Source organism: Arachis hypogaea, chromosome 14 (genome assembly GCF_003086295.3).
Source record: "Arachis hypogaea cultivar Tifrunner chromosome 14, arahy.Tifrunner.gnm2.J5K5, whole genome shotgun sequence".
Lineage (NCBI taxonomy): Eukaryota > Viridiplantae > Streptophyta > Magnoliopsida > Fabales > Fabaceae > Arachis > Arachis hypogaea.
In genome coordinates this window covers 68939154-69011242 of record NC_092049.1, presented here as the reverse complement: position 1 = coordinate 69011242, position 72089 = coordinate 68939154, and the positions used below count along the sequence as shown (strand labels likewise).

The 72089-nt window shown below is 39.3% G+C and overlaps 2 non-coding genes across 2 annotated transcripts; both read left to right on the top strand.

Moving 5' to 3' along the window:
- The first annotated feature begins 712 nt into the window (after nucleotides 1-712).
- LOC112746299 (small nucleolar RNA R71) lies at nucleotides 713-820 on the top strand. Its single transcript, XR_003174190.1, has one exon. It is a non-coding gene; the product is annotated as a small nucleolar RNA R71 (small nucleolar RNA).
- Nucleotides 821-57247: 56427 nt separating this feature from the next.
- Nucleotides 57248-57354, top strand: LOC112745642 (small nucleolar RNA R71). Its single transcript, XR_003173559.1, has one exon. It is a non-coding gene; the product is annotated as a small nucleolar RNA R71 (small nucleolar RNA).
- The last annotated feature ends 14735 nt before the right edge of the window (nucleotides 57355-72089 follow it).

Genomic DNA, 72089 nt, shown 5'->3' with positions numbered 1-72089 from the left:
TATTGCTTGGGAGAGTACTAGGAGGGATTTCAATGATCCTTTTACTCAGCTGGCCCACTTGTGCTTACAAATTTCTAATGGAAGACCTTGTTTCATTCATGAAACTCACAGTGGCCTTAGATAGATCAGAGACTAAATTTGCTAAGCTAGATGGATTCTGCTCAGAATTCTCTGTCTGTTGCTGAGTGGATGATGGAAAAGGCTTGCTATTGCTAAACCTGTTTCTTCCACCATTATTAAAGCCTTGTTGAGGCTTTTGATCCTTCCATGAGAGATTTGGGTGATTTCTCCATGATGGATTGTAGGTGTTTCCATATGGTTCACCCATGTATTTTAACTCTGCTATTGCAGGGTTCTCAGGATCAAAAGCTTCTTCCTCAGAAGATGCCTCTTGAGTACTGTTGGATGCAGCTTGCATTCCATTCAGACTCTGAGAAATCATATTGACTTGCTGAGTCAATATTTTATTCTGAGCCAATATGGCATTCAGAGTATCAATTTCAAGAACTCCCTTCTTCATAGGCGTCCCATTACTCACAGGATTCCTCTCAGAAGTGTACATGAACTGGTTATTAGCAACCATGTCAATGAGTTCTTGAGCTTCTACAGGCGTTTTCTTTAGGTGAATGGATCCACCTGCAGAAGTATCCAATGACATCTTTGATAGCTCAGATAAACCATCATAGAATATATTCAGGATTGTCCATTCTGAAAGCATGTCAGAAGGACACTTTTTGGTCAGCTGTTTGTATCTTTCCCAAGCTTCATAGAGGGATTCACCTTCTTTTTGTCTGAAGGTTTGAACATCAACTCTAAGCTTGCTCAGCTTTTGAGGAGGAAAGAACTTGGCTAAGAAAGCCGTGACCATCTTATCCCAAGAGTTCAGGCTGTCTTTGGGTTGAGAGTCCAACCATATTCTAGCTCTGTCTCTTACAGCAAAAGGGAAAAGCATGAGCCTGTAAACTTCAGGATCTACTCCATTAGTCTTAACAGTATCACATATCTGCAAGAATTCAGTTAAGAACTGAAAAGGATCTTCAGATGGAAGTCCATGAAACTTGCAGTTCTGCTGCATCAGAGAAACTAGCTGAGGTTTCAGCTCAAAGTTGTTTGCTCCAATGGCAGGAATAGAGATGCTTCTTCCATGTAAATTGGAATTAGGTGCAGTAAAGTCACCAAGCATTCTCCTTGCATTATTGTTGTTGGGTTCGGCTTCCATCTCCTTTACTTGTTTGAAATTTTCAATAAGGTTGTCTCTGGATTGTTGTAATTTAGCTTCTCTTAGTTTTCTCTTAAGAGTCCTTTCAGGTTCTGGATCAGCTTCAACAAGAATGCCTTTTTCTTTGTCCCTGCTCATAAGAAAGAGAAGAGAAAAAGAAAAGAAGTGGAATCCTCTATGTCACAGTAAAGATGTTCCTTATTGTTAGTAGAAGAAGAAAAGGAATAGGGGTGAAGAAGAATGAAGAATCCATACACAAAGGTGATGATAGGAGCAGAGATGTGAGATGAAGAGAAGTGTTAGTAGATGAATAAATAAATAGAAGGGGATGAGAGGAGGAGAGAATTTTCAAAAATAATTTTTGAAAAAGAGTTAGTGATTTTCGAAAATAGTTTTTGAAAAAGGTTAGTAGTTTTTCGAAAATTCAAATAAAAAATAAAATAATTAGTCTAATTAAAAAGAAATTTTGAAAAAGAGGGAAGATTTTTTTGAAAATTAGAGAGAGAGAGTTAGTTAGGTAGTTGAAACAAATTTTGAAAAGATAAGAAGTTAGGAAGTTAGAAAAGATATTTTGCAATCACTTTTTTGAAAAAGGTAAGATAAGAAGATATTTTTGAAAAGATATGATAGAAATTAGTTTTTGAAAAAGATTTGATTTTTAAAATCTCAATTAATGACTTGATTCACAAGAAATCACAAGATATGATTCTAGAACTTAAAGTTTGAATCTTTCTTAACAAGTAAGTAACAAACTTGAAATTTTTGAATCAAAACATTAATTGATGATGTTATTTTCGAAAATATGATGTAAAATTAAGAAAAATATTTTTGAAAAATATTTTTGAAATTTTCGAAAATAACTAAAAAAAAATTGAAAAAAGATTTGATTTTTGAAAAAGATAAGATTTTTTTTTAAATTGAAAATTTGATTTGACTCATAAAAACAACTAGATTTTAAAAAATTTTGAAAAAGTCAAATCTAATTTTCGAAATTTTAAGAGAGAAAAAGGGAAAGATATTTTTTTTATTTTTGAATTTTTATGATGGGAGAGAAAAACAAGAAAAATGATGCAATGCATGAAAGTTATGGATCAAAACAAATAATGCATGCAAGAATGCTATGAATGTCAAGATGAACACCAAGAACACTATGAAGATCATGATGAACATCAAGAACACATTTTTGAAAAATTTTTAATGCAAAGAAAACATGCAAGAGACCAAACTTAGAATTCTTTAATGCTTAGACATGAAGAATTCAGGAATGCATATGAAAAACACCATACAACACAAAACAAGAAAACATCAAGATCAAACAAGAAGACTTACCAAGAAAAACTTGAAGATCATGAAGAACACATGCATGAATGCAATTTTCGAAAAATGCAAGATGAACATGCAATTGACACCAAACTTATAACATGACTCAAGACTCAAACAAGAAACACAAAAAATATTTTTAATTTTTATGATTTTCTAATTTTTTTGTATTTTCTTTTAATTTTTTTCGAAAATTATTTTGAAAGAGAAAAATAAGGATTCCAAAATTTTTAATATGAATTCCAGGAATCTTATGCTCTTTAGTCTAAAGCTCCAATCAAAGGGTCAAGCATGGCTTAATAGCCAGCCAAGCCTTAGTATGTAACTCAGACATGACACGCCTAGCATACCCTATCCAGAAGAATTGGACATGGCTCCATTGAGGTGATTAGTTGAAGACCAATCCCAAAGCAGTTTGGGTATGGCTTTACAGCCAGATAGGCTTCAACATGCTTCATGAAACACTAGAATTCATTCTTAAAAATTCTGAAGAAAAGTATATTTTTGAAAATATTTATTTATTTAATTTTTTTGAAAATATTTTTTTGAAAAAAACGAAAAAGAAGAAAATATTTTTGAAAAATTTTTGAAAACTTTTTGAAAACAAAATAAGAAGAAAATTACCTAATCTGAGCAACAAGATGAACCGTCAGTTGTCCAAACTCGAACAATCCCCGGCAACGGCGCCAAAAACTTGGTATGCGAAATTGTTACTCAGGTTGTGAATTATTGTTCGAAATTGATTCCCTGGCGATGGCACCAAAAACGGATGCACATAACCATGGTCTAAACATATCTTCACAACTTCGCATAACTAACCAGCAAGTGCACTGGGTCGTCCAAGTAATACCTTACGTGAGTAAGGGTCGAATCCCACGGAGATTGTTGGTATGAAGCAAGCTATGGTCACCTTGTAAATCTCAGTCAGGCAGGTAATAAATGATTATGGAGTTTTCAAAATTAATACTAAAAGAAGGATAGAAATACTTATGTAAATCATTGGTGAGAATTTCAGATAAGCGTATGGAGATGCAATCGTTCCTCTGAACCTCCGCTTTCCTGCTATCTTCATCCAATCAGTCTTACTCCTTTCTATGGCTGGCTTTATGCAAGGGCATCACCGTTGTCAGTGGCTACATCCCCTCCTCTTGTGAAAATGGTCCAAGATGCCCTGTCACAGCACGGCTAATCATCTGAGGTTCCCGATCATGCTGGAATAGGATTCACCCTCCTTTTGCGTCTGTCACTACGCCCAGCAATCGCGAGTTTGAAGCTCTTCACAGTCATTCAATCATTGAATCCTACTCGGAATACCACAGACAAGGTTTAGACTTTCCGGACTCTCTTGAATGCCGCCATCATTCTAGCTTACACCACGAAGATTCCGATTAAGAGATCTAAGAGACACTCATTCAATCTAAGGTAGAACGGAAGTGGTTGTCAGGCACACGTTCATAGGGAATGATGATGATTGTCATGTTCATCACATTCAGGTTGACGTACGAATGAATATCTTAGAAGCGAAATAAGATGAATTGAATAGAAAATAGTAGTACTTTGCATTAATCTTTGAGGAACAGCAGAGCTCCACACCATAATTTATGGAGTGTAGAAACTCTACCGTTGAAAATACATAAGTGATAATGGAGTTCATTGGTTTCGGTCCCAGAGGGGAACCGGAGTAACCAAGACTACGAATACAATGATAAAAAGTTCTATTTATAATAAACTAGTCACTAGGGTTTACAGAAGTAAGTAATTGATGCATAAATCCACTTTCGGGGCCCACTTGGTGTGTGCTTGGGCTGAGCTTGAGTGTTGCACGTGTAGAGGTCCTTCTTGGAGTTGAACGCCAGCTTTTGTGCCATTTTGGGCGTTGAACTCCACTTTGCAACTTGTTTCTGGCGCTGGACGCCAGAATTGGGCAGAGAGCTGGTGTTGAACGCCAGTTTGCGTCGTCTAAACTCGGGCAAAGTATGGACTATTATACATTGCTGGAAAGCCCTGGATGTCTACTTTCGAACGCAATTGGAAACGCGCCATTTTGAGTTTTGTAGCTCCAGAAAATCCACTTTGAGTGCAAGGAGGTCAGAATCCAACAGCATCAGCAGTCCTTCTTCAACCTCTGAATCTGATTTTTGCTCAAGTCCCTCAATTTCAGCCAGAAAATACCTGAAATCACAGAAAAATACACAAACTCATAGTAAAGTCTAGAAATGTGAATTTAACATAAAAACTAATGAAAACATCCCTAAAAGTAACTAGATCCTACTAAAAACATACTAAAAACAATGCCAAAAAGCGTATAAATTATCCGCTCATCACGGACGCGTCATTCGCATTTTCGCTTTACCACGCGGGCGCATCATCCATGCTTCCGCGTCACTCGTGCTGTTCCATGCCGTGCGGTCGCGTCATCCATGCGGCCGTGTCACTGCAATTTGCTCTCTTCCGCGCGGTCGCGTCATCCATGCGGCCGCGTCACCTCTCGCTGGTTATCTCCTTAATTTCTTGTGTTCCTTCCATTTTTGCTAGATTCCCTTTCAAATCTCCAACTCATTCATGCCCTATAAAGCCTGAAACACTTAACACACAGATCACGGCATCGAATGGAATAAAGGAGAATCAAAATGCATAATTAAAAATCTCTAGGAAGCAGTTTTCAATCATGTACTAATTCCAGGAAGGAAATATAAATGCATGCTAAATTAATGAATAAGTGGGTGAAGATCATGATAAAACCACACAATTAAACACAATATAAACCATAAAATAGTTGTTTATCAGGCATGCCACTTGAGCTCGAAGGCGTGGCACACCAAGGTTGTTAGAGAGACGAGCGTGCCACTTGAAGGGCTGGGCGTGGCACGCCAAGCTGAAATTGAAGAGCACGTGACACGCAACTACAACGCTAATCACACGCCAGCTGGGAGGTCACACTTATTGAGCTTCTTTTCCCTCTAAAATGTAATTTTCCTTTTTCACTTTTGTTATTCTCTTATTTTACTAGGAGTAGTATAAATACCCCCAAGGAGTACTAAAGAAGGGGTTTAAGCAGTGAGTTTTAGATCCACTTTTACAAAATAAAGAGTTTTAAAGCCCACAAGCCGGGCCAACTATGCAAATATCCAAAGAAAACTTAGCTAAAGATTAGAAGACTTTTTAGCAGCATTTGTCTAGGGTGAAGGAGGGCGAGCCTGGAGAGGCACAGCATCGACGGTACCGTCATCTCGGTTCAAAATCTGACAGTCCGGATCAGAAACAGAATGACCAACCTCAACCGGAGGAATTGTAAAAGCGGACACCTTGGCAGAAAGCACAGGGGGAGGATCAACATCATCATCATCTTGGTCGTCGGGGACAATCTTACCATCCCTCACAACATTGTCCAAGCTAAAGAGAGTAAGGTCAACCTCAGAAGCAAGAACTTGAACTTGCTCTTTTAAATTATCATAGGCAGCGTTCACGCTGCCGACGAGGTGACCTTGGAGCTCGGAATAGTCTACTCGGGCAGACTCCAGCTCCACCCTCAGACGCACCACCTCCCGATAAGATGTAACGTAACTGTCCTTATGCCTCAATGCCGTGTTCTCGGCCAATCGCACAGAAGCCGCCAGAGCAAAGGAACTCGTCTTTTTGTTCTCCAGATCCTTCTCCAACTTGGCTACCTTTACCTCAAGCTCTTCCTTCAGGCCCTTCATCCGGTCAAACTACTGTTTAGCCTCTTCCATAAATTCTTTGGTGGCATGGAGATGAAGATTCTGAGCAGTTCGGTACAGGGCAGCCCCCATATATGCCATTTTAACACTGTTTTGGGTCATAAAATCTAGATGCCGAAGGATTGATACATCATCCATGGGGAGGGCACCGTAGGGACCGATTTGCTGATCTACGAACTCGATTGCATTAAAATCAGGGGCGTCAAGGTTAAAGGCCTCAATTGTTTTTTGCTTCTTGTCGGGAGGAGCACCAGAAGTAGTGGTAGAAGTCTGTGGAGGATCAGTCAGACGAACTCGAGGAGTGGGGATCACCTTCCTCGGCCCAGGAAAACTCGGCACGGGCGGCTTCACTGGAACTTGAGAAGATCCCTCTCCGGCCGCCTTGGCCGAGATGTTTTGAGCAGCAGCAGCCTTCTTCGCCTTCTTGTAGGCCTTCATGGAATCATTGTTTTTCGACATCTTTGAAAATACAGAATCAACCATAATGATGAGTCACAACCTAGGAGAAGCAAAACTAAGAAACAAGTATAAGAAACAAGTCAGACAGTACCCAAAGTAGTTCGAACCAAAGATGGATCACTCAAAAATCTTTTTGTATCCAAATGGGGTGGTTCCCCCCACAAATCTTTAAGAACAACCACAAAAGCCCGCTCAACCTCATTAAGCATCTCCCATGTATAACGAGGCACTCTCACATTCTTTTGCCACTCTAGAGAAAAAGCAGGCTCGTCATTCTCATCAAGAAAAAAGGGGCGGACCCCCTCAACAGCACGGACTCGGAAGAAATAATTCTTAAAATCTTTAAAAGACTCATCATACATGGCAAAAACTTTATGCCCCTGGGCCGATCTGAAAGAAACCCAGGAAGCTTTCTTTTTGGAAGAACCTCCAGGCTTGGCCGAGACAAAAAGATAGAGGAAAAGAGTTTGAGAAGGTGTTATGCCTAACTCTTGGCAAAGTAGTTGAAATATCTTGATAAAACCCAAGGAATTTGGATGAAGCTGGGATGGAGCAATGTTACATGACCACAACAAGTCAATCTCGAAAGCAGTAAAAGGAAAAGTAACGTCCAACTGGTTGAAGAAATATTCATAGACATAGAATAAGGGACGCTCCCCCTCAACCGAAGTAGGAAAACAAGCCCTCTCATCAGAGTCAGGAGCTACAAGCTCATAATCCCTCTCCCGAGCACTGTTACCACAAATCCTATGACGTTTTCTCAGCTCTACACAAAATTCAGTGTCCACGACAAAGACACACATTAGGACAAGGGAGTCCAGCCAATCGGACATCCCCTCGGGAACTTTGGAAGACATCTCTACAACGTTATTGCGAGAAGACATGAGGCCAACTAATCCTACAAAAAGAAAAGAAGATTGGATCACTAAAAAACATCTCGGAGGAGGGGCAAAGCAACTCGACTAATATGATACAAACAGAAAAGGAAAACCCCAAGACTCAAACCAAAGTCCTGGGGCATCCTTTAGAGGTAGTGGCAAAGCAAGATTTCAAGAAAAATCTACATCTTACGTCCCGACATTTCCCAAACAAGAAAAGAAGATTTCAAGTAGACAAACGTTTTGAAAGAGGGAAGTAAAAACACAAAAGTCATCTAAGCCACTATCTTTCTACAGTCTATCAACGAAAAGCATTGTCAACATAAAAAATGCCAAGCAGAAAATCATCAAAGACACAACCTTTTTCAGAATCAAACAAAAACCATCATCGAAAGCACAAGCAGAAACGGTGATAACATGCAAAAGCCCTAAAAGCATCAAGCAACAGGAAAAGCGAAAAAGTTCATACGAAAGATGAAGAAACTCCCAGAACACACAATACAACAGCAATTAGGCGCAACAAAAACAGAAAGATCCAAACTTTCTCCAAGCAAAATCAAAACTTCACCACAAAACCAAAGCCAAAGCAACAAAAGAGAAAAGTAATTGCAAAATGGAACTAACCTGGAGAAATGAGAAGTTCCGGAAGAAGTAGAAAGGAAGGAATCACTGGATCACTGGAAGATACCGCAACGCAAGAAAAGACAGAGATAGAGAGAACGAAGGAGTTACAAAGAAAAAGGAAGAAGAGAAACCGTTTTTCTGAAGAAGCAAAATTCAAAATAAAGCCAAGAGAAACGGGGCAATTAATACCAATTAATGAAGGTATTAAACCCTCGCACGCTCCCTAGAATGAAGCGCTAATACAAAAGCACGCGTTTTTAGAGGAAAACGTTCTACATTCAAAAATCTCTACAAAAAAGGAATTGACAAAAGTGCTCGAGTTCGGCTTCGCTATAAAAAGTTCGAAGTCAAAAAACTCGACCTCAAAGCAGAAAACCGAGCTCAAGCAGGGGCACTGTTCATACCCTGGATCGAGCTGTCCGACCCGGGATGTTTAGCGACATGGCGACCAACCTCTTCAGGTCCGACTATCCGATCTCTTCTTAAAGATATCGGCCAAATCAACAGGAAAGCCCAATAAAGGGCCCAAATAGAGGAACACGACCTAAATCCAAAGGCAATCCAAGCCTATAGAGATAAAGGCGGTTCCTTTGAAGATAAGCTGACTTCACCCAAAATAAGATAAGATAAGATAAGATAAGATAACTAACTTATCTTATCAGAAAGGTCAGCCCACACTACTATAAATACACTGGAGCACCCAGGTATAACTCACACTCTGATTCTACTAAAAACTTGCTTAATACCCTTGCTAACTTAAGCATCGGAGTCCCTTGCAGGTACCCCCACCTTTCGGTAATGAAGGATCAGCAGTGTAGCCAAGCCCAACAAGTCAGATACGATAGCTCCGGCCTCCACTCAAAGCCGGACACGTCATCTCCGATCAACACAGAAGATCTCGTCCGAGATTGTCCTACAGTTTCAGGTAACCCTCGGAACAGAAACCAAAGTAAACAAGATCCAAATCCAAGATCTACAATACTAGAGTAACAAGAGCACTAAATGAGAGTAGAAAAATGATATCTACAAATTAAAGCAACAAAAAAATTGAATTCAAAACAGATCTAACCAATGGATCCAATTGAATTTGAAATTAAGAAAGCTAGAACCTAGAGAGAAGTGAGAGTTTCTCTCTCTAGAAACATGAACTCAAAAACTAGCTAAGAAAGTGTCTAATGTGTGAATCTCCCTTTCCTCCTTAGTTCCTTGGGTCTTTTCCCTCCAGAATTTAGCTCAACTTGGGCCTGGAGCTCCTCAAAAATCGCCAGCCACGATTTCACTAATGAAGTCACGTGCCGAGAGTCATGCGTGCGCGTGGGTCACGCGTACGTATGGATGAGATTTTGCAACTAATGCGTACACGTCAGGCATGCGTACGCGTCGATGAGGTTTTTACTCAGCCACGCAAAAGCGTCCACTTTAGCGCGCCAATCCTAGAACCATGCTCCCATGCGTGCGCGTTGGCCACGCATGCGCGTCGATGCCAATGCTCCAAAGCTCTATTTCTCATGTTCCTTCCATTTGTGCATGCTTCCTTTCTCTCTTCTAGTCCATTCTTTCCTTATAAACTCTAAAATAACTCAACAAACACATCACGGCATCAAATGGTAACATAAGAGAATTAAAATATAGCATATTTAAGTCCTAAAAAGCATGTTTTCAATCATTAAGAAAAATTAAGGAGACACAAAACTATACATTTTATATGGATAAGTGTGATAGAATGTTGATAAAACAACCTAAATTCTACCCAAGATAAACCCTAAAATTTTGGTTTATCAAATCTCCCCACACTTAAACAATAGCATGTTCTCATGCTAAACCAAGAAAGACAATAAAAGGGGTATGAACATTTATTCAATGCAAAGAAACTATATAAACCTATCTATATGCATGCAACTAAATGCAATATAACTCTATCTACTTGGTTAAAAGTAAATCAATCTCCAAGACATACATGAACAAGTAGGGCCAGGTAGTATGATAATTCATAAATCCTACCAATTCAAATATCAAGATGAAGTATGAACAAACATGCAAGAAGAAAGCTCGTGAAAGCCGGGAACAAGGAATTGAGCATTGAACCCTCACCAGAAGTGTATCTGCTCTAGTCGCTCAAGTGTATAGGGTTGATCACTCAATTCTCCCCTAATCATGCTTTCCAAGATTTGTTTTTCATCTAACAATCAACAATTATTTAATGCATGCATACATTTATCATGAGGAGTTATTCATAGGTTATAATGGGGCTAGGGTAAAGGTAAGGATGCATATAGTCAAGTGAGTTTGAAATTTGAATCTTTGATTAACCTAAACTTCCCACCTAACCTATATAACAACCTATACTGTTCTAAACAAACCTAACTACCCATTCTTCACTTTTTTACACATTCATGCATTCTCTTTTCAATTCACATCCCATATGCATTGATGTTATTGATCTTTACTTTGGGGTATTTTGTCCCCTTTTTATTGCTTTTCTTTTCTATATTTTTTTCTTCTTTTTTCTTTTTATTTTTCTTTTGTTATATATTTTTCTTTATTTTGCATTTTTTTTCTTTTTGCAATAAAGTATATACAAAAGTATCAATGCATATGATTTTATATTTAATTAACAATTGAGTATGTACCCAATTCCCAATATTTTCAGTAGAAATACAAAAATACACTTTTACCTCAACCAATGTTCCCAACTCTCCCAAAATTATATGATAAGCACTCTCACTAGCCTAAGCTAATCAAAGATCTAAACAAGGGACATTTATTATTTTTTGCTTTAAGGCTTGTAATGTGCTAAAATTAAGAACAAATGGGTTTAGCATAGGCTCAAAGTTGGCTAACAATGGAAGATAAAAGGTAGGCTATTTGGATAAGTGAGCTAATCGAAACAATGGCCTCAATCATATAAGTGCATTCATACATGAAATAATGGACATAAAGAATCAAACAAATCAAGGATTACAATCATAGAAAAAGAATAATGCACACAAGAAGGAAAATAGTGGTTATATGATGTAACCACACAATTAGGCTCAAAACTCACATGCTTGTGTTCGTAGCTCAAAAATCATGTTCTAAAATAAATTCTTTCAAGCAAGTTCAACAAAAAATTTTTTCAAATTGGTAGAGTGCCCTAAAATAGTTTCTTAGAAAATCAATTATCACCCTAACCAAGTAGTCCTAAAATAAGAAAGAAGTGGTAAAATATGTACAAATTCTAACTGTCATGCAACCTATCATGCAATGCAATGACTAACTAATAAAAAAAATCAGAATTATGGGTGTTGAAAAGGAAAGGGTTGTTACCTACGGAAGTCGGTAAAGGACCTCTCCACACTTAGAAGTTTGTACATTCCTCCGTGCCATTGGTGATACGCAAAGTGGGACCGGGGTCGCCACTTCCACCATCTGTGTCTGGAGTGCTTGCTTCACTGTGGTTGGAAACGGATGTGGAAAAGTCTGGCTCTTTCGTAGGCGGGTTAACACAACCTCAAAGCTTCATCATGTTAGCAAATAAGTGTTTGTTTCGCCGCTCATATCGATCTACCTTCTCAGTGAGCTCCACAAGTAGTTGATGGGTTGACTTCTGTGGTGCTGATGAAGTGGTAAGAATGGCGGAAGGAGGAGCTATGTCAAGGCTTGTGGTGTCCGTAGGAGGCTGAAGATATTTCCCGCTCAGGATGATATCGCCCTTTGCCGGAATTATGGCTTTCATGTCCGTAGCCTCACGGGAACACCAGCAGCAGCAACCAAATCTGATACCAACGCAGGAAATGGTAGATTACCCTTGGCATGGATCCGACCCATCGCTTGTCGAATGAGGAGAGGGATATTGACTGGCCTCTCCGTGAGAATGCACCAGACAAGGCGGGCTAAGTCTGTCGTGATGGATGACTTATGGGTGCTTGGAAGCACGTAATGGGATAAGATCTGGGACTATGCTCGAGCCTCCACCATAAGCGCACGTGCGTCAATGCACTTAGGCTGCATCCTGAGTCTCCATTGGGTCCAATGATTCTCTGGTTGGGCAATGACCCAAAGGATTGAATCCCAATCGAACCCAAATTCATTGCACTAACGTACGACCTCTTGGTAACCGTCTATCTCCTCTGGTACTGGTAAAACATGAAGTACCCGCTGAATAGCTTCCTCTGAAAACAGCACTTGCTTCCGGTGCACATAGACTGACTAAAGAGAAGGGGAGTGGTAGTTGGAGTAGAACTCCACCACCCAAGAAAGGTTGGCTTCTTGCGGTCTCCGCATTAGAAATCTCCATTGTCGCCACTCAATGCGGGGCATCACATACTAAACAGTGTGCTCTGGAGGGGTGAGTAGATGCTCAGAATGATAATTTCTTTCAACCATAGCAGGGAACATGAGCTCACAGAAATGGTTGGAAAACCTTGTGGGGTCCCTTGCAGGATTACCTTTCTCTTGTTCATCAACATGAATGATCGTCTTTGCCCTCTTGGAGAGGGGCTTAGCTCCTAGTGTAGGGTGTGCCTTGGCGGTTGATCTTTGGGGGTCCTTTTTGTGGCCAGCTTTTTCGACGCCTTCTCCTTGCCTTTTTTGGTGGCCATCCTGAAAAAAGAAGGAAAAGAGGAAACATTAAACCCAAAGAATCAACATTTGGAGAATAACATACAAGTGAAATGTAATGCCCAAAGGGAATAGTGCGTCTTGAGGACATAACAGCTACAATATGTGAACAAGACAGCAACATAATCACGGGGTATATCACTAGAATGAGATGCAAGAGTAGGAGAAGCATGCAAGTATAAGGCATGAGAAGAATAAACTCAAGCATCAATAACAACACAGAGTAGCACATGTAAGAAAGATAATAAGCAGAAGAAAACCATACACCTAGTCTAACTCCAAGACAATAAAGCATGTAATGGAAGAAGGTGGAGTTAGAAATAGTGAGACCACTAATCTTGTAATATGCTATAAGGAAGCAAGTCATGGGTGATGAGCAGAAGAATGCTAAATATGAAGCATAGTAAGCTCAATGCACATAAAGAAACGCAAGTGGATGAAAAAGAGGCACCAAGTTGAGAGCATAAAGTCAAATTGAACCAAAATGGTATAGGTGCCTTTTAACAAACACTTGGTGTGAAATATTCAAACAATGAGCAAGTAGAAAAAATTCAAACAAATAATACCCCAAATGAAGTACCAATTATCAACCAACATCACATTACACAAATAAACCAAATGATATCAAAATTTCCACCCAATCCAATTAATAGCTCAAGTTCAGCACCCATGAAAAATATAAAAAGTAAGCAAATAAACAAGAACAAAGTAACCAAAATGCAACCAAGAAGGAAATGGAAGAGAGTAATTAAATGCAACTAGAAGAGAAAAATTTAAAATAAGACAAAAAAGAAGAAGGAGCAGTAGTAACACCTTGAGAAGAGGAAGAAAGCAAGTTGGAGTGTAAGTCGAAAATAGGAGAAGAGGGGGGAAAGAAAGAGAGGAGAGAGAAAATGGGGGACCGCTGGAGGTGGTCGCCAGAGGCGATGGTCGTGGGTAGAGACAAGGTGGTATGAAGGTGGGAGAAGAAAGGAAGAAGCAATGGAAGAAGAAAAGTTGAAACAATTATTCAAAACAGGGTGTGCTGTATATCAGGTACGTGTGGGATGCGACGCGTGCGCATGATCCACGCGTACGCGTGGATGAACGAAAAAGAGTAGTGACACACAAGCGTCGCCCACACTTATGCGTGGGTAGCAGAAATGGGATAGGACGCATACGCAACAGGGGACGCGAACGCGTGGACATAGTTGTGCGTTGCGCACAAGGGTAGCATAAAATTCGCACAACTCTCTGGTTTTTGTACTAGGAGTTGGTTGCAGCACAAGTGACGTGTGCGCGTTGCTTGCGCACACGCGTGGTTGGTGAGATTGGCAACCGACGCGTAAGCGTCACCCATGCTTACGCGTGGTGGCAGTTGTGCTGCCCGCACAACTCTCGCATAAATCAGGCATAACTCTCTGGTTTTTATACCAGAGGCTCCAGGAATCGTAATCGACGCGTAAGCGTCACCGACGCTTGTGCGTAGGGAGCAGTGTGCTCCCAGCACCAAATGCACACAAATGTTGCACAACTCTCTTATTTTTGTACCAGGAGCTGTGGAAAACGTGTCGACGCGCACACGTCGCTCACGCTTGCGCGTGGGTCGACCCCCTTTTTTTTTCATGCACATGAGGAAGAGTAATTAGAACACAATTTTGGCAGTGATGCATGCTAAAAAGGTCAAAAACATTCAAAACTTCATCTAACACTCAAGATTAAGCATTTCTTTAACATTCCAATTCAGTCAAACCACCATCAATAAAATCCTCATGAGCATCTCAACAAAAATCAAACAAAACAAGCATACTTAAACAAACTCCCAAAATCAAGCAATCACAAAATTCGCAAAGACTCTTAAAACCATATGCAAACAACTATGTACAATGGAAGATCATACCATGGTGGGGTGTCTCCCACCTAGCACTTTTCTTTAACGTCCTTAAGTTGGATGGTCATGAGCTCATATCTCTTCGCCTTCAGGTGCATCCTCAAGAAGGAACACCTCAACCTCTTTGTTGCTTTTCATCTTCTCTCCATGATAAAGCTTCAGATGATGACCATTAACCTTGAGAATTGTGGGGCTTGAAGGGTGACTCAAGTGGAAGACTCCATATGGCTCAGCTTTCTCCACCCTATAAGGTCCTTCCCATCTTGATCTTAACTTGCCTGACATTAACCTCAATCTTGAGTTATAGAGGAGGACTAGGTCCCCAGCTCTAAACTCTCTCCTTTTGATGTTCTTATCATGCACCGCCTTCATCCTCTCTTTGTAGAGCCTTAAATTCTCATAGGCTTCCAATCGAAGGCATTCAAGCTCCACCAACTGTAACTTCCTTTCGATTCCAGCCCCCCCCCCCCCAAAGCCTGAGTTGCATTCTTTTACGGCCCAATAAGCCTTATGTTCCACCTCTACCGGGAGATGGCAAGCCTTCCCATAGACTAACTGGAATAGGCTCATACCAATTGGTGTTTTATAAGCCGTCCGGTAAGCCCAAAGCGCATCTCTGAGCTTAGAACTCCAATCCCTCCAATGAGGCTTCACAATCTTCTCCAATATGTGCTTGATTTTCCGGTTGGAGACTTCGGCTTGCCCATTTGTTTGGGGGTGGTAGGCCATAGCAACCATGTGAATGATGCCATACTTCTTCATTAAACCTGCCATCCTTTTGTTGCAAAAATGAGAGCTTTGATCACTCACGATTGCTCGTGGTGATCCAAAGCGATAAATAATGTTATTCCGGACAAAAGAAAGAATCACATTAGCATCATCAGTATGGGTGGGAATTGCTTCCACCCACTTGGAAACATAGTCAATAGCTAGCAGAACATACATGAAACCATTAGAATTTGGAAAGGGGCCCATAAAGTCAATATCCCAAACATAAAAAATTTTACAAAATATCATGGTTTGTTGGGGTATCTCATTCTTCTTGGAAATATTTCCAAACCTTAGGCATTATGGACAAGAGTTACGAAAGAGAGATGCATCATTGAAGATTGTAGGCCACCAAAATTTGCAGTCTAAGATCTTTCTAACAGTTCTTTGAGTAACTAAGTCCGCCGAACTCCACCCAATAGCCTTTTTGTTTCTCCTTAAGATATTAAGCAACTCCTCCTCTTGTTGGGAGGTGAGCTCCTTTGCAATAATCATCGGGAGCTTTTGATTATCTTCAAGAAAAGCATATTTTAGGTGGGGTGGAAGTGGTTTCAAATTTACACTTTGTTCATGACTTGGTACTCGATCATCCGGTAACACCGGAGGTGGTAAGGTATCTTCTTCACATTCATGCAGGTTCCCCACACTTGGACCTTAAATCATACTTTTCTCACCAAAACCATCATGGTGGACTTCGGCCACAACATTATCAATCATATCACACCGAAAAATTGAATGGTCCTCTGGTGGATGCCTCATGGCTTCATCAAGGTTAAAGCTCACTTCTCTTCCATTAGTCTCAAAAGAATAGGCACTACAAGAAAAATACCCATTCAGCCACACTTTTTTTAAGCTACATTTGAAAAGCGTAGCCTATTCTATGAATATGCTACGCTTTTCTCCGTGTTGCCTTTTTATGAGGGAAAAGGATACACAATTGTGGCATCATTTAAAAAGTGTAGCCTTAGGTATTATAGAAATCACTTATAAAGCGTAGCCTTAGATTAATATTTATGGATTCACTTTTTGTATCAAAGGAAACGCTTTTAGAAGGTAGCTTATTTGTTAAGTTTTAAGTACACTTAAAAAGTGATGCCTAATGTATCTAAAGCCAAAAACTTGACACTTGGTAACTTTTTTTTCCCTCTTTTTCTCGAAACACTTAGTGAAATTTTTGTAAATTCCTCTTTTTTCCGTCTTTTTCCTTCATCCCTGCACTGATCGTGAAACCACTCACCATCGCCACTGACCACTCACCATCGCGCAGAAACCCTCTCACCATCGCGAAGAAACCCACTCATCACCACTCACCACTGACCGTCACTCCTGTTCGCTCTCATCTCTGCGCTTCTCACCTTCGCCAACCCTGTCGCACACAACCCTCACCTTCGCCATTCTCGCCGTCACTGATGACCGTCGCTGTTGCTGCACTGACCATCGCTCTTCTTCTCCGTTCTACTCTAATCGTCTTCTCTGTGCCCTAATCGCTGATGACCGTCGCTGTTCTGACCATCGCTGTTGCTGTGCCACCGTCACCATCGTCATTTCCGTGCTTCTCATCATCGTCTTCTCTGTGCTGACATCGTTGAATATGTATGTATTGATTTCTATTTGGTTCTGAAATTTTAGAGGTTTAGGGTTCCGAATTTAAGGGTTTTAATTTGGGAGTTTTAATCAAGCAGGTTATATCTGTGAAGGCATTATCATTAATCTTGTTGTGGTGCAAACAAATAAGAAGTGATGCTCCACTAAACTCTGCTTTTATATTTATATGGCAATTCTTCTGGAGGAGTACCAGATCTCCCTATTCCTTCTCAGAGGTGCTTGGCATTTACATGAATTCTGGTATTAAAGCATTGCTCCTTTTTCATGATTGAAGTGCGTGATGATGTCCTTTGGTTGCTATGCACTTGTCTCATGGTTATTCCCTAAGCTATAGATCTCGAATTTTGATTCGGAAATGGTGCCCAAATGAGTTATAGAAGTTAATTTCTAATTATTGAAGTGCCTGTCTTTTCCTTAGGGACATTGCCATCCTAAAATTCTGAAAGCCTTAACAGAGCAGGCAGAAAAGCTGACCCTGAGCTCTCGAGCCTTTTACAATGATCGGTTTCCACCATTTGCTAAGCATTTGACAAGTATGCTTGGTTAAGATATGGTTCTTCCCATGAACACTGGTGCTGAAGGAATGGAAATAGCTCTAAAATTAGCAAGAAAGTGGGGTTATAAAAAGAAAATAATTCCCAAAGATGAGGTATAACAATGAGATCATCTTAACAGTAGTCATATCTTAATGTTTTACATTTTCCAAGGTTATGAGGTTGAAGTGAATGTTTGCTTAGTGTGGGTCTGTGGCCTAGTACACAAGGAATATCTCATGACATGCTAAGCTGAAATCCACAATACTTTATGACTTTATTTTTCCTCCCCCAACCCCCTTTTCTCTGTGGATATTAATAGTATTTGCAAAACTAAAGGGAGAAATGCTTTAGCTATGGCCTGAAGAATCTGTTTTGACATATGTTCTCAATAAATATTTTGGAAACTAAATGCTTGTAAGATGTATTGGTACTCCTCCTCTGCAAAGATAAAATGAAGGAAGTCTACTCTTCAAAATATAGCATCTTCTTTTCTGTTTATGAGATGTAGATTTAAATTTTCCTGGTGTTTGTCTATTTATGTTCACCGATACTTGTGGCAGGCTATTATTGTGTCATGTTGTGGCTGCTTCTATGGCCGTACACTAGCTGTTATATCTATGAGTTGTGACAATGAAGCTACCCGGGGTTTTGGTCCTTTATTTCCTGGCCATCTTAAAGTTGATTTTGGTGATGCAGAAGCCCTTGAAAGAATTTTTAAAGGTTCTTAGTGCTCCCATACTTTGCTTTACATTTTCATCACTATATTTTATTTTAAATTGACTGATCTTTGATTTTTTTTTCTGTGAAAAAATTCAGAAAAAGGAGAACACATAGCTGGCTTTCTTTTGGAACCCATCCAGGGTGAAGCTGGGGTATGATCTTTTGAGAACACTTAATCTGCTTGGCAACACTTACCTTGTTGGTTGAATTGAAAATTGAGATGCTAAAGAAGTTGCTATATACATTATACCCTGATGTTATAGTTTGATGGTGTTATTTCCGGTCTCACCATTTGATTGTTTTATATTATGTTTACATACAGTGGGAAATCCTTGTTGCTTCTTCAAATTCTTTGGCTAAGAAAAAGATAAGTGTGCTTATAGATTTCATTTTGGTCAAGAGCCATGACATTCGGTTGAATATTCATATTTTTATTATGTTCTGATTTCTCAAAGTACATATCTCGGTTGTATCTTTTGATATGTTTTTATTATTTATTTGAAGGTAATCATTCCTCCAGATGGCTATTTGAAAGCTGTTAGAGATCTTTGCACCAGATACAATGTGCTGATGATTGCAGACGAAATACAAACTGGGTTAGCAAGAACAAGGAAGATACTGGCTTGTGACTGGGAAGAAGTTCGCCCAGATGTTGTGGTTAGAAAATAGAAATCAGCTTAACCTTGTGAATTGTATATCTTTTTATTCTTTCCCAGCACTATGAGTTGAACCTTATTCTGTCTTTTTACTCAGATACTAGGGAAAGCATTGGGTGGAGGAGTTTTTCCTATGAGTGCAGTTCTTGCAGACAAGGATGTAATGCTTTGTATAATACCAGGAGAGCATGGAAGGTTTAATTTTATCATACAAATGCTTTTTATAAATGGTCCTTATTATGATTCCTTTATTTACATTTTCTTACCGATAGTTGTGACTGTTGTCTGAAGTTTTATACTTCTGTTTACCACTTGGCAATATTTTTTAGTCTTCTGTATAGGTCGAGTAATTTCATTTATTGAAATGAAAGCAAATTTGTTTATTAATTAAACAAGAGAAGAGTGTTGAACTTCTTTGTATATTATTGATTACAGTACATTTGGCGGGAGTCCATTGGCCAGTGCTGAACTTCTTAAATCCAATGATAATAAAGTTTTACCTAAAGGAGCTAAAGCTACTGTCTCTCTATGGTTCAGGTACAAAACTTAATTATTTTGCTGTATAATTAATTCACCTAGCTATCTATCTTTTGCTTTATAATATCAATTTCAATATATCATTCTGAATTTGAAATCACCTCTGTCAGTTGCATTTGATGAAGATTTTGAAGCTCAATTAGCTGACAACAATGATGCAAGACTAGAAGTGTCTCTATTGGCGAGGAGCCCTGAACAAGAGCTGACTGAAGTTAGTAACTCAATAGTTGAACAAGTTGGCTTATAGTCCCCCCCCCCCCCCCCACAACAAAAATGTCCTTAACATTATGATATTTCTATGATAATAAAAGAACATACTGATTTGCAATTTATTATAAGTGTGTTATTTCTTTGAATTTCTTGAAGCTCGTAACTTTGTAGTAATTTGCCACTTCTCTTACCAGGCATTTATAAGTATAATTATTATAAGTGTATTATAAGTATAATTATATATTTATTTTTATTTTATAATATTCAACTCACTTAAATAAAAATGCAGAATTATTATATATGTAATCAAATTATTAACTATTATGTTGTATTAATAATTATTAGATATATATAAAAAAAATGAGACCTAAGGCTACACTTATATGCAGTAGCTGTAGTATACAAAAAAAAAGAGGGACCTAAGGCTACGCTTATAAAAAGTAGATATGGTATACAATGTGGCTACGCTTTACAAGTGATGCAGTAGCGTTGAAAAGCGTAGCCTATTCTGAAAAAATGAAAGCTGAAAAGCGTAGTCTTTGGTCCTGGATAGCATCACTTGAAAAGCGTAGCCCTTGGTGCAGAAAAACGTAGCCTTTGAGAATAGGCAACGGCTGAATAGGAATCACTCCAAAAAGCGTAGCCGTAGCCCAAAAAGCGTAGCCGTAGCCTAAGGCATCATTTTTTTTCGCTTTTGGCTACACTTTTCAAGTGTGCCTGAATGGGTGTTTTTCTTGTAGTGAGGTACCCGAAAAAACATCCAATTTGAACCGGGAGGTCTTCAAAAATGGCCTTCCAAGCAAGATAGATGATGTTCTCCCGGAATCACTAGGAGGCATCTCAAGAATATGAAAATCAATCGGAAAGACCAATCCCTTTATACTCACAAGAACATCCTCCACAATGCCAACTACAGAAATTATGCTTTTATCCGCCAAAACAAACCTGGCGGCCGACCTTTCAATGGTGGAAGCTTCAAGACCTCATAAACAGACAAAGGCATAATGCTCACACAAGCACCTAGATCACACATGCAATCAACAAATTGCACCCCATCTATAGTGCAAGTGACTAGGCAAGGACCAGGGTCACCACATTTCTCTGGTATAACCCCCATCAAAGCCAAAATTGAGCTTCCCAATGGAATAGTTTTAAATCATGGATCTTCTCCTTGTTCATGCATAAGAAATCTCCGGGTCCTATTGTTAAGAATAGAGAATTACTACTCTCATTTATAGCATTTAACCAACCGGGCAACCATATGCTTCGCCCCACATTGAACACCGGACTATTCGTTGAAGATAACAGTACATCGAAGCCGTATGAAGTTTTACCATGGGCAGATTGTATCATTGGGCAAATATGGGTTCGATCAAGATTTGTTTTTCTGGAGTGCCAAAAGCAAGCATGACATCATTATGGACATAAAGTCCCAAAGTATGGAACCCCAGAAACAGGCTGGCCCAACTTAAATGCGATATTATAGCTTCTTTGTGGTCTTACATTCTTGCCAATACATTATCCTCGTTTTGTTCTGGATTGTAATCTCTAATAAAAAATATAGCTCCATGAGCAAAAGCTCTGTCATAATGAATCCTGCGATGTATTGATGATGAGTATATAACGCCGCTTGAGTAGTAAAATCTTGCGCTATAAACGCATAAGCAGGTAAAGAGTACATGTTTTGAGCTACCAAGGAAGTAATAACTCCTAAAGAGGCTAGAGCAAGACCTAATTAAAAATGAAGTGAATTATTGATTGTGTCATAAAGACCCTTATGTCCACGGCCCAATCTACCCCCTGGAGGAATGTGTGCTTCTAAGATCTCTTTTATACTGTGGCTAATCCCGAAGTTAGTTCTATACATGTGACCAGCTATCAGGAAAAGAATCGCAATAGCTAAATGATGGTGTGCAATATCAGTCAGCCATAAGCTTTGCGTTTGTGGATGGAATCCCCAAGTGTTAGAATGGCAGTTCCTGCTCCCTGAGGGGTACCAAATAAATGACTACTGGAATCTGGATTTTGAGCATAAAGATTCTATTGGCCTGTAAAAAGTGGACCTAATCCTTGAAGATGTGGCAATACACCTAAAAAATTATTCCATCGAACGTATTCCCCTCTAGCTCCTGGAATAGTGACATGAACTAAATGTCTTGTCCAAGCCAAGGAACTGACTCCGAATAGTCCTGACAAATGATGATTAAGACAGGATTCGGCATTTTTAAACCAAGAAACGCTCGGTTTCCATTTTGGTTGTAGGTGTAACCACCCCGCTATTAAGGATATGGCTGAAAGAAATAATAGAAAAAGAGCTCCAGTATAAAGATCCCCATTAGTACGTAAACCAATTGTATACCACCACTGATAAACACCGGAATAGGCAATATTCACTGGACCAAGAGCACCCCCATGAGTAAAAGCTTCTACAGCCGGTTGACCAAAATGAGGATCCCAAATTGCATGAGCAATAGGTCTTACATGTAAAGGATCCTGTACCCATGTCTCAAAATTTCCCTGCCAAGCTTCATGAAACAAATTACCGGAAGTCCACAGAAAATTATTGCTAATTGTCCGAAATGTGAAGCAAAAATATTTTGATAAAGACGTTCCTCAGTAATATCATCATGACTCTCGAAGTCATGTGCGGTAGCAATACCAAACCAAATACGACGAGTAGTGGGGTCCTGAGCTAAACCTTGGCTAAACCTTGGAAATCTTAATGCCATAATGCTTTTCAAATCCTCCTAGCCATTATCCTACTGCAATAATTCTTGCTAAGAAGAATGCCCATGTTGTGGCAATTCCACCCAGAAGGTAATGGGTTACTCCTACAGCACGTCCCTGTACAATACTTAAGGCTCTAGGCTGAGTAGCAGGAGCAACTTTTAATTTATTATGAGCCCAAACGATGGATTCAATAAGTTCTTGCCAATAACCACGCCCGCTGAATAGAAACATTAAACTAAAAGCCCATACAAAATGGGCACCCAAGAAAAAGAGACCATATGCAGATAATGAAGAACCATAAGACTGAATTACCTGGGAGGCTTGTGCCCATAAGAAATCGCGGAGCCACCCATTAATGGTAATGGAACTCTGCGCAAAGTTTCCTCCTGTGATATGAGTAACTACCCCTTGATCGTTTATAGTACCCCAAACATCTGACTGCATTTTCCAACTGAAATGGAATATGACTACTGAAATTGTATTGTACATCCAGAATAGCCCCAAGAAGACATGATCCCAAGCGGATACTTGGCATGTCCCTCCTCTTCCGGGTCCATCACAAGGGAAACAAAAACCGAGATTTGCTTTATCCGGTATTAATCTCTTAGAAACTTGGCATATTTAGGGACTTGGCGAATAGCATCAAAAAGAGGAATGGTTACCTCAACCTTTTTGAATATCTCCACCATCTTGGGATCTAGCTCTACTTGCTTTTTGGTCTTCCTTGCCAACATAAGAAATGGAATTGGAGTAGCTTCTTACAAGACATTTCCATCCTTAGGAACTCCACTCCTTGGTTGAGCAACTTCTTCTTCAAATACTTGTTGTACCTCATCCTCCTTTTCAACTTCTTCTACCTCAACAACATCATCATCTTGAGTAACTTCTCTTGGGCTTGACTCCTCGAGACTCCTCTCTTGTAATTTGGTGCTAGACCTCAAGGTGATGGCATTGATGCCACCTTTGGGATTGGGTAAAGGTTGAGAGGGTAGTGCACTAGAACTCGATGGTTGAGTATTGGAGGTAGAGGGTTCCATACGGGAAAGAAGAGCTTGGATGATTGAGGTAAGACCGTTGATGTTAGAGTTGAGTGAAGCTTGAAACTTTTTTTGTCCTTGAAGAATAGAATGGAGTGTCTCATCTTGGTTGGAAGAAGAAGGAGGCTAGGTGATTTGAGGCACTTATGGATGGTTGAGTTGAGGTGCTTGCCTTTGGTGAGGTGGTTGGTAGGTTTGATAGGCTTTTCCTTGGTTTTGTTGTTGGTATGGAGGGTTTTGTTGGTACCGGTTTGTTGGTGGTTGTTATTCTACCTTTGGTTCCCACCATTGTCTCTACCTCCTTGGTTATAGTTGTCCCTCCACCCTTGGTTGGGATTGTCTTGCCAACCTTGATTGTAGTTACCCCCTTGATTATAATTGCCTCCTTGTTGACCCTTGATATGGACGATTGTAGTAGGCATTAGTAGCCACCAAGGTATTGTCCTCTTGGAGACTTGGGTATTCATCGGTGTAATGGGAGTAACAAGAGCAAATTCTGCACACTCTTTGAGGAACCAACTATTAACATTGTTGTTGTTGAGGAAGTGGAGGTTGTTGTTGATTGAGTTGGAGTTGCTTGAGGATATTGGTCATCTCTCCTAAGGTTTTGGTAAGGGCGGCAGTCTCACCACTAGACAAAACTTCATTTATGGCTCTTGGATGATTGTTTCTATGTCTAGCATGTTAGGTGGACTCGGTCAAATCGGTGATAAGTTGCCATGCTTCCTCTGCCGTTCTATACTTTGTCAAGGAACCATTACTTGAAGCATCCAGGAGGATTTTGTCTTGAGGTTTCATTCCTTGGCAAAAATAGCTAATCAACACTAGAGTGTCAATCATGTGGTGAGGGCATGAGTCAAGAAGCTTCAGAAACCGTTCCCATTACTCGTAAAGAGTTTATAATTCACCTTGGACAATGTAGAAAATTTCTTTCCTTAACCTATCTGTCACCTTCAGAGGAAAGAATTTATCTAAAAACTCCCTTCTAAGCAAATCCCAATAACCAACAATCTCATCGGGCAAGGTGTAGAACCACTCTTTAGCTCTTCCTTCAAGAGAGAATGGGAAGGCAAACAATCAAATAGCAACCTCATCGGAACCCTCCCGCCTAGTTGTTGATTATACACCTTGAAAGTCTCTAAGGTGCCTAATAGGATCTTGAGCGGAAAGTCCATGGAACATGGGTAGGAGATTGATCAAGGCGGTTTTGAGCTCGAAATTAGCATTCATCTCCGGATGACGCACTTGAAGCGGTTAAAGAACAAAGTCCGGAGCACCGGCCTCCTTAAGAGTGACTCTTCTTGGAGCGGCTATAGTATTGGTACCTAGATCAATGGAAGAAGTATTAGTAGTATCAATGGAAGAGTATATAGTTTCTTCCTCGAATGACGCTTCGGATTCAACCTCAGGTAAGGTTGGTGAATTGGTAGGAACCCTTTCACCCCTTCCAAAGGCCAACCATCTCCGAGCTTGCCTAATATGGAGTAAAGTCCTCTCAATTTTCTGGATCAAATGTGGCTAAGCTTGGATCCAGTAATGAACGCATCATTCAATGAAAAAGCATAGAGCTCATGACAAAAAATTGCACTAAACAAAGACTAATCCTAACTAACAATTGAACTAACAAACAATCAAGGGAAATACAAGTATTCACATATCAACATATTTACACTAACCAACAACATGGCACACATATGCAACTCCCCGGCAACGGTGCCATTTTGATGCGTGATATTTTGTCGGTCCAGAATTTATCAATAAATTCCATCGTGAGTATAGTATAAACCAACAAGCAATCCTGCATCAAACTTAGAAAATGTGTCACCACAATTCATAATCAATAACCGGGAATAGAATCCCGGGTCGTTCTCCCTAGGAGTTGCCCTAACATGCACATCATTCGTTAGGAGTTCTCTTGGTGTTTTTGGAGTTGAATAGAAGAAAAGTAAACGAGCATGAATTAAGACAATGAGCAATTAACAATTGGACTAAGTAAACCAAGAAATTAGGCTAACAAGAGTAAATGATAATCAATCAATGTAAAATACTTGGCTAGGGGTGAGAATTGGAATTCCTATCATTATTGCCTCCATCAATTATGACAAGAATTGGTTATTGCTCCACTTAGTTAACCTCTAACTATGAAGGAAAGTCAAGTGGAGATAATCAATTTGAGTCCACAAGTCCTAGTCAAGTCCTAAGGAAAGACTAGCTTTAGTGACATTCAAATCAACTAGTAATTTCCAATTGTCAATCAACAAAAGATTTTGACAATTCAAGTCTCTCCAATTGCCCAACCCCCAAGCCAAGAGTGAAAATCTACTCCATAACTATACTTAACAATTCCTCAAACACTTGGTAAGCAATATTGGAAGACATTGTGAAATTAAGAAGAAAATTCAAATCAAGGTTATCTACTACAAACAATTAACCACAATCAAGCAATTAACAACAATTAACATGAAATTCGTCAATGCATTAATAGAAATAAAAGTAAACAAGATCCAAATCCAAAATCTACAATACTAGAGTAACAAGAGCACTAAAGGAGAGTAGAAGAATGAGATCTACAAATTAAAGTAACATAAAATTGAATTCAAAACAGATCTAACCAAAGGATCCAAGTGAATTTGAAATTGAGAAAGCTAGAACCTAGAGAGAAGTGAGAGTTTCTCTCTCTAGAAACATGAACTCTAAAATTAGCTAAAAAAGTGTCTAACATGTGAATCCCCCTTTCCTCCTCGGTTCCTTGGGTCTTTTCCCTCCAGAATTTAGCTCAAATTGGGCCTGGAGCTCCTCAGAAATCGTCAGCCACGATCTCACTAATGAAGTGACGTGCCAAGCGTCATGCGTGCGCGTGGATCACGCATACGCGTCAATGAGATTTTGCAAGTCATGCATACGCGTCAGGCATGCGTATGCGTCGATGAGGTTTTTGCTCAGCCACGCGAACGCGTCCACTTTAGCGTGCCAATCCCAGAACCATGCTCCCACACGTGCGCGTCGATGCTAATGCTCTAAAGTTCCATTTCTCATGTTTCTTCCATTTGTGCATGCTTCCTTTCTCTCTTCTAGTCCATTCTTGCCCTATAAACTCTGAAATCACTCAACAAACACATCATGGCATCGAATGGTAATAGAAGAGGATTAAAATATATCATATTTAAGGCCTAAAAAGCATGTTTTTAATCATTAAGCAAAATTAGGAAGGAGACACAAAACTATGCATTTTATATAGATAGGTGTGATAGAATGTTGATAAAACCCCATAAATTCTACCCAAGATAAACCCTAAAATTGGGGACTTATGGGTTGATATTGATCAAGCCTATTTGACTTCCTTCAAGCATAGAAGTAGACTTGATGGGTTGGTTCCACGTAATTTTCAATATATGGTTTGTAGACAAGGATAGTGATCTCAATTTCTATGCCTTAGCAAGAGTTCTTTTCCTTTTCTTTATTAGTTAATTGTCATTTACTTTCTTGTTATTTACTTTTCTTGTCAATTGCCAAATCAAACCCCCTTGTTTCTTCATATCCAATAATAGAGCACTTCATTGCAATTCCTTGTGAGATGACGTGAGGCTTAAATACTCTCAGTTTATTTTTATTGGGGTTTGTCCTTATGACAAACAAATTAAAACTTTGATGGAGAGTTATTTGTTGGCTTGGAACTATGCTTACAACGAAGTTCTTTTCTATTGAGAAATTCTAGACCAACGATAATTCTGATATCAGCTCTCGTCCAAAGTATCCTCCATAATCGGAGCCATGGCAATGCCATAGGATTCTCTGTGCCTCTTCTTCAGACACACAGTGGCGGATTATCCCATCTGAGCATCTCTTAAAGAGATATGATTCATCCCACAAGTAGTATCTAGCATCATGAATGAGCTTTCGGGCTCGCTACCTGACGTGGTGGAAAATTGCCGATTAAGAATTTATAATAAGAACAGCGTTGCAAGTACAGTTCTTAACTGACGAAAATTCCGCTTACCAATTTAGAAAGGATTGTTACAATTTAAGAATAAAATACTAGGAGTAGAATTCCCAGGTTGTCTTCCAACGAGTTAACAAGAGAGTGCAGATTATTGGTCAGGAGTTTTCTGAGAAATTTTTAATAGTTGGAGAACAGAAAAATAAATGATTGTAAATTAAAACAATGAAAATATACGAGAGAATTGGTATAATCAAAATAAAAAGCCTTGACTGGGAGAAGATTAATTGGAAGCTCTATCCTTATTGAACTTTCTCAAGTGTAATAGTAAGAGGTTGTTGTTTTTACTTAGTTAACATTTACCGAATAAAGGAAAATCAAGTAATTGAGCTAACTCTGATTCAGAAGTCCTAACCCTCTCCTGTGGAAGGATTGGCATTAGTGAATAGAGAGTTAGCCAACAACTTCCAATTAAAATTGACACTTGAGTATTCCAACTCAAGGGTCTCCTTTTAATCAACTCCCAAGTCAAGTTAGGAGTCTACTCTATTGACATGAATACAACTTTCACAGACATATAAAGGGAATAAGAAGAAGACATGATAAATTAAATAATAACTGGAAATTAATTAAAGGTAAAAATAATTCTTTTCATTAATAAATTCCAAAACCATAAACATTTATATCTGAACAGGGTTAATGGGCGATTAAAAGAGTAAGGGAATAAGGAAACAAACTAGAATAATGGAAACTTCAACGGAGGTAGTGACTCTTCTCAATATCCAAATCAAAAGCATAAAACTCTGAAACTAGAAATGTGAAGAACCCTAGAGGAAGTAGTAGAATTCTCTCTCGAAGATTGAAAAAACTAAAAGCTAAAACTGTGTAAATGTGAATGTGTGTTGAGTCTCTACTTGTCCCCTGGCTCTAGTTTGTGTTTCTGGGCCGAAAACTGGGTCCAAACTTAGCCCAAAATCACCCCAGCGTCTTCTGCATTTTCTGCACGTGGCGCACGTCACACGTACGCGTCAGTCACGCGTACGCGTCGATGGTCCTTTTCGCGTGTCACGCGTAAGCGTCAGGTACGCGCACGCGTCGCTGTGCAGTCTCGCTTATCACGCGTACACGTCAGCTACGCGCACGCGTCGCTGTGAAATTTTCCAAATCACGCGCACGCGTGAGCCATGCGTGCGTGTCGATCCTCGCTGGTCATCTCCTTTATTTCTTGTGCTCCTTCCATTTTTGCAAGCTTCCTCTTCATCCTTTAAGCCATTCCTGCCCTATAAAACCTGAAAACACTTAACGCACGGATCACGACATCGAATGGAAAAAGGGAAATTAAAATACACAATTTAAAGGCTTAGGAAGCAAGTTTTCAACCATAGAACAAAATTGGGAAGGAATTGTAAAATCATGCAAATTGTATGAATAAGTGTGCAAAGACTTGATAAAAATCACTCAATTGAGCACAAGATAAACTAAAAAATAGTGGTTTATCACTGCCTACTGTATTCCTTAGGGATAAATCTTATAGCCTTGTAGTTTGCAATGTCTGCAAACCAAGGTGTCATCCAGATGGCAAAGAGTTGCTCATTCGGGAACGTTTCAGACACCTCAGTAGAGGGAGGGGATGTCTCTTCTATTGGTTCAATCTGAGACAAGTGGTCAGCCACTTGATTTTCTGACCCTTTTCTGTCTCTGATTTCTATATCAAACTCTTGCAAGAGTAATACCTATCTTATCAGCCTGGGTTTAGAATCTTGCTTGGTGAGTAGATATTTTAGAGCAGCATGGTCAGTGTAGATAATGACCTTAGATCCTATTAGATAGGACCTAAACTTGTCAATGACATAGACCATTGCAAGTAATTCCTTCTTTGTGGTAGTATAGTTCTTCTGCGTGTCATTTAGAACACGGCTGGCATAATAAATGACATGCAGAAGCTTGTCATGCCTTTGCCCCAGGACTGCGTCAATGGCATGGTCACTGGCATCACACATTAGTTCGAATGGTAAGTCCCAGTTAGGTGCAGAGATGACAGGTGCAGTGATAAGCTTAGCTTTCAGAGTCTCAAAGGCCTGTAGACACTCTTGGTCAAAGACAAATGGAGTGTCAGTGGTTAGTAGGTTGCACAGGGGTTTTGCGATTTTAGAAAAATCTTTAATAAACCTCATGTAGAATCCTGCATGTCCAAAGAAACTTCTGATTTCTTTGACATTAATGGGTGGTGGTAATCGCTCAATTACCTCTACCTTGGCTTGATCTACCTCTATTCCTTTGTTTAAAATCCGATGCCTAAGAACAATCCCTTCAGTCACCATGAAGTGACATTTTTTCCAGTTCAAAACCAGGTTTGTCTCTTGGCATCGTTTGAGAACTAGGGCTAGATGGTCAAGACAGGAGTCAAATGAGTCTCCAAAGACGGAGAAGTCATCCATGAATACCTCAAGGAACTTCTCCACCTTGTCAGAGAAGATGAAGAGCATACATCTCTGAAATGTGGTAGGTGCATTGCACAGGCCAAATGGCATCTGCCTATAAGCAAACACACCATATGGGCATGTGAATGCTGTCTTTTCTTGATCTTGTGGATCTACTGCAATTTAATTGTACTGGAATAACCATCCAGGAAACAATAAAATACATGCTCTGCTAGTCTTTCTAGAATTTGATCTATGAATGGTAAAGGAAAATGATCCTTTCTGGTGGCGTTATTGAGCCTTCTATAGTCAATGCACATACGCACCCTGTAACTATCCTTGTAGGAATCAGTTCATTCTTTTCATTTTGAACCACTGTCATGCCTCCCTTTTTGGGAACAACTTGGACAGGACTCACCCAGGGACTGTCAGAAATGGGATAAATAATCCCAGCCTCCCATAATTTTGTGACTTCCTTTTGTACCACTTCCTTCATGGCTGGATTCAGTCGCCTTTGTGGTTGTACCACTGGTTTGGCGTCGTCCTCCAGTAGGATCTTGTGCATACATCAGATTGGGCTAATGCCCTGAAGGTCACTTATTGTCCACCTAAGAGCTATCTTGTGTGTCTTTAGCACTTGAAGTAGTGCTTTTTCTTCCTATGGTTCCAAGGCAGAGCTTATAATCACAGGATAAGTATCTCCATCTCCTAGAAATGCATATTTCAAGGAGGATGGTAATGGCTTGAGCTCGAGTTTAGGAGGCTTGTCCTCCCCCTTAGGCGTCTTCAGAAGTTCCTTTATTTCCTCTGGCTCTTCTAAATCAGGCTGAGCATCATAAAGGATATCATTTAGCTCTTCTTCGAGTGCCTCAGCCATATTCACTTCTTCCACCAGAGAATCAATGATATCAACACTCATGCACTCTTCTGGAGTGTCTGGATGCTGCATGGCTTTGACAGTATTGAGTACGAACTCATCCTCATTGACTCTCAGGGTCACTTCCCCTTTTTGAATGTCAATGAGAGTCTGTCCATTAGCTAGGAAGGGTCTTCCTAGAATGAGGGTTGCACTCTTGTGCTCATCCATTTCCAGCACCACAAAGTCTATAGGGAAAGCAAAGGGTCTAACCCTAACAATCATGTCCTCAATTACGCTTGATAGAAGCTTCACAGGGCCATCAGCAAATTGAAGACATATGCGGATTGGTTTAACTTCATGAGTTAAACATAGTTTCTTTATTATTGATGTAGGTATTAAGTTAATACTTGCTCTAAGATCACATAGTGCTGTCTTTATGCAGGCATCCCCTAAGGTGCAGGATATCATAAAGCTCCCAGGATCTTTGAGTTTCTCTGGTAAGTCCTTTTGGATTACTACACTGCACTCTTTAGTGAGGAAGACTGTTTTTCCCTCTCTCCAGTATTTCTTATGACGTAAGATGTCTTTCATGAACATATCATAAGAATGTATTTGTTCAAGAGCCTCTACAAAAGAAATCTTGATCTCAAGTGTCTTCAGATAATCTGCAAAACGGGCAAACTTTTTATCCTTTTTCGCTTGGCAGAGCTTTTAAGGATATGGCATCTTAACCCTGTATTCATCAACTTTAGTTAATGTAGGTTGAATGCCTGCTGAAATCGAAGGGGGTTTAGCAGGTTGTTTAGAATGGGTCTTATCAGCACTTTCATGTGTCTGACCATCCCTGGTTGGGAGTTCAACGCCAGGAGCACTACTCTCTTCCTGGCGTTCAACGCCAAGAACACTGTCCTCTTTTGGGCGTTCAACGCCAAGGGTGGGTATCCCTTCTTGGTGTTGAACACCAAGAGTGTTGCCCCCTTTTGGACATTCAACATCCTCAAAGGTGTCTTGGACAGAAGTCTGGTTATCCTCTGTCAGCTTTTCTTCCTCTGGTTTCCTGTTGTTCCAAGGTTGGGTGTTCAATGTTTTCCCACTCCTTAGTTAGATTGCCTGACATTCATCTTTTATCTGCTTAGATAATTGTTGTCTTGTTTGATTCAGCTTGGCTTCTACATTCTTGTTGAAAGCCTGAGTTTCTCGCAGAGCCTCTTGCAATTCCAGTAACTACTGTGCAAGGGCGTGTAGCTGCTAAGTTAATGGGTCATTTTGTTCTGAAGGGATAGACTCAGTAGATATCGCCTTAACCTCTCCTTTTACAGAAGTCTCCTCAGCTGAGTACAGATGCTGATTCATGGCAACTGTCTCAATAATTTTGTGAGCCTCTTAAATTATTTTCCTCATATGTATAGAACTACCAGCAGAATGGTCTAGAGACGTCTTGGCCATGTCTCTGAGGCCAAAATAAAATATGTCTAACTGCACCCATTCTGAAAATATTTTAGTAGTGCATTTCCTCAGCATTCTTCTATACTTCCCCCAGGCATCATGAAGAGATTCATTATTCTATTGCATGAAGATTTGGATGTCTAGCCTTAACCGGGTCAACTTCCTTGGGGGAAAGTATTGATTCAAAAACTTGTCTACTAGCTGTTTTCATGTTTTCAAGCTAGATTTAGGTTGGTTATCCAACCACATTTTTGCTTGATCTCTTACAGCAAAGAGAAAGAGTAGTAGTCTGTAGACATCCTGATCTACTCTTTCAGTGTGTACTATGTCAGCAATTTGTAAAAAGTTTGCTAGAAACTTAGGTTCTTTGATGACTTACATCATCGACCCCTTTTTCTTATCTAAATGGACCACAAAAAGAGCATAATCTCATTTATCAATGTAATTTCATGAACCAAATGATAAATATTATGGTACATTGCTTTGAAATGGGTTTGTGTTGAATTTTAGGTGAAAAGAGCAACAAAAAGGGAAGAAAACAACAAATAAAGCTGAGCGTGTGAAGCTGGGCATGCCACTTGAAGCTCTGGGCGTGGCATGCCAAGCTTTTGAACTAACTCTCAACAATGGGCATGTCACTTGGAGCTTTGGGTGTGGCACGCCAAGCTTTTGATGCCAAGTCTCAAAGAGGGCGTGCCACTTGGTGCTATGGACGTGGCACGCCAAGTTGTGAAGCCGTGATCTCAAAGAGGGCATGCCACTTGGTGTCTTGGGCGTGGCACACCAGGCTTAAGTTCCAGAGGAGTAATTTTGAGCCCCACTATGGGCGTGGCACGCCAAGCTATGGGCGTGGCACGCCGGGGCATATGCCACCCTGACCTCTTCTCATTCAAATGAAGATATCTTGAGCTACACAACTTTAAATAAAGTGATTTTAGTTCCATTAGAAAGTAGACATCTAGGGCTTTCCAACCATATATAACACTTTATGATGGACACTGGAATTGAGGAAAAAATTGACCCCGAAAATACATGGAGAAAAACACGTCACTGCAGAGTTACCAGCCTGACCTCTTCATCTTCAAAGGAACATAACTTGGGTTGTAGGCGTCCAAATGACCTGATTTTGGTGGCGTTGGAAAGCTGACATCAGGAGCTTTCCAAAGATATATAACAATTTAGGGTGGACATTAAAACTGGAGGTGAAAAAGGCCATTATTTCAGCATTACAAAACCTGGGCATGCCACTTGGTATCGAAGGCGTGGCACGCCAGCTCTATTTTCATAATGGGCGTGGCACGCCAGTTCTAATGGCCAGAGAGAATGATTTTGTGCATCATTGAAGGTGTGGCATGCCAAAGAGTGGGCGTGGCATGCCAGTTTCATAACATATGGGCGTGGCACGCCAAAGAGTGGGCGTGACACGCCGGGCTACTTGACAGACTGACCTATCCACATTCAACTGGGCATAACTTAAGCTACAAAGGTCCAAATGATTTGATTCTAAGGGAGTTGGAAAGCTAACATCCAGGGCTTTCCAAAAATATATAACACTTAATGGTGGAAATTTAATTTGAGGCCCAAACAACTCCATAGTTTCAACATTGCAAAATGGGTCAAAATCCAAAGAGCAAATTCAAGTGGGACTGGCACTTGGAACCACACGCCAACTTCTCCCTACAGCCTCCAACCTTCAACCAAGCCCACTCCAACTCTCATTCAAGCCACACTCATCAATCAATCAAGGCCACAAGTAGCATCTAGAATAGTTTATTTTCATTTCATTGTAATTTGTTTTTAATTTCATTTAAGTTTGTAATTTAGGAGAGCCTATATAAAGGCCTTAGTTTCATAGAATTACTCACGCTAGGCTGGGGGACTCTTGGCTGAATTCTACTAGAGAGGGGTCTTCGGAATCCCTCTTCTCACCCACACTTCTCTCCTCTTCCACTTTCTTACTTGTAAATATTTTTGTTATGAATTACTAACTCTTTCCTTTGAGAAAGAGAGCTCTATTGCTATTTGATAGATCGATTGTTTTTATTCTCCTTCTTCTATTCATCTCTCTTTGATTTACTAGAAAGAATTTTGTTCTTTATTCTAGTATTAATTATCTTGGAAAAGAGATTGAATGCAATTGGGTTTTATGGGAACCTTGGAAGAGGAAACATAAAACCATGCTTGAAATTCTTTCTCACACTTGAGTAGGATCTGGGTTTTGATATTTTGATATGGTGACATATAATCCTCCCTCTACTTGGACCAATGATGATGTGTGGTATAATCAGGGACCAAGCATACCTCTCTTCATGAGCAATTAGATCAAAGAATTGGCTATTGATCAAGATTTGAGAGATTGAGTCACCAAGGAATTGGGGCTCAATCAATCATGATTGCCAATAGGTCAATGAGTTGCATGATTGAAGATGAGATGAAATAAATTAATCCTGAGAATGCAATATCTCTTGATCCCAATGATTATTTTATCTTTCTTTCTTTTATTTACTTTATGGTTATTTACATTTTCTGTACTTTACATTTCTAGCACTTTACTTTCTTGTACTTTACTTTCCTTGCCATTTACTTTCTTGCACTTTATTGTTTTCCTTTACTTTCATGTCATTTACTTTTCTTGTTGCTTATCACTCAAAATTGAATATTCTAACTAGGATAATAAATTAACTATTGTTTGCTTTAATCCGTTAATCTCTATGGGATTTGACCCCACTCCTAGTGGGTTATTACTTGACAATATTTGGTGCTCTTGCCAAAGAACGGATTCATTTTATATGGGGAGTGAATTTCAGTCGATCAGTATGCTAATACTTTTTCCATAGAAGTCAGTAGTGGGATTTGTATAAGATTCCATAGTTCTTCTGAACTCTTCATTCCCATTTGGGTTCATGATTAAGAATGTTAGAAGAAGAAGAAAGGTAGAAGATGTAGAAGAAGAAATAGAAGTAGAAAAGAAAAGTGATGACTTGCATCATTCACCCTTTTTTCTTATCTATAAAGGACCATAAAAGAGCATAATCTCATTTGATCATTGAAATTCATGAACTAATTGATGAATATTATGGTACATTGCTTTGAAATGGGTTTGTGCTGAATTTTAGGTGAAAAGAGAAACAAAAAGGAAAAAAAAAACAACAAAATTAAGCTGGGCGTGTGAAACTGGCGTGCCACTTGGAACAAATGCCATAGAAGTATATGGGGGTGGCACGCCAGTAATGATTTCCAGAAAGGATCCTAAAAGCTTTTAACAAGGGCGTGTGATAAACCCATATTTCATGAGTTATTTTGTGCTTAGTTTGAGAGATTTATTCAATCCTTCACCCACTTATTCATATTAATTGCATGCTTTTACTTTCCCTTCCTTATTATGTGATGTACGTGAAAAATATGTTTCCAAAGCTTTAAAATTAATTATTTTAATTACCTTTATTTCCATTCGATGCCGTGATTAGTGTGTTGAGTAGTTTCAGATTTTCTAAGATAGAGTGACTTAAAGGATAGAAAAGGAAACGTACAAAAATGGAAGGAAAGTGCGAAACGGAGTTTTGAAGAAACTGGCATCCACGCGATCGCATGGATGACGCGATCACGTGCCAGGAGCGAAGAAGCAGCGATGCGGCCGCATGACTGACGCGGCCGCGCGACTTGAGCATAGCGCATTCGATGCAGACGCGTGACCGACGCGACCGCGCCACAAGGAAAACTCTAGATGACGTGACCGCGTGACCCACGCGGACGCGTGACAGAGGCCACGTATCAGAATTTACAGAATACACCCCCAGCGATTTTTGAAGCCCTTTTGGCCCAGATCCAGGTACAGAACACACAAACTAGAGGCTATAAAGTGGGGGAATGCATCCATTCAGAGGAGCTCGCCAATTTTCACTTTCCATGATTTAGATTTAGTTTGAGAGAGGTTCTCTCCTCTCTCTCTTAGGATTAGGATTTAGGACTTCTCTTAGTTTTTAAGAGTGACTCTCGATCCAGGTTTAATATTTACTTTAATTTGTGTTTCTATGCTACTTTTACTTTAATGCTTTTATTCGTATCTACAGATGTTGCCCAATTGGCTTATGAATTATTCCATGTTACAGATTATTATTTGAATTAATGATTATTTGAGGTATTTCAGTTTATTATTGTTCTCTTTAATTTAAGTTATTATTGCTTCCCATCTAAGGATATTTTTATTCCAACAATTTTACTTTTTCCCTTTTCGGTCTTGGTTAAGAAATCAGTAACTCAACATTATTAAACTCAGCATAATTGATAATCATTATCTTGCTAATTGAACTGAACTTCAATAATCCCAACTTTTTCTTAGGAAATAAATAGGATTCGAAGGTCAAACTAATTAGTCCCTTGACTTTCCTTTACTATAGTAAAGGTTAACTAAGTGGAATTAAGATTCAACTTTCACTATTGTTGAGAGGAATAACTAAGTTGGACTTCCAATTTCTCTTACCTTGCCAAAAGTTTACTTTACAGTTATAGGTTAAGCATTGTACCCACTTGAAGCTTGTATTAGGTGGTAATGGCCTTGGGGCAGGTGTTTCTGGTGGTTCTGTAAGTTCTACTCCCTTATGCCCTTCTGTGAATTCTCCCACTTCTTTGCAAGAATCTTCAAATGTATCTGTGTCTTGGTCAAAGTCTTCTATGTCTTCCTCATCACTTGAGTCATAGATTGAAGGTTGAGAGAAATCTACCTCCTTATCGTCTTCGTATTCACTTGGGGAAGATGTTTCGATCTCAGAGGATTCACTTGCGGATGCAAGTTCATTACTAAAAGAATTTGACTTGTGACTATCATCATCAAGGGAATTTGTGTCCTGGGTTATTCCGTCTGATTCTTCATAAACAACTTGCCTTGGGGGTTGTGTACTATCCTCCTTAGCATCAACTGTAACGTCCTTGACGGAGTTCTCCTCAGTTATGGATTCCCATGGAAGTTCAGCATCTCCTAGATCTTCAACCAACTCTTCTTCTTGTACAATGACAGCTTCTTCTACTTGTTCTAGTACAAATTCATTCTCTATCTTATCCACTGGAGTTTCTGGTATCTCCTTCATGCTCCGCTCTTCATTAGACTGTCCACATGGGGCTGTGGCTAACCCTTGTATATTTGAGCGCCTAGAAACCCATTGAATTACTGCTTGCTCCAGTTGTCGAATGGTTGTTTGAAGTTTATTTACTGTTTTCTTTAGGCGAACCTCTGCTTCTCGGGTTGCCGGATTTGGACATGACACATAGAAAAGTGGTGGTGGTTAGGAGTGATTGGATTGGAATCTGGGTAAGGAAGGATCATATGGTGGCGAATGGTGACGAGAAGCTTGTGAGTGTGGTGGTTCGAGGTTATGTTGAAAGGATGGTCTATAGGCACGGGGTGGGGCTTGTTGGTAGTTACAAGGTTGTCCACCATATCTTTCAGCTGGGTATGCATTGTAGAATGGTCTTTGTCCAGGATATCTCGGAGGGTGTTGCTGCCTAAAGGGTTGATTAGATCCTCTTGGCTCTATCCATCCTTGATTTGTCTGACCTTGATGTACATTCCTGCTGTAACTTCTATTTCCTTCAACAAAATTAGAACCAAACTCAAAGCAAGAGGGGTGAGAGTTCATGATAGCAAATAAAGATGAAAAGGAAAAACAAAAAAAAATAATAAACAAGCAAAAGAAAAAAAAATATTTACAATAACCAATAATAAGGCACACGTTAGCAGTTTCCAGGCAACGGCGCCATTTTGACGTTGAGATTTTTTGCCAGTAAAGAAGTTCATAAAAACAGTCGCGTTGTAGATATAGTCTCTAAACCAACAAAAATCCCTTCGTGCAAACGTTTTGGTTGTCATAAGTAACAAACCCCTTTTAAAATTGATAACCGAGTATTTAAACCTCAGGTCGTCTTCTCAAGGAACTGCAGGGAAGTATGTTCTTATTATTGGTTATGCAGGTTGTAAAATCGGGGGTGAGAGTGAAAAGTAGATATGACAAATAATTTAAATGACAATTAAAATAAATAAATACTGTAAAGCAAACTTTTGGCAAGGTAAGAGAAATTGGAAGTCCAACTTAGTTATTCCTCTCAACAATAGTGAAAGTTGAATCTTAATTTCACTTAGTTAACCTTTACTAAAGTAAAGGAAAGTCAAGGGACTAATTAGTTTGACCTTCGAATCCTATTTATTTCCTAAGAAAATGTTGGGATTATTGAAGTTCAGTTCAATTAGCAAGATAACAATTATCAATTATGCTGAGTTTAATAATGTTGAGTTACTGATTTCTTAACCAAAACCAAAAAGGAAAAAAGTAAAATTGTTGGAATAAAAATGTGCTTAGATGGGAAGCAATAATCACTTAAATTAAAGAGAATAATAATAAACTGAAATACCTCAAATAATCATTAATTCAAATAATAATCTGTAACGTGGAATAATTCATAAGCCAATTGGGCAACATTTGTAGATACGAATAAAAGCATTAAAGTAAAAGTAGCATAGAAACATAAATTAAAGTAAATATTAAACCTGGATCAAGAGTCACTCTTAAAAACTAAGAGAAGTTCTAAATCCTAATCCTAAGAGAGAGAGGAAAGAATCTCCCTCTCAAAACTAAATCTAAATCATGGAAAGTGAAAATTGGCGAGCTCCTTTTGAATGGATGCATTCCCCCACTTTATAGCCTCTAATCTGTGTGTTCTGGGCTGAAAACTGGGTCAAAAGTAGCCCAGAAATCGCCCCCTGCGTATTTTGGTACGTTCAGGTCGCGGACAGGTGACGCGGAGGCGTCGTCCACGCGGCCGCGCGGATTGCTTTCCTGCCAGGTCACGCGTTCACGTCACCTGGCATCAGGGCAGAGATGGCAAATTATATTTCAAATCGAAGCCCCGGATGTTAGCTTTCCAACACAACTGGAAACGCGTCGTTTGGACCTCTGTAGCTAAAGTTATAGCCGTTTGAGTGCGAAGAGGTCAGGCTAGACAGCTTAGCAATTTCTCCAACTTCTTGTATTCCTTCCACTTTTGCATGCTTCCTTTCCATCCTCCAAGCCATTCCTGCCTTGTAATCTCTGAAAACACTTAACACACATATCAAGGCATCTAATGGTAATAAGAGAGGATTAATAATAAGCAAATATAAGATCAAAGAAGCATGTTTTCAATCATAGCACAAAACCAGGAAGGAAAATGTAAAACATGCAAATAGTATGAATAAGTGGGTAAAGAGTTGATAAAAACCACTCAATTGAGTACAAGATAAAGCATAAAATAGTGGTTTATCAACCCTCCACTTCCCTCCACACTTTAAACCCAACTTCAAACCCAAACCTCTGCACTTCCTCTTCTTTTTGTTCCCTTACTTCTTCTTTTCTTCTACTTGATTAGGGACAATCAAGTCCTAAGTTTGGTGTTGTGGAGCAAACCCTTGCTTTGCTCTCCGTTTCTTGCCTCTTCTTCAATTTTCTTCAACCTTTCAAACCTCTTCTCTCACCCCAATGGCACCACCAAGAGCCTCATCATCAAAGAAGAGAAAGACCAAGGAACCAACTTTAGGATCCTCAAGCTACAATGAATACAAGTTCCTCTCATCATTCAACCAAAACTAATTTTATGGTTGGGTGAGTGAGAGGCAAATCATTCTGGAGGTTGGCTTTCAACTTGGGAGGAATGAGCACCTTGAGATCAACAGGGAAATCAACAACAGAGGATGGGCACTCTTGTGCAACCCACCAAGGAAGGTGGTGGAGAGCTTGGTTAGAGAATACTATGCCAATGCAGTACCCCAACTTGGGCAACCTTATGGCTATCTGAGTTATGTTAGGGGGAAGGCCATTGACTATAGCCCCTCCAACATAGACAGGATGTTGATGGTGAAGCAAACAAGCTCCACTCGGAGCTTTGAAGAGAGGATAAAGCAATAGGACCCAAGATTTGATAAAATCCTCAACGAAATATGTGTGCTAAATGTGCAGTGGATTAATGACAAATATGGGAGATCCAACCAACTAAGGAGAAGAGATTTGAGCCCCCAAGCTAGAGGGTGGCTAGACTTTGTGAGAAGGTATCTCAATCCCACATCCAATACTTCAAAGGTGACCTTGGAGAGAGCTGTGCTCATATACAGCATAATGAAGGGAGAAAATGTCAATGTTGGGGAGATGATTGCCAGGAACATTAATAGGGTGCTAAAAAGCACCAAGGATAGCACAAGGTTGGCATTCCCCAGCATCATTCAAAGGCTATGTGATGAAGCAGACGTTGAGAAGATCATTGATGAGGTGCTAGTGGATCAAGAGAAGCCCATAACTGCCAAGAAAATGTCTAAAGTGGTGTCTGTCAACCCACTTCAGAGGGCCAAGGAGTACAGAGCTCATGCTCATGTGCCACAAGGACAACCACAAAAAGAAGGAGATGCTGAAGATCAACCACAATACCTAGCACTTCCACTACCACCATACCCACAATTTCTTGAAGGATTCAACTGGGAGCAATTACAAGGAGACATACACCAAATGAAAGGAGATATACACCACCTAAGAGAGGATGTCAACCAACTCAAGGAACAACAACAACAATGGGACCAAGTAAATGAGAACATACAACAACTCCAAGGAAGTATGGAACACATGAAGGAGCAGCAAGACCAGTTCAATTGGGGAGAGATGCAAGGCAGTCTCGGAATAATTATGGAATAACAACAACTCCAACTAGGGAGCCTTGCTGAGTTTAGGTATCTTTATGAAGCCAGAACCATAGCAAGAAGGGAATATGACTGCTACGCACAAACAAAATTGAGCTACTTTTGTAATGTAGTAGCCAACATGAACCCTAATTATCCAACATACATATAAAAGATGGAGGAACTCAGTGCAAGGTAAGAAGAAATTGCATACCAGCACAAAGAAAATGTAAAATCCTACATGAGAAGGCTGGGATTTTGGAAGCCCAAGGGGAAGCCCAAGGACACAAAGGCACAAGAGGGATCCTCCAAGAAGGATGATGATGACTCCTCCCCTCTAAGAAGAAAGACAAGGGATAAGGGCCAATGAACTGAAGCTGCTCAAGGTTGTTAAGTCTCATGATTAACACTCTTAAAATTCTGAATTTTTGTTTAATTTCCTTATGTTTAAATTCTGTTTAATGATAGTTGCAATGTTAGGATAGTTTATGTTTAATGTTTAATTTCCTCATGTCTTGAAGTCTTTTATGAGTCCTTTATGTTTACAAGAAAGAAAATGCAATGTTGTTTAAAGTCTCATGATCATCAATAAAAGAATAGTTTGTTTCCATAAGAGTCTATGGTGAGTTGTGCAAAAATAAGAGTAAAAGAGACTAAGACCAAATGAGACCATTAAACATTAAGAGATAAGGAACTAAGTATAAGACCCTGGATGAACTTGAAAAAAAAAATAAGTCATGATGAGCAACTAGACTTGGAGAGTATGACAAGTAGAAGCTAAGGATGTTCCTTGAATATCCATAGAACCAAGAAGTAGTAAGCAACAAAGACCTAAGGCTCTGAGCATCAACTACTAGGATGAAAGTAAACACTAAATGGCTCAAAAGAGTTAGAAATCCTAGTAGATGCTTGTGGTGGAGATGTGTCAAGAAAAGAGACCTGGGCAAGTAAATTCATAGGGGTGTTTCAACACCTAGTACCCTAAAGCCAACTGGTTTGGGAGTACTAATTGAAAGCCTAATTAAAGGGTTGTCTTGAGACAAAACATTTAGAATCATGGTCAATGAAAAAGGAGAACTGAAAATGAAAGAATAATTAAAGAAAAAAGAAACAACCCTTGCTACTTCAAGGTGACAATCAATAGAAACGGAGCCTAAGGCAAATACTTGGAAGAATCCTCAAGAGTCTAGGAGTTCATTATGACATCAAATCAATAGGATTCATGCATAAGTTAACACTTAGTCCTATCTTTAGTAGTGAATGCTTCTCTCTAAGGTCAAGTCTCAATCCAATTAAAGATTACTCACATTGATTTGCTTGGGACAAGCAAAGCTTAAGTTTGGTGTTGTGATGACTTGCATTATTCACCCTTTTTTCTTATCTAAAAATAACCAAAAAAGAGCATAATCTCATTTGATCATTGCAATTCATGAACTAATTGACGAATATTGTGTTACATTGCTTTGAAATGGGTTTGTGCTGAATTTCAGGTGAAAAGAGCAACAAAAAGGTAAGAAAACAACAAAATTAAGCTGGGCGTGTGAAACTAGCATGCCACTTGGAACAAACGCCATAGAAGTATGTGGGCGTGGCATGCCAAGAGCTGGGCGTGGCACGCCAGTAATAATTTCCAGAAAGGATCCTAAAAGCTTTTAACAAGGGCGTGGCACACCACCTGCTGGGCGTGGCATGCCAGTATCATTTTTCAGAGAGCAATGTTGAAGGCCACAAAAGGGGCATGGCATGCCAAGTCCATCACACACTATGCCACTTGAACCATTGGGCGTGGCACGCCAGTTCATCAATCCAGAAGGGACAACCACTTGGGCGTGCCACTTGGTATCGAAGGCATGGCACGCCAGCTCTAACCCATCACTTGGGCGTGCCACTTGAAGACCCAGGCGTGGCACGGTAAGCTTAAAGGAGCCACGTTAAGATCAAGGTGTGGCACGCCCGTTCAAGTTTCCAGAGAAGAGGTTGAAGACCCAAATACTTGGGCGTGCCACTTGATGTCTGATAAGGGAAAAACGATTCCACACAAACTCATCGGCAAGTGTACCGGGTCACATCAAGTAGTAATAACTCACAGGAGTGAGGTCGATCCCACAGGGATTGATGGATCAAGCAACTTTAGTGAGTGATCAGTCTAGTCAAGCTGACAGTAGTGAATTAGGTGAAAATGAACTAGCAGAAAATTGTAATGAATTTAAAGTGTAGAATGTAAATGGGCAGAAGCTTAAAGAGCAAGAAAAGTAAATTGCATCAAACGTAAAGGGAATTGGGTACAGGAAAATTAAAGAAAGCAGTAAATCAGAACTCAGAATAATTGCAGAAGATTTAAATTGCGTGAAAAGTAAATTAATATCAGAACAGACTCAAATGTAAAGTTGCAAAAAGTAAATTTGCAGAAGAGAATTATCAGAAACTAAAATTGCATAAGCCAAATTTGAATTCAATACTGAAATGTAGAAAGTGCAGAAAAATTAAAAGTGTATCAAGCTATGCTAAGCTCTCTAGAGTCTCTAATCCTCCAAGGGAGATCCGGAGTCTCTAATCCTCTAGCCTGAGCCTTCTATTCTACTCTTACTCCTACTGTGCGTTCCGCTTTTCCTAACAGAACTAAAGCCTTTTTATAGGCATTCCTAAATTACAAATGAAATTGAAATTGAAAACAAATTACAACTCAAATGAAATTCCTATTCAAAGTGTGTGTCTTGTGCCTTTGAGTGATGTCCAATGGGCTTTCCTTGCTTTGGAGCTTCAATGGGCTTTGAATCAGATAAATTTAGCCAGAGTTGCACTTCCAGGAGAACAGAGCATTTCAAATTGAGCACAGCGTTCATTCATCCACGCGTACGCGTCCCTCACGCTCGCGCGTGCTTTGTCTTGAACTTGCTTGCTGGATCAGGGGTAGGATTGTTTGCAGTTGACCTTTTCTTGAATGTTGTCCTTGGTATCTTGGTCACAATCCTCTTCTCGGTGCTCTTGTTATTTGCCTTCACTTCTTGGATGTCAAGACTTGGTGGTTGTATGTTGGTTGTAGTGTTTTTTTCATCAAAAACCTCTTGAATTGATGGTTCAATGAGCCCATCTTGTACGCAATTCTTTGTTTCAATTGAGGGTGGACTCTCTTTTCTTGTTCTTCCACTTCCTCCTTTGCACTCATCATCTGGTTTAACAGCACTTTTATGAAGGGGTTTTCTTGATTTTCCCAAGCTTTCTTCATCTCCTCTTCATATTTTGCAATTACAGACTCGAGCTCTTGTGTGGGTTGTGAGCTTTCATCTTCCTTTGTCACCTCAATTAGCCTCTGTGGATATGAAATCCTTGGCTCATATGCCTCCACCACCTCTTTATTCATTGAAATTTCACTTGATACAGGGGCCTCTTCTTCTTGCTCTTCCACTTCCTCCTTTACACCCACAGATTGATCTTCATCTTCCTTGCTTAATAATTCTGAGTGTTTCCTTATTTTCTCCAAGTGCTCATCCATCTTTTGGAAGAGAATTTCTTGTTCTCTCCAGGATTGTTCTTGCCTTTCCAATAATTCTTTGGACTTTTTAAGGGGATCTTCAACTACTAGCTCATAAGATGAGGGTCGAGAGAAATTTTGTGGATAGGTGGGTGTTATGGTGAAGTTGTTTTGAGGGGTATGGAATGAGTCTTGTGAGTTGTGGAATGAATTTTGTGAATGTTGGAATGAGTATTCTGTGTAGTGAAATGAATCTTGTGGTTGGTGAGATGAGTTGTATGGATCTTGGAGGAAACTTTGTGTTGAGGCATAATCAAGTGATGAAGAGTTTTCAAATGAGGAACTGGGAGGTGAGGTTGGACAATTTATCATAAATGAGTTGAAGGATTGCTCAAGCGATGATGGCTCTTGATTAATGAATTATGACACATTGAGTGCTCTCTGATTTTGATCCTCCCAATCACAACTTGAAGAATTGTGGAATTCATCACAGTATGGATCATCTTGTGGCATTGGGGGACAATCTTGTAAGAATTTATTGAAAGCACACTCCAGTGATGATGTCTCTTAATGATCAAAATATGGATCATTAAGATCTCTTTGGTTTTGACCCTCCCAGTCACAATATGAGTAGTTGTTATAGCAATATGAGTCATTTTGTGGCTCTGGGAGGTGTTCATACTCTGTCATTCCTTGTTGATGCTCCAATCTACCATTAGTATAATGATATGAATCATTTTGTGGTGTTGGGTAGTATCCCATGGAATTATCTTGATTAGCATATCCCCACTGGTTGGATTGCTCATAATCTTTCATTCCTTGGTGATATTCTTAGCCATCATTAGGATAATGACTTGAATCATTTTGTGGTGGTGGGCAATATCCCATATAATTGTCTTGCTAATCTTGTGGCTCTGAAGCATATCTTCATTAATTGGATTGCTCAGAATCTGTGATTTCTTTGTGATATTCCCAGCCACCATTAGAATAGTCATTTGGTGATGGTGGGCAATATCCCATAAAATTTGTTTGATCACAAGATGAGTTGAACTCCATTTGAATTTTGTAAAATACAATCACCAATGAAAATCGAAATTCATGTCACAGATGAGAATTTCTTAGTGAGGCAATAACTCAAACACCTTGGTGTCAGCCTAAAACAGAAAATTAAAAGAACAAAAACAAAGAAAATGCTTAATCTAGACTTCTCACCCACATAATCATTGTTGATCTAAATCAATCCACGGCAACGGCGCCAAAAACTGTATGAGGGAAAAACGATTCCACACAAACTCACCGGCAAGTGTACCGGGTCGCATCAAGTAGTAATAACTCACATGAGTGAGGTCGATCCCACAGGGATTGATGGATCAAGCAACTTTAGTGAGTGATCAGTCTAGTCAAGCTGACAATAGTGAATTTGGTGAAATTGAACTAGCAGAAAGTAAATTCCAATGAATTTAAAGTGTAGAATGTAAATGGACAAAAGATTAAAAAGCAAGAAATGTAAATTGCATTAAATGTAAAGGGAATTGGGTGCAGGGAAATTAAGGAAAGCAGTAAATCAGAACTCTGAACAATTGTAGAAGATTTAAATTGCATGAAAAGTAAATTTAGATCACAGCAGACTCAAATGTAAAGTTGCAGAAAGTAAATTTGCAGAAGAGAATTATCATAAACTAAAATTGCATAAGCCAAATTTGAATTCAATACTGAAATGTAGAAAGTGCATAAAAATTAAAAGTGTATCAAACTATGCTAAGCTATCTGGAGTCTCTAATTCTCCAGCCTGAGCCTTCTATTCTACTCCTACTCCTACTGTGCGTTCCTCTTTTCCTAACAAAACTAAAGCCTTTTTATAGGCATTCCTAAATTACAAATGAAATTGAAATTGAAAACAAATTACAACTCAAATAAAATTCCTATTCTAAGTGTGTGTCTTGTGCCTTTGAGTGATGTTCAATGGGCTTTGCTTGCATGGAGCTTCAATGGGCTTTGAATCAAATAAACTTAGCTAGAGTTGCACTTCCAGGAGAATGGAGTGTTTTCAAATTGAGCACAGCGTTCATTCATCCATGCGTACGTGTCCCTCACGCTCGCGCGTGCTTTTGTACTTTTTCCTATCGACGCGTGCGTGTCATGTACGCGTGCGCGTCCCTTGCAGCGATCTCTTAATGAAAGCTACGTTTGCTTAATGAATGCTGCCCCACGCGTGCGCGTTGGTAGCAAAATCTCAATTCCATGCTTCAGCGCCAACCACACATGCGCCTGTTTCATCCCAGGTTCTCCATCGACGCGTGCGCGTCAAGCACGCGTGCGCATCGATTGCAAAACTTTGCCTCCCTGTTCGAATATGCCCGAAAATGCTCACTTAGTGAACGTAGCGTTCTCTTTGAAAATGAGCGCTGATCATATCCACGCGTTCGCGTCATGCACGCGTACGCGTGGGTCTTCAAAAGACCTTGCCCGACGCGTAAGCATCTTTTACGCGTGCGTTTTCGCACTAAGAGCGCCCTCCCTTTTTAAATCATGGGCCACGCTTTTAAAAGCGTGGCCTAAGGCTCTAAAGCATGCTAAAACTCCAAAATGTGCCCCAGAATTCCTCTTTTTCCTTTTTAGCTTATTTTGTGCTTTTTTGCTTCTTTTTCTTCATATTTCTTGCAAAGTTTATAAAATCAAAAGATCAAAGAAATATACCATTTAAGCACAAAAGCATTCAATATTTAAGCACTAATCATCACTTTCTTGTATGAAAAAGTATAGAAAAACATGACATGATGACATGTCATCACAACACCAAACTTAAACATTGCTTGTCCCCAAGGAAGAAAAGAATCATGCAATAAAGATTAACAATCCAAGGTAAGAAGAATAGCAACTCAATGTTCATGGTTGGCTAGTTTTCTTTGCATGCTACAATCACAAAGGAAATATAAATGATTGATGCTTCTATCTAGCTCATTTTATGAAATCTTTTCCTTATATATTTCTTCCTTGAAACAAGCTTTTGATTTTCTTATTAGCTTCTCCTTTTGGGTGTTTTGCCCCATGAGTTGATAACAAAGCTACGATTCTAAATGCTTTGTTTTCAAGTATTACCACTTGATACATAAGCACCACAAGCATTTAATTAGAGGACTTCATTAAGCTCATTTGTTTCTTTTCTTGACTCTCTAATCATTGATGCTCAGATCCTTGAGCTTTGAGGGAGTGCTTTTGCACTTGAGCCTAGCCTTAACTCTACGTGTTTTATTTTCAAGCTTTTTGCCCGATACATAAACACCACAAGTACTTAACAAATGAGTTGTCATTGGTACTCAGAGCCTTCAGCTTTCTAATTCTTTCCCTTTTGCTTTTGTTGCCTTAATTTGCAATTGCTTTTTCAAGGTTTTCATGATTTCAAAAATTTCATAAAATGTCCTAGATGAAAACTTCAATTAAATAAAATCTAATACAATTGAGCAATAATTAATCATACTAGCCTTCCAATTCTTGTATGCTCAAGCTTAATTCTTCTTTAATGACCTTGTTTGTTTATGATCATGATGCTTTATTACTTTTGAACTCACAAAATTCAAGAAGGTAGTCATAATGTCACAGCAAGATGTTACAATTTAGTAATTAAACTATGCTTATTCACAACACACATGCATACAGAGAAGATAAAGACAATCATGCAATTTACAGTGCTAGAATTAAGTAGGAGGGAAAAGAAACGTTACCACCTTGTAGTTCATCTTCACTATTGTTGTCCTTTTCCTCCCATTCTTCCCCTTCCCATACAAACTTAGAGTGTTTGCTCATCCTCAAGCAACAATTGGTACAGTGGTGATGGGGTTTATGATGGATCATGAGTGTCTTACACAGTAAAATGTTGGTAGTACATGTGTTTAGGCAAGCAAAATGAAAAATAACAGTGAAGGCACAGGAAACATAGACATTGTGATTGCAAACATAAAGAATAAGTGGCACACCAAACTTAGTGTGACATTTTCACTTGGAATTGATGCAAGTATCCAGTATAGATTGTAAACAAATTTTGTTGCATAGCAACACCAAACTTAGAATGCAACCATATGTCAATTTATTTGAACTAAAACTAAACAAAGGGAACTGTTATATGTTAAATACAAACACCAAGCGAAGAATCTGTCATGAATAAGGATTTCTTGGTGAGGTATTAATAAGAACAATTAAGGAGCAAAATAAATGAAAGCATTAAAAACAAAGAAATGACTAAAACAAAGAGAATAATAAAAAAAGTCAAACCAAAAGAAAGATAATACTGTAAAGGCATTATGATTATGCAGACAATTGGTGTTGCTGGATTTATTGCAATAGAAAATTAAGTGGCACACCAAACTTAGAAACTTAGTGTGACACTTTCAATTTAGAAATGATGTAATCATCCAGAAATATTGAAAGCAGACTGTTGCATGGCAACACCAAAATTCGAATGTAATCATATGCCAATTTATTCAAATTAAACAAAGCAAGGAAAGAAAATAAACAAAGCAGAGAAATGAAACGTTACCTACGGTTGGGTTGCCTCCCAACAAGTACTCCTTTAGTGTCATTATCTTGACATGTTATTCTTCACTTTCTTCCTCTTCTTCCAGTTTGTTAAGAGGAATGACCTCAAGCGGGGAGAAGATTCAGCTATTGTCCCCTGTTTTGGTCTCTCCTCAGCAAGTTTCCTGTTGTTATTTGCTGGATTGAACTTGCTTGCTGGATCAGGGGTAGGATTATTTACAGTTGACCTTTTCTTGAATGTTGTCCTTGGTATCTTGGTCACAATCCTCTTCTCGGTGCTCTTGTTATTTGCCATCACTTCTTGGATGTCAAGACTTGGTGGTTGTGTGTTGGTTGGAGTGTTTTCTTCATCAAAAGCCTCTTGAATTGGTGGTTCAATGAGCCCATCTTATATGCAATTCTTTGTTTCAGTTGAGGGTGGACTCTCTTTTTCTTGTTCTTCCTCTTCCTCCTTTGCACTCATCATCTGGTTTAACAGCACTTTTATGAAGAGGTTTTCTTGATTTTTCCAAGCTTTCTTCATCTCCTCTTCATATTTTGCAATTACAGACTCGAGCTCTTGTGTGGATTGTGAGCTTTCATCTTCCTTTGTCACCTCAATTAGCCTCTGTGGATATGAAATTCTTGGCTCATATGCCTCCACCACCTCTATATTCATTGAAATTTCACTTGATATAGGGGCCTTTTCTTCTTGCTCTTCCACTTCCTCCTTTACACCCACAGATTGATCTTTATCTTCCTTGTTTAGTAGTTCTGAGTGTTTCTTTATTTTCTCCAAGTGCTCATCCATCTTTTGGAAGAGAATTTCTTGTTCTCTCCAGGATTGTTCTTGGCTTTCCAATAATTTTCTGGACTTTTGAAGGGGATCCTCAACTACTAGCTCAAAAGATGACGGTTGAGAGAAATTTTGTAGATAGGTGGGTGTTATGGTGAAGTTGTTTTGAGGGGTATGGAATGAGTCTTGTGAGTTGTGGAATAAATTTTGTGAATGTTGGAATGAGTCTTCTGTGTAGTAAAATGAATCTTGTGGTTGGTGAGATGAGTTGTATAGATCTTGGAGGAAACTTTGTGTTGAGGCATAATCAAGTGATGAAGAATTTTCAAATGAGAAACTGGGAGGTGAGGTTGGACAATTTAGCATAAATGAGTTGAAGGATTGCTCAACCGATGATGGCTCTTGATTAATGGAGTATGACATATTTAGTACTCTCTGATTTTGATCCTCCCAATCACAACTTGAAGAATTGTGGTATTCATCACAGTATGGATCATCTTATGGCATTGGGGACAATCTTGCAAGAATTTATTGAAAGCATACTCCAGAGATGATGTCTCTTGATGAACAAAATATGGATCATTAAGATCTCTTTGGTTTTGACCCTTCCAGTCGCAATATGAGTAGTTGTTATAGTAATATGAGTCATTTTGTGGCTCTGGGAGGTGTTCATACTCTGTCATTCCTTGTTGATGCTCCCATCCACCATTAGTATAATGACGTGAATCATTTTGTGGTGTTGGGCAGTATCCCATGGAATTATCTTGATTAGCATATCCCCATGTTAAGTGAGAGTGTGGGTTCGAGAACGTTAGTGGCAATCACCTTTTTCACTAACGTTCCTCACCCAAGGATAATCCACGTTAACTTCAACGTTAGTGGCACCAACGTGACCACTAACGTTGCCTCTTGATCCTTTGTACACGTTATTGGGACTCACCTTTTCCAATAATGTTGAGAGACTTCCTTTCCCCCTACGTTAGAGTCCACGTTAACTTAGTTAACGTGGCTCTTAACGTAAGCTTGCCAATCCTTCGAGAACGTTAGTGACACTTATCTTTGTCACTAACGTTCCAATGTGCCCCTACTTCCCACGTTAGAGTCCACGTTAACTAGGTTAACGTGGCTTCTAACGTAGTAATGCTAGCCATCTCCAACGTTAGTGACAAAGGTGAGTGTCACTAACGTTGGCTCATCATCTCTCTTATCCACGTTAGCTTCCACGTTAACTAAGTTAACGTAGGAGTTAACATTGCTCATAGTGGCTTGTGTGGGTTCACCCCAACGTTAGTGACAAAGGTAAGTGTCACTAACGTTGGCGATCACATGCTTTCTCCACGTTAGCTTCCACGTTAACTAAGTTAACGTGGGAGTTAACGTGGCTCATTGTGGCTTGGCCAACGTTAGTGACAAAGGTGAGTGTCACTAACGTTGGCTTCTCTTTTGCTTCCCAACGTTAGAGTCCACGTTAACTGAGTTAACATGGCTCTTAACGTGGCCACTTATGAGCTTGGCCCAACGTTAGTGACAAAGGTAAGTGTCACTAACGTTGGCTCCACTTTCTTTCTTCCACATTAGAGTTCACGTTAACTTAGTTAACGTGACTCTTAACGTGGACTATGATCGCTTCGAGGACGTTATTGGCAATTACATTTCTCATTAACGTTGCAAGCTAGCTCCCATTCCACGTTGGTGGTCACGTTAGTTAGACTAACGTGGCTCTTTCCTGCTTCCTTTGTCCTGAAATCAAGCAATACAGTGCATCAAAGTTCTAATCCACATCATGAGACATGCATCATCCAATTTGTCATCTAATTCATGCATAATTCTCATGAAATCATTTAAAATTCACAATGTTTGCTTGAATCATGGTGTGAATGCAATTCTACCCAAAACTTGCTTATTTCCTAAGAAAATACATGAAACTACCCTAAAACAGTAAGGAAAAGGTCAGTGAAACTGGCCAAAATGCCCTGGCATCATAACACCAAACTTAAAGCTTGCTTGTCCCTAAGCAAGTACTGGAACAAGAGAATGATGAATGGAATGCCAAGAGGAATGAGTCATTATTGTGGAGGTCATATCCTTGGTTTTATGGTGGTTTCATGCATAGCAACTTAGGTTCATTCCTTCACTGGCTTTCAGACATTTATCATGTCCTGGAATACTCACTTGATTGCACCCTATGAGACTCTTATTCACTGATCCTTTTATTGTTTTTCAGGGCTTATTTGTGTTCTTAGGCTAAGTGCTCTGTGAGGGGGCGACTCTTTAAGATAAGCTTTTAGCCAGCACTCCCGAACCAGTTGGTTCAAGGTGCTAGGTTTTAAGACACCCCTAAGGACTTACTCCCTCAAGTCTCTTTCCCCCATACATATACACCACAGGCACATGGTTTGTTATTTCCTTTCTTGAGACCTTAGTGTCCAACACCTCTTTGGGTTACTAAATGTTCTGTAGCAAGGTTGCTCTTGATAGTGGATTTTCAGTTGATAATCCTGGGTTAGTTAACCCAAGTTACCAAGTGATGAAGCACTCCTAAGAACTTATTCATCCAAGCAGATCCTTGGTACAGGAGCACCACAGACACATCTCTCAAGTTTCAAACCCTTGGTGCCTAGCCTTATTCTTTATTAACTTTTCTTTCTTTTTCAACTCTTATTGTTCTTTTCCCCTTTTTCTTATTAGGATCTTGTTATTTATCTAGTCTCATGGGGTGTGTTTCAAACATATGATTCAGGACAGATAGTTGTCTTCCCACCCTTGTTGGTGAATCAACTTAGCTAACTTATGACCTCCTCACACACCAAGGAACTTACCCCACAATATGAACTCCACTCTGGTCTTTGATAACAATCATTCTCTTTTTATTTGATTCAAAGGGAGACAAGCAACACAATAAGCAGGATGGAATTGAAAACAGGCAACATGACTAGTAATCATAGACCTAGGCAATGAAAAACTTAAAGACAGAATTGAAAATTTCTAAACTACCATGGAACATGTTCTATTTCATATATGATTTTCCTTATTTAAAGCTTGAACAAGATGGAACAAAGAGGGAACTCCACCACCTTTTACTCATGGGGTTGCCCATGCTCTTCCTCTTGCTTGTCCTCTTTGTGTCTACTTGTGCTTCCTTGCATCCGTGCTAGTCTGGCTCTTTTCTAGTCTTCAAGTGCCTTCTTTACCGATTCATGACTCTTCTCCACCCTTACTCTTTCTTCTCGTGCTAACTCATCCTTCACTTCGTCATATTTTGTGATTCCCGGATGTACATTAGGTAGCTATCCAACTAAGTATCCAAGCCTTGCTAGCATGTTTACATGATTTCCACTTTCACTCATGTAAGCCCCATCAGAGAATGCCCTGTGCTCGTCAAAGAGTTCTGCTTGTTCTATTTGTTTTCGATGCATCTCATGTATATGTGCACCTTGATGTGCTTGGATGTTGATTAGCTTCTGGATAGATTCTTGTTGTTCAATTTGCCTTTGTTCTATCCTGTGGAAAGATTCACCCCATTGTTTTCCTTGTTCCAATTGCTGCTACATCATTTGCTTCTCCTACTCTCCTTGTTGATTCGTCCATCTAGAAAATGATTCTTCTTGACGGTTCATCATTTGTAGCTGGAGCTCCTTCTGTGCCTCTTAATTTTCCCAATATTGCCTAGATAAGCCATCAATGGCTTCTTGTAATTGGTGCATGTTCAAGGTGGCTGGGGCTTGCTCTTCTAGGTCTTGTCCTTCTACTACTTGATGGGCTGGCCTCTTTCTTGGCTTCCGTTGAGGTAGGGGGATGCAACAGCATTCATCCTTTGGACTGTAATGGGAATGCCCTCTTTGATCCACTCGGGGTCTTCATCTTCAAACACCACCCCAGCCTTGTCGCAGAGTCGGAAAATAGTGCTGGGGTAGCCTAACTTTCCTCTAGCATCGCTATTTTCTGCCCTCTTCCTAATGCCTTGGGCTATGAGTTCATGAATCTTGATCTCTCCTCCTTTGAGTATACAGTGTACCATTGTGGCTCTTTTAAGATTCACCTCTGAGTTGTTCCCTACGGGGAGGATGGATCTCCTTACAATTTTGAACCACCCCTTTGCTTCAAGAGTGAGGTCCCCTCTCTTAATGAACTTGGGTTTCCTTTCAGAATCTCGCACCCAGTCAGCACCTGGTACACATATATCTCGCACAATCTGGTCATAATTTGGGCTGTTATCAATTCTTAAATGATAGCTCTCTTCCTCAAACGGTATAGACCGCAACTTTAATGCTCTCATGATACTCATGGGACTGAAATCCACGGTCTTTCCTCTTACGAAACTTGTATAAGACTCATCTTCCTTATCATAACGAACAGCATTTGTATAAAATTCTCTTACAAGATTTGCATTTACCCTAGCGACCGGATCACTGAGGAGCTCCCATCTTCTCTTTTCCACCTTCTTTGTGATTTTGGGACACTCAGTTTTTCTGACTTGAAAGCACAGCTCATAGACGATCTCCTTATCAACCATCCATCCGTACTGTAATGCATGATAAGAAGTTCTGAACTTCTTTTCATCAAAAGAACGTTGCTTCATAGGCTCCTTTCCCTTTCTTCTTTTAGAGCTTGATGATGCCATGAGTGACTTTTGAAAAGAAAGGGTGTGGAGAATGGGCTTCGGTTGATTAGGATTTGGTGCAATGAAGGGAGTTGGTGAGAGTGTTTTTAGTGGGGTAGGAAGTGCTTGGTTCTGAAAAGGGAGAGGTGTGAAGAGTGGGAGTGGAATGTGAAGGTAGGGTACTGAATACGGATTACTTATATAGAAAGGTGGTGAGTGAATGGAAGGTGTAGATTGATGGAGTTGTTGTGTTATGGACGGATGGGGTTTATCATGTAAAGAGGACAAGGATCATCAACTTTATGAAGGGAATTTGTTCGGTCTCCAAGAGTATCCTTCTTCCAATATTGCATGGCCACATTTTCCAATGTATTCCCCTTGAAGACAAGTGTGTACCCCTCCTTCATGAAGTGGCCGAACCTTCCTCATTTAATTGTCCACTCAATCCACTTCAATACCCTTTTCTTCTCTCCTATAAAATAAAAGAATTGTGATAAAAAAAAATATATGTGGAAAGTGGCGGCAAAAAAAAAGAATAACTATTTTTTAAAAAATTTTTGTTTTAACTAAATAAGTGCCATTCATTAGAACAAACCAACTGACTAACTCAACATCCATGTGTGCAACATTGGCAACACCAAACTTAGTTTGGTGCTGTGTGGTGTAAAAGATTTGTTCAAGGCCCCTAAGAGTGACATGATATGGGTTACATTGATGTTCTCTTAGTGTGCCTTGAACACCAAACTTGTTCTTCACTATATGTTGCACACAAGGATTCATTCAAGTCCATGTCAAGTTGATTTGAAATCCTTGAACCTTGCATTATTAACTACTTTTAAAAGCATGTAAAACATGGGTTGCCTTCCATGAAGCGCTTCTTTAGCGTCACTAGCTTGACGTTTTGCCTTTGTCATGGTGGTTGGTAATGCTTCAGATCTTCCCCTCTTGCAGTAGACCTATATCCATTGGCTTCATCAAGGATCTCTACATGTTCTAAGAAAAGAACTCTGTTGATGGTGAAGACCTTAGGTAACTGAGATAGGATAGTGGGGAGATGAGGTGGAATATCTGGGAAGTAGGCTGAGATCACTTTGTCCCCCGGAGAAAAGTCCTCTGTAGGGATCTTCTTGTTCCTCCACCTACTTGGTGCCTTCTTCTTTGTCCCTTTTGATGTTGCCTTGCTCTTTGTGACCTCCTCTTCTAAGGGAATTTTGTTACTGGTCTCATATGACTCTGGTGGTTTAGGTTCCTTCTTATTTTCCTTGAGCTGTGACAGCTGCTGATTGCCTTGTTCTTCAACCAAGTGGTTTCCCAAAAGTGTTGGTTGTGCTTCAGTCCTTGCCTCCTCCCTCAGTATCTCATTATGATCTGTTTCTTGTGAGAGTTTGAAGACATTGAAGCTGAGTTGTTCATCATGGATCCTCAAAATTAGCTCCCCTCACTCTACATCTATAAGTGCTCTGGCTGTAGCTAAGAACGGTCTTCCCAATATGATTGGGTGAGTGTGACTTTCTTCCATGTCCAAGATGACAAAGTCTGTGGGAAGGAAGTATTTTCCCACCTTCACCAGCACATTTTCAACCACTCCTACTGCTTGTTTTTGAGTTTTGTCAGCTAGCCTGATAATTACATCTGTGGGTATTATCTCATTGATCTGCAGCCTTTTCATAAGGGATAAAGGCATTAAGTTGATGCTTGCTTCCAAATCGCAGAGTGCTTTATCAAACATTGTTTTTCCTATGGCACAGGGGATGTGAAAACTCCCGGGGTCCTTCCTTTTTATAGGCAAATCTGGTTGAATGAGAGCACTGCACTCCTTATTCATCACTATTGTTTGTCCTCCCTTGAGTGAGCTTTTCCTGGTCAGCAGCTCCTTCATATACTTAATGTATGATGGCATTTGTTGGAGAGCCTTGATGAATGGTATGTTTACATGGAGGGATGCAAACAGGTCAAGAAACCTTGAGTATATTCTCTTCTCTACAGCACCATTGAGTAATTGGGAAAAAGGTGCATAGAGTTTCAGCAGCTCCTTTTTTGTCAGCTCTTTTTGTGAAATTTTGGGTTCTTGGTGATCCTTTTCCTGTTTCTCGGCTGATGTCTCTCCAAGTTGTTCTACTGGCTTGTTTTGCTTTTCCTCAGCCTCCTTACTACTTATAGTAACCATCTTGCAATCTTTCCATCTGACTTTCTTTGCTTCACCTCTCGGATTTTTCTCTGTGTCACTTGGGAAGCTATCAGTAGATTTGGGAATCTTTTCAGATAAGTATCCCACTTGAAATTCCAGCCTCTTGATGGTGTCCCCCTGGTTCTTGATACTAGCTCGCACGTCCTCTTTGAATACCTTATTATCTTGAATCTCTTTGCATATGCCGTCAAGCAGAGTCTCAATTTTGGAGAGTCTTTCTTCAGATGATGGTGAGTTGAGAGTGGATGGGTGAGTTGGGTCATTTTGGTTTTGGTATGGATGTGGAGAGGTGTTGTTATGGTGGTGCTGATGTGATCTCTGTGTGGAATGTTGGTGAGCTACATTGTTGTTGTGGTTGTGACATCTCTGATCTTGGCTTTGATCTTGTTGATTTCTCCACCCAAAGTTTGGGTGATTCCTCCAACCAGGGTTGTAGGTTTTGGAGTATGGATCATGGGTCTGCCTAGGTGAGTTTCCAATGTAGTTGGCTTGTTCTTACTCCTCCTCTGCCTCAGCATTCACCCCCTCTTGGGTTGTTGATGAGGTGGTGATTGCTGCTACTTGGTTCCTCTCCATCTTCTTGGTGAGGTCGGCTAGTTGCTTGGTAATAAGCTTGTTTTGGGCCAGCAGTGCATCCACATTGTTTAGTTCCATCACTCCTCTAGTGTTGCCTCTTTCAGAAGCATAGAAATAGTCATTCTCTGCTACAGTTTCAATGACATCTATGGCCTCCTCAATGGTCTTCTTCTTGTTCAGAGATCCTCCGTTTGAATGGTCTACTGCCTTCTTTGATTCATAAGAAAGGCCTTCATAGAAAATGTGTAGCTGCACCCATTCATTGAACATATCTGGTGGGCACCTTCTTGTTAGGTCCTTGAACCTCTCCCATGCTTCATATAGAGTCTCACCATCCTGCTGCCTGAATGTTTGCACCTCAGCTCTCAGCCTGTTGATCCGTTAAGGAGGATAGAATCTTGCCAGGAATTTGTTTACCACATCTTCCTAGGTTGCTAAACTCTCCTTTGGGAAGGATTCCAACCATTTAGATTCCTTGTCCTTAAGTGAGAAAGGGAACAGAAGTAGTCTATAGGTGTCAGGATGAACACCATTAGACTTCACAGTATCACATATCCTCAGGAAGGTGGTTAGATGTTGATTGGGGTCTTCTTGGACACCTCCTCCGAATGAACAGTTGTTCTGAACAAGGGTGATGAGCTGTGGCTTTAGTTCAAAGTTGTTGGCATATATGGTTGGCCTTTGGATGCTACTCCCACAGTTTCCTGGGTTTGGGTTGATGTAAGAGCCTAGAACTCTTCTCTCTTGCCCAGCATGATTTGCTAGACCTTCTCTGCCATGGTTGTGAGCCTCTTCTTCATGATGGTTCTCCATGTTTTCATTCATATCTGGTTCAAAGTACTCCTCCTCTTCCTCAGCACCAACTACTCTCTTTCCTCTTGCTTCCCTCCTTAATCTAAGAAAGGTCCTCTCAGGTTCAGAATCAAAGGAAGTTGAAGCCCCGCTTCTTCTCCCTGTCATACAACCAACAAGGCACAAGCAAGGAAATAATTGAAGAAAGTACTCTTGTTAAAATTGCTGTTAGTGTGAGTGATGCAAAATATCAAACAGTTAGTGGGTTAGTGAACTGAATAGTAAATAACTAAGAAAAAGGAGTAGGGGGAAAGGGAGAAAAAAATAACTAAAACTAAAAGTAATTAACTCAAACAGAAATTTAAATCAAACAAAAGAAAAATGCTCAATCTAGTTATCCTCCAATTTAATCATTGTTGATACAAAATCAATTCCCGGCAACGGCGCCATAAACTTGATAGCATGGAAACTTGTCTCTCAACAATTTTCCTTCGGCAAGTATACCGAATTGTCGTCAAGTAAAAACTCACAATAGAATGAGGTCGAATCCCATAGGAATTGATTGGTCAAGCAACTTTAATTAGAGGAATGTTCTAGTTGAGCGAAGCATAATTTGATTTGAGAGTTGCAGGAAATTAAATGGCGGGAAAGTAAATAGCAGAAAATGTAAATTGCTGGAAATAAAGAGCTGAATGTAAATGGCGGAAAGTAAATTGCAAAATCTTAAATGGGAATGGGGAAGATGCTCATAAAAGTAAATTACAAAAATTAAAGAGAATGGGTAAGATCAGAAATGGGGATTCATTGGGCTTAGGAGATGCTGCATTCTCCGGATCAAGTTCATTTTCATCTCTTCCTCAATCAATGCATTCATTGATCTCCTTGGCAATCTTAAGTGATCGAATTCCAATTCCTTGGTAATTCAATCTCTCAAATCTTGATCAATAGCCAATTCCTTGGTCAATTGCTCATGAGAAGAGATGAAGTATGGTCACTGATTATACCACATGCATTCCCAAATCAAGTGTTGGTAGGATTATAGTCACCATACCCAACCAAACCCAATTTGGTCTAACATGAGAAAGCATTTCTAGCATAATCTCTTCATTCCTCTTCCAAGGTTCAGAAGAGATCCAAGTATGAATAACTTCTTTTCCAAGATAACTACCCAATTGGATGAAGATTAGAAGCTTTCTAGTAAAATCAAGAGAAAAGATAGAAGAAGAGTAATGAAAATTAGTATTGATCCATCAAATTACAACAGAGCTCCCTAACCCAATGAAAGGGGTTTAGTTGTTCATAGCTCTGGAAATGGAAAACAAAGATGGAGAATACATCATGAAAACTAGAACTAGAAGTGCAGAGAAAGTAAATTATATAGAGAGTAGTTCCCAATTTCCAATCCCCCAAAAAGCTTCTTTCTAATTCAAAACTACCCCTATATATACTACTCTTCTTATCTTCTAGTTGGTTCTTCAAGTATTGGATATGGGCCTTTGGATTTTGAGTCTGAAGCAGTTATCTTCCGCAGTGGGCTTAGCTTTACTTGCGGAGAGAAAGTGTGGAGTAGGCAGGGTGTTTAGCTCAGGACGTTGGTGGCGTTAACGTTAAGTGAGAGTGTGGGTTTGAGAACATTAGTGGCAATCACCTTTTTCACTAACGTTCCTCACCCAAGGATAATCCACGTTAACTTCAACGTTAGTGGCACCAACGTGACCACTAACGTTGCCTCTTGATCCTTCGCACACGTTATTGGGACTCGCCTGTTCCAATAACGTTGAGAGACTTCCCTTCCCCCTACGTTAGAGTCCACGTTAACTTAGTTAATGTGGCTCTTAACGTAAGCTTGCCAATCCTTTGAGAACGTTAGTGACACTTACCTTTGTCACTAACGTTCCAATGTGCCCCTACTTCCCACGTTAGAGTCCACGTTAACTAGGTTAACGTGGCTTCTAACGTAGTAATGCTAGCCATCTCCAACGTTAGTGACAAAGGTGAGTGTCACTAACGTTGGCTCATTATCTCTCTTATCCATGTTAGCTTCCACGTTAACTAAGTTAACGTGGGAGTTAACGTTGCTCATAGTGGCTTGTGTGGGTTCACCCCAATGTTAGTGATAAAGGTAAGTGTCACTAACGTTGGCGATCACATGCTTTCTCCATGTTAGCTTCCACGTTAACTAAGTTAACGTGGGAGTTAACGTGGCTCATTGTGGCTTGGCCAACGTTAGTGACAAAGGTGAGTGTCACTAACGTTGTCTTCTCTTTTGCTTCCCAACGTTAGAGTCCACGTTAACTGAGTTAACGTGGCTCTTAACGTGGCCACTTATGAGCTTGGCCCAACGTTAGTGACAAAGGTGAGTGTCACTCACGTTGGCTCCACTTTCTTTCTTCCACGTTAGAGTTCACGTTAACTTAGTTAACGTGACTCTTAACGTGGGCTATGATGGCTTCGAGGACGTTATTGGCGATTACTTTTCTCATTAACGTTGCAAGCTAGCTCCCATTCCACGTTGGTGGTCACGTTAGTTAGACTAACGTGGCTGCCAACATGGCTCTTTCCTGCTTCCTTTGTCCTGAAATCAAGCAATACAGTGCATCAAAGTTCTAATCCACATCATGAGACATGCATCATCCAATTTGTCATCTAATTCATGCATAATTCTCATGAAATCATTCAAAATTCACAATGTTTGCTTGAATCATGGTGTGAATGCAATTCTACCTAAAACTTGATTATTTCCTAAGAAAATGCATGAAACTACCCTAAAACAGTAAGGAAAAGGTCAGTGAAACTGGCCAAAATGCCCTGGCATCAACTTGATGGGGCCTTTCCCACCATCATACTCAAACACTTATATTTTGGTGGCAATAGACTATGTATCTAAATGGGTAGCAATTACAACACCCACTAATGATACTAAGACAATGATGAAGTTCCTCCAGAAGTACATCTTCAGCAGGTTTGGTGTCCCTAGGATTCTGATCAGTAATGGAGGCACTCATTTCTGCTATAAACAGCTTGACTCTGCTTTGGTCCGATATGGAATTAACCATAAAGTGGCAACTCCATATCATCCACAGACAAGTGGGCAGGCTGATGTCCTGGAACGGACTGTAAGTACCCGTAGAAAGGATTGGGCAAGAGGTCTGGATGATGCTCTGTGGGCATACAAAACAGCATTCAAAACTCCTATAGGAACCTCTCTATACCAGTTGGTGTATGGAAAAGCCTGTCATCTGCCAGTAGAACTGGAACACAAGGCCTACTGGGCAACCAGGTTCCTAAACCTTGATGCTAAGGTAGCTGGAGAGAAATGATTACTCCAGTTGAACGAGCTGGAAGAGTTCAAACTCAATGCTTTCGAAAATGCTAAAATTTATAAAGAGAAAGCAAAAAGATGGCATGACAAAAGGCTGTCATGTAGAGTCTTTGAGCTAGGACAGAAGGTTCTGCTATTTAACTCTAGGCTCAGATTGTTCCCTGGGAAACTGAAATCCCGGTGGAAAGGACCATATGTGATTACAAGTGTGTCACCATATGGTTATGTAGAGCTTCAGGATATTGACTCTAACAAAAAATTCATTGTTAATGGACAAAGAGTTAAACATTATCTTGAAGGCAATGTTGAGCAAGAGTGCTCAAAACTGAGACTAAATTAAAAGCTCAGTAAAAGTCCAGCTAAAGACAGTAAAGAAGCACTTATTGGGAGGCAATCCAATCTTATTTATCTATGTTAATTACTTTTTCATTTTATTTTCCATTTTTAGTTTATGTTTTCTTTAGGTTGATGATCATGTGGAGTCACAAAAATAGCTGCAGAATTAAAGCGAAATCAAAAACAGCATCAAAAATAGCACACCCTGGAGGACAGCCTTACTGGCGTTTAAACGCCAGTAAGGATAGCAGAATGGGCGTTTAACGCCCATACAGGCAGTATTCTGGGTGTTAAACGCCAGAATGGGCAGCATTCTGGGCGTTTAACGCCAGAAATGGTAGCATTCTGGGCATTTAGAAAAATGCCCAATAAAGAAGGATTCTTGGCGTTTAATGCCAGCCAGGGTATCTGTCTGGGCGTTAAACGCTAGAATAGATAGAATTCTGGGCGTTTAACGCCAGGATGACACAAGGGAGGTAATTTTGTATCCAATTCGATTTTTTTTCAATTTTTCATGTTTTAATTCACGATTTTTTGCATCAAACATATTTTAAACATTCATCTTTCAATTTCTATTTTCAAAAATTCATAATCTTTCCAATTCTTTTTTATTCTTTTTCAATTCTTTTTAAATTCCGCCCAAAACGTTTCAAAACTCACATATCTTTTCAAATTCTTTTCAACTCTTTTTAATTTTTCTAGTATACAGTAATAAGTTTTCAAAATTAATTGCATCATTCTTCTTCTACACTCTTCTATCTTATTTTGCTCGAGGACGAGCAAAGCTTTTAAGTTGGGTGTGGAAAAGCTCAGCTTTTTGCTTTCCATAACCACTAATGGCACCTAAGGCTAGAGGAACCTCTAGGAAGAGGAGCAACAAAGGCAAGGAAGAGGAAGAAGAAGCCACCATCACTAAGGTGGACCCGTTCCTTAATCTCCTTGTTTATTTTCTTTTCTGTTTTTGGTTTTTATGCATTATGTTTTGACTATGTTTGTGTCTTCATTACATGATCATTAGTGTCTAGTGTCTATGTCTTAAAGCTATGAATGTCCATGACTCTTTCACCTTTCTTAAATGAAAAATGTTTTTATTTGCAAAAGAACAAGAAGTACATGAATTTCGAATTCTATCTTGAAAATAGTTTAATTATTTTGATGTGGTGGCAATACTTTTTGTTTTCTAAATGAATGCTTGAACAGTGCATATTTTTGATAGTGGAGTTTATGAATGTTAACATTGTTGGCTCTTGAAAGAATAATGAAAAAGGAGACATGTTATTGATAATCTGAAAAATCATAAAATTGATTCTTGAAGCAAGAAAAAGCAGTGAAAAAAAAACAAAGATTACGAAAAAAAAATGTGGCAAAAAATAAAATAAAAAGAAAGAAAAAGAAAAAGCAAGCAGAAAAAGCCAGTAACCCTTTAAACTAAAAGGCAAGGGTAAAAAGGATCCAAGACTTTGAGCATTAATGGATAGAAGGGCCCACAGGAACAAAATCCTGGCCTAAGCGGCTAAATCAAGCTGTCCCTAACCATGTGCTTGTGGCGTGATCCAAAGCAAAAAGAGTGTGCTTAAGAACTCTGGGCACCTCTAACTTGGGACTTTAGCAAAGCTGAGTCACAATCTGAAAAGGTTCACCCAGTTATGTGTCTGTGGCATTTATGTATCCGGTGGTAATACGGGAAAACAAAATGCTTAGGGCCACGGCCAAGACTCATAAAGTAGCTGTGTTCAAGAATCAACATACTGAACTAGGAGAATCAATAACACTATCTGAATTCTGAGTTCCTATGGATCCCAATCATTCTAAACTTCACAGGATAAAGTGAGATGCCAAAACTGTTCAGAAGCAAAAAGCTACTAGTCGCGCTCATCTAATTAAAACTAATATTCATTGATGTTTTTAGAATTTATTGTATATTCTCTTCTTTTTATCCTATTTTGTTTTTAGTTGCTTGGGGACAAGAAACAATTTAAGTTTGGTGTTGTGATGAGCGGATAATTTATACCCTTTTTGGCATTGTTTTTAAGTAGTTTTTAGTATATTTTAGTTACTTTTTATTATGATTTTATTAGTTTTTATTCAAAAATCACATTTCCTGGCTTTACTATGAGTTTGTGTGTTTTTCTGTAATTTCAGGTATTTTCTGGCTGAAATTGAGGGACCTGACCAAAAATCTGATTCAGACGCTGAGAAAGGACTACAGATGCTATTGGATTCTCACCCTCCTGCACACGAAATGAATTTTATGGAGCTATAAAATCCCAATTGGTACGCTCACAATTGCGTTGGAAAGTAGACATCTTGGGCTTTCCATCAATATATAATAATCCATACTTTGCCCGAGATTTGATGGCCCAAACTGATGTTAAAATCCAGCCAAAAACTTTCTGGCATAAAACGCCAGAACTGGCATAATTTTCGGCGTTAAACGCCCATTTTGGCACCCAGGGTGGCATTTAACTCCAATATGAGGCATATGCACATGGAAGCTTGAAAGCTCAGCCCAAACACTCACCAAGTAGGCCCCAAAAGTGGAATTCTACACTATCTACACCTAGTTACTCATTTTCTCTAACCCTAAGTTACTAGTTTTGTATAAAAACTACTTTTAGAGATTCATTTAGCAACTCATGACATTTTTTTACATTCCATATTGTATCTTTGACGGCATGAGTCTCTAAACCCCATAGGTGGGGGTGAGGAGCTCTGCTGTGTTTCAATGGATTAATGCAATTACTACTATTTTCTATTCAATCACACTTGATTCTATTCTAAGATACTCACTCGTACTTCAATCTGGAGAAGATGATGATCCGTGACACTCATCATTATTCTCAATTCTATGAACGCGTTCCTGACAACCACTCCCATTCAATCTGAGCTCAACATAATCATTGGGCGATAGCTTGAGTGCGTATCTCTTGGGTCTCTGATTCACGGATCGAGTCCATGAGATCAGAACCTTCGTGGTAAAGGCTAGAACCAATTGGCAGCATTCTTGGGATCCAGAAAGTCTAAACCTTGTTTGTGGTATTCCGAGTAGGATCTGGGAAGGGATGACTCTGATGAGCTTCAAACTCACGAATGTTGGGCGCAGTGATAGTGTGCAAAAGGATAAAGAGATCCTATTTCGACGCTACTGAGAACCGACAGATGATTAGTCGTGCGATAGCTGTACCTGGTATTTTTCATCCTAGACGAGAAATCCGACAGTTGATTAGTCGTGCAGAGACCGTGCCTGGTATTTTTCATCCGAGAGGATCATACAGATTGCCATTGAAGGAAGCCAAGCGTGTTTGGAGAAGAAGACAGTAGGAAAGTAGAGATTCAGATGACAGAGCATCTCTAGAACTTCAACCTGTTCCTCATTACTGAATCACAAGTACCTTTTAATTCATGTTATTTACTTTTCATAACAAAATCATTTTTATCATTAATCTCCTGACTAAGATTTACAAGATAATCATAGCTTGCTTCAAGCCGACAATCTCCATGGGATCGACCCAGACTCACGCAAGGTATTACTTGGACGACCTAGTGCACTTGCTGGTTAGTTGTACGGAGTTGTGAAAAGTGTGAATCACAATTTCCCACACCACAGGGAAATTAAAGAAAGCAGTAAATCAGAACTCAAGATAATTGTAGAAGATTTAAATTGCATAAAAAGTAAATTCAAATCACAGCAGACTCAAATGTAAAGTTGCAGAAAGTATATTTGCAGAAGAAAATTATCAGAAACTAAAATTGCATAAGCCAAATTTGAATTCAATACTGAAATGTAGAAAGTGGAGAAAAATTAAAAGTGTATCAAACTATGCTAAGCTCTCTGGTGTCTCTAATCCTCCAAGACTGGAGTCTCTAATCCTCCAGCCTGAGCCTTCTATTCTACTCCTACTCCAACTGTGCGTTCCTCTTTTCCTAACAGAACTAAAGCCTTTTTATAGGCATTCCTAAATTACAAATGAAATTGAAATTGAAAACGAATTACAACTCAAATGAAATTCCTATTCTATGTGTGTGTCTTGTGCCTTTGAGTGATGTTCAATGGGCTTTGCTTGCTTTGGATCTTCAATGGGCTTTGAATCAGATAAATTTATCCAGAGTTGCACTTCCAGGAGAATGGAGAGTTTTCAAATTGAACGCAGCGTTCATTCATCCACGCGTACGCATCCCTCACGCTCGCACGTGCTTTACGTTTTTGCCCATCGACGCGTGCGCGTCATGTATGCGTGCGTGTCCCTTGCAACGTTCTCTTAATGAGCGCTATGTTTGCTTAATGAATGCTTCCCCATGCATGCACGTGCATTGCGCGTGCGCGTGGGTAGCAATATCGAAAAACATGTCATCAATGTCGAAGGCGTGGCACGCCAAGCTTGAAGGGAACACCAATATGGGCGTGCCACTTGAATACCAGGGCGTGGCATGCCAGTACAACTTTCCAGAGGAGGAGGTAAAGGGCCAGACATATAGGCATGCCACTTGGTGTCAAAGGCGTGACAAGCCAGCTACCATTTCATACTTGGGCGTGCCACTTGAGCCTCAAGCGTGGCATGCCAGCATCATCAATCAATAAGAAAAAGACTTGGGCATGCCACTTGAGCTTCAAAGCGTGGCACGCCAAGACTAGGAGGCCATGGGCGTGCCACTTGAGTTTTGGGCATGGCACGCCATCAAAGAGACCAGGCACATACAAGGGGCATGGCACGCCAGACCCTGGGTGTGCCACGCTAGTTCAACCCTCCAGAGAAGGAACCAAGCTCACATAATGGGCGTGCCACGCTAGTTCAACTTTCCAGAGAGAAGAAGAAGAAGGAAAAGACCTGGGCGTGCTACTTGGGCTCGAAGGCGTGGCACGTCAGGCTAACCAAGGCTTAAAAAGACCCTGGGCATGCCACTTGGGCTCAAAGGCGTGGCACACAAGGGAGTTTAGTGCATGGAGCGTGCTACTTGGGGAGCTGGGCGTGGCGCGCCAAGCCAAAACTAGTGGCTAGGCGGGGCACGCCACTCAAGCGCCAGTCACATGCCAAGCCTAGAGAGTCACATTTTTAGAGTTTCTCTTTCCCTCCAGTTGTAATTTTCTTTTTTCTTTTGTATTTTTTTAATCCTAGTGCTAGGAGTAGTATAAATAACCCCTGAAAGTACTGAGAAGGGGTTGTTGAGTAGTATTTTTGTTGAAGTATAGTTAGATTTACTTTTCACATCATCTCTTCCATCTCTTGTACTTTTCTCTTAAGCTATGAGTAGCTAAATTTCCTCTCATTGAGAGAGGGAGCTCTGTTGTAGTTGATGGATTAATGATAGTGAATTTCTTCTTCTTTTCATCTTCTCTTTGATTTGCTAGAAGGAATTTCGTTTTAATGCTAGTGTTCAATCATCTTGGGAAAGAGGTTGAATGCAAAATGGGTTTCATGGGAACCTTGGAAAAGGAAACATGAAACCATGCTTGAAATCCCTTCTCATATTTGAGTAGATCTGGGTTTTGGTGATTGGATATGGTGACATATAATCCACCCTCTATTTGGATCTATGATGATGTGTGGTATAATCAGGGACCAAACATATCTCTCTTCATGAGCAATTAAGGCCAAGGAATTGGCTAATTATCAAGATTTGAGAGATTGAGTCACCAAGGGATTGGGGCTCAATCAATCATGATTGCCAAGAGGTCAATGAGTTGCATGATTCAAGATGAGATGAGCTGGATTTAATCCAAAGAGAACAACATCTCCTGATCTCAATGAATTCCCCCCTATCCTTATCTTTCACATTCTTTATAGCTTTCTTTACATTCTGTTAATCCCCATTCCCATTTACAATTAAGTCATTTATGTTTCTGCACTTTACATTCTTGCCATTTCATTTTCTGTACTTTACTGCTTCTCTTTATTTTTTAGTCATTTACATTCCTGCCTATTTACAATTCTGCAATCATACTCTATATTGCTTAGCTTGACTAATTTACCTATTGATTAAAATTGCTCAAATCTACCAATCTCTGTGGATACGATCCCACTCCTAGTGGGTTATTACTTAACGACCATTTTGGTGCGCTTGCCAAAAGAACGGATTCATCACTTTTATATGGGGAGTGAATATCGGTCATCAAAAAACAAGAATTAAAATATTTTTGTTTTCTTATTTATTTATTAATTTCGAAAATAAGATTAATAATTTAAAAAGAATTTAAAATTAAATTATAAAATTTGAAAATAAAAGAGAGAGAAGAATTAGTTAGAAAGTTTTGAAAAAGAAGAAAGAGAAGATATGTAATTAATTAAGAAAGAGATTTGAATAAGATAAGAGATAAGAAAAGATTTGAATTTAAAAATTTGAAATTAAAAAAGATAAGAAAAGATAAGATAAGAAATAAAAAAATTGAAAAAGATTTGATTTTCAAATTTGAGATTAAAAGATTTGAAAAAGATTTAAAAGAAAGATAAGATTTGAAATTTGATTTTGAAAAAAGATTTGATTTTAAAATTTGAAATTTGATTTTTAAATTTTGAAATTTTAAATTTTGAATTTTTGAATTTGAAACAAGAAAAGACAAAGATTTGAAAAAGATTTGAATTTGAAAAGGGTTGATTTTTAAAATTTGAAATTTGAAATTTAAATTTTGAAATTTGAAATTGAATTTTAAAATTTGAAATAAGATAAGATAAGATTCTTGAATTTTGAATTTTAAATTTTTGAATTTTAAGGAAAGATAAGATAAGATTTTGAAAAAGATATGATTTTTGAAAAGATTTGATTTTGAAATTTGAAAACTAATATAAGTGATGCACCACTATTTCGTGGTACATTTTGTGCTTAATTTAGGTGGATTTTATCCACTTTTCCCATATTTATTCAATGAAATAGCATGGTTTCATAATTTTCCCTAAATTTGTGCTTAAGTGTGAAAACATGCTTTTTAGGCATTTAATTTGCTAATTTTAATTCACCTTTGATTCCACTAGATGCCTTGATGTGTTTGCTAGTGATTTCAGAATTGAAAAGGCTAGGAATGGATCAAAGGAGTGAAGAGAAAAGCATGAAAGTGGAGAAATCATGGAAAATCAAGGATTTATGATGCATTCAACGACGCGCACGCGTAGCAGATGCGCACGCGTGGAATTGAAGTCGCATGACGACGCGTACGTGTACATGGCACGTACGCGTGGATAGAAAATTGTCAAGTGACGTGTACGCGTGACCCACATGTACGCGTCAATGCTCGCACATGACTTCATTAAAGTGAAAACGCTGGGGCGAATTTTGGGCTTCCCAGGCCCAAATCCAACTCAGTTTCTGAGCCTATTACATGCAGAAATCAAAAGGAGTCAAAGGGGGGAGGGAAAAGACACACTTGAATTTTGGGAGGGAATGCTTTAGTTAGTTTTTAGAGAGAGAATCTCTCTCTTCTCTCTAGAATTAGGTTATATGTAGATTAAGATTTCTTAAATCTAGGTTAATTTCATGCTTTGATTTACTTTTCTTTTATCAATTCTTGCTCTTCTACCTTTGCTCTCTCTAGTTTAGCATTTAATTCTTGTAATTCTTTACTTTTATGTTGATGCACTCTTGTTCCTCTTATTTTCCTTTAATGCAATTTGAGTGTGATTTCTTTTATTGTTGATTTGATTTGTTGTTGTTAATTCCTTGCAATTGATAGTGTAGATCTACTTTCCTTGCAATTTGATTTTACTTTCCTTATATGCCTTCCAAGTGTTTGATTAAATGCTTGGAAGGATGTTAGAGTAGATTTTTCTTCTCTTGTCTTTGGTTGAGTAATTGTAGACTCTTGAGTTATCAAACTCTTTTGTTGATTAATAATTGAAAGTTGCTAGTTGATTTAAATTCCATTAACTCTAGTCTTTCCTTAGGAGTTGACTAGGACTTGAGGATTCAAATTGATCATTTCCACTTGACTTTCCTTCATAGTTAGAGGTTGACTAAGTGGGAGGAATGGACAATTCTTGTCACAATTGAGGAGGATAATGAGGATAGGACTTCTAGTTCTCATTCCTTGCCAAGAGCTCTCTTAGTTGCTAGTTCATTTCTTTTGCCACTTACTCTTCATGTCCCTTATCCAAAACCCCAAAATATACATCTCATAACCAATAACAAGAACACTTCCCTGCAATTCCTCTGAGAGACGACCCGAGATTTGAATACTTCGGTTTATATTTTTATTGGGGTTTGTTACTTGTGACAAACAAATTTTTGCATGAAAGGATTATTTGTTGGTTTAGAAACTATACTTGCAATGAGATTTCATTTGTGAAATTCTTTACCATCAAAAATCTGTTCATCAATAAGATAAGATAAATATTTAAAGATTAAAATCTGAATTTTTTTTTAAATTTTCAAAAATTGATTTAAAATAAAAATAGAAAAGATACTTTTTATTTTTAAATTTAATGAGGAAAGAGAAAAACAATAAAATGATACCAAACTTAAAATATTTAGATCTAGGACACCCTAGTGTGTGAAAATTTGAAGTGAAACACAAGGAGACACCAACCTTAAAAATTTTTAAGATCAAAACAAAAAGAAAACACAAGAATACTTTGAAGGTTAATAAGAACACCAAGAACAAAACTCAAAGATTTTAAAGAACACAAGAACACATAAGGGAACATCAAACTTAAAACTTTTGAACATCAGACATAAAATTTTCGAAAATTTAAAAGAAAAGCACAAGATCTAACCAAAGAAAATATTTTTGAAAAATTTTTAGAAAGAAAGACTTAAAGAAAATGAAAATTTAAGAAAGAACAAAAACAGAAAGACTCAAACCAAAAACAAAGGTTAAATAAAGAAAATAAAAATATTTTTGAAAAAGGTTTTAATTTTTTCGAAAAAGAAGAAGAAGAAAATAAAAATAAAAGCCTCAAATAAAATAAAAATTACCTGATCTAGGGAGCAAGACAATCCGCTAGTTTGTCCAAACTCGAACAATCTCCGGTAACAGCGCCAAAAACTTAGTGCATGACCCCCCCCCTCCTCCTTCGTACAACTGTACCTACAAGTGCACTGGGACCTCCAAGTAATACCTGAGCGAGTCAGGGTCAATCCCACGAGGATTGTGGTTTGAAGCAAGTTATGGTTATCTTGCAGGTCTTAGTCAGGTGAATCAGAAGTTGTTGGATTGATGCATGGGCAAACTATTCATAATTTGTATTTGTGAGATTCAGTAATAGGAATATGATTAAGGATTGGAGTTGCTTTGTCTTTCTGAGTTAACTCTGGTATTACTGTCTTCTTTGCTTGTGAGTGATCTCTTCAATGGCAGGCTGTATGTGATCAACGCCTTTATTGAGAGTTCGTCAATACTCCTCTGGATCTGAACCCCAGGGTTAGTGTGGATCCAATCTGCTTGAGGTTGAAGCTCGTACAGTCCATTCTCCTTAATGATCCTACTCAAAGTGCCACAGACAAGGTCGGATCTTCCGGATCAGAGAATACTGTATCTTTGGATTCTAGCCTCTACCACAGAGACCCTAATCTCCCTGAAAATAGGCTGAACTGGTGTCTCGAGAGGTCCCCAACGAAGTCGTAGATTAGTCTTCTGAGAGATGTATAATCAAGATGGCAGTTCAATACTTTCCACTGAAGTATTCACATGAACCCAAGTAGACACGAGTGTTTGTTATGCATGTTTATCTTAGTATGATGAACAGAGCTGATTGTCACTGATCATCCTATTCACCATATTAAAGAACGAATATACATCTTAGAACTAATCAAACACGGATCGAAGAGAAACAATAATACTTTTATTAATTCATAGGACTCAGCAAGGCTGCTCCCCTCAACCTAGGAGGTTTAGAAACTCATACTGAAAGAAAAATACAATGTGTAAAATGAAAATATGGTAAAAGGTATTGTAAAAGTGTCTGAATAACATAAATCTAATCCATTAAATACTAAACAAGTGACTAGTTAGGGTAAATCAGTCTTTTAGTGCTAAAATCCACTTCTGGAGCCCACTTGGTGAGTGTTTTGGCTGAGCTTTGATGAGATCTATGTGCTATAAGGCCTCTAGGGCATTGAACGCTGGCTAGGGAGTCCCCTTTGGGCGTTTGGACGCTGGTCTCTACTCCTTGGGCGCTGGACAACTGAAAGGGGGCAGGAGGCTGGCGTTGGATGCCAGTTTTGGGCCTTCTAATCTGAAGTAAAGTATAAACTATTATACATTGCTGGAAAGCTTTGAAAGTTAGATTCCCAAAGCCGTTGAGAATGCTCTATTTGATCTTCTGTAGCTCCAGAAAAGCTCTTCCAAATGCAAGGAGGTCAGATCTGGATAGCATCTGCAGTGCTTTCTTTGTCTCTGAGTCAAACTTTTGCTCCAACTCCTCAATTTCAGCCAGAAATAATTACCTGAAATCGTACAAAAACACAAAAACTCAAAGTAGAATCCAAAAATGTTAATTTAACACTAAAACCTATAAAAACTTAATAAAAACTAAACAAAACATTCTAAAAACTATATGAAAACAATGCCAAAAACGGTATAAAATATCCGCTCATCAGCCCTATCACGCGTACGTGTGGGCTGTGCCATCGCACGGTCCAGACAGAGATTTGTGCAACAAGGATGCAAAAATTGTGCATCTAGCACAATTTTGACGCATGCGTACGCGTCACCTTCTATTTTCCCCTGTCC